Below are 72,089 nucleotides of genomic sequence, written 5' to 3' on the forward strand. Positions count from 1 at the left end.
TTTTTCTATTTAATTAAATAATCTTTAATTAATTAGAGACATTTTTTTTATTTAATTAAATAACTTCATTTAATTAATTAGGAATGGCTTCTCATTTAATTAAATAACTTTGTTTAATTAATTAGAGGTAAGTACTCCATTTAATTAAACTATTTCATTTAATTATTTCAAAATTCTTTTCAAAACTAGTCAACTCAAGTCAACCGTGGTTAAATCTGGTCAACTTTTGGTCAGACTTGATCTTTGCGTATGCGAATATGAGCAAATGTGAGTATGAATTCCAGCAAGAATTCGATGAAAATTCTCATTCAACCTTTCAAAATGAAGATATGAGGCTCTCTTAAATAGACTTTCTTGAAATTCATCAACGGTTGAGATCGATTTCAATAAACGGTCAGGATTAAAGGTGAGGTTCAGTCATAAAGGGAGATTTCCAGATTAAAGAGAGTTAACAGATTTAATTTGAGTAAAATAAGGAATTAACTGATTCAATTTGAGTACAAAAAGGAGTTAACAGATTTAACTCATTTTTGATCAATAGTGAATTAGAAATTTTCCTTTTTGAACTGAAGAGAGATTTTCTCGAGATTTAATTTAATAAAATGAGATATGCTCTCATAATTACTTTTTCTATTTAATTAAATAATCTTTAATTAATTAGAGACACTTTTTTTTTTTAATTAAATAACTTTATTTAATTAATTAGGAATGGCTTCTCATTTAATTAAATAACTTTGTTTAATTAATTAGAAGTAAGTACTCCATTTTATTTCATAATTTCGCTTAATTATTTCAAAAAAAATTTCGAAACTAGTTAACTCAAGTCAACTGTGGTTAAATCTGGTCAACTTTTGGTCAAACTTGATCTTTGCGTATGTGAATATGAGCAAATGTGAGTACGAATTTCAGCAACAATTTGATGTAAATTCTCATTGAACCTTTCAAAATGAAGAGATGAGGGTCTCCTAAACAGACTTTCCTAGAATTCATCAACAGTTGAGATCGATTTCAATCAACGGTCAAGATTAAAGGTGAAGTTTCGTCATAAAGAGAGATTTCATAATTAAAGGGAGTTAACAGATTTAATTTGAGTAAAATAAGTAGTTAACTGATTCAATTTGAGTACAAAAATGAGTTAACTGATTTAACTCATTTTTTATCAATAGTGAACTGGAAATTTCCCTTTTTGAACTGAAGACAAATTTTGTCGAGATATTTAATTAAATAATCTTTAATTAATTAGTGACAGTTTTCTTATTTAATTAAATAACTTTATTTAATTAATTAGGAATGGCTTCTCATTTAATTAAATAACTTTGTCGAATTAATTAGAAGTAAGTACTCCATTTAATTAAATAATTTTGTTTAATTATTTCAAAATTCTTTTCAAAACTAGTCAACTCAAGTCAACTGTTGTTAAATCTCGTCAACTTTTGGTCAAACTTGATCTTTGTGTATGTGAATATGAGCAAATGTGAGTATGAATTCCAACAACAATTCAATGCAAATTCTCATTCAACCTTTCAAAATGAAGAGATGAGGGTCTCTTAAATAGACTTTCTTGGAATTCACCAATGGTTGAGATCGATTTCAATCAACGGTCAGGATTAAAGGTGAAGGTCAATCATAAAGGGAGATTTCCAAATTAAAGAGTGTTAACAGATTTAATTTGAATAAAATAATGAGTTAACTAATTCAATTTGAGTAGAAAAAGGAGTTAACTCATTTAACTCATTTTTGATCAATAGTGAACTGGAAATTTCCCTTTCTGAACTGAAGAGAGATTTTGTTGAGATATTTAATTTAATAAAATGAGTTATGCTCTCATAATTACTTTTTCTATTTAATTAAATAATTTTGAATTAATTAGAGACACTTTTCTTATTTAATTAAATAACTACATTTAATTAATTAGGAATGGCTTTTCATTTAATTAAATAACTTTGTTTAATTAATTAGAAGTAAGCACTCCGTTTAATTAAATAATTTTGTTTAATTATTTCAAAATTATTTTTGAAACTAGTCAACTCAAGTCAACCGTGGTTAAATCTGGTCAACTTTTGGTCAAACTTGATCTTTGCGTATGTAAATATGAGCAAATATGAGTATGAATTCCAGCAACAATTCGATGCAAATTCTCATTCAACCTTTCAAAATGAAGAGATGAGAGTCTCTTAAATAGACTTTTCTGGAATTCATCAACGGTTGAGATCGATTTCAATCAACGGTCAGGATTAAAAGTGAAGTTCAGTCATAAAGGGAGATTTCCAAAATAAAGGGAGTTAACAGATCTAATTTGAGTAAAATAAGGAGTTAAATTATTCAATTTGAGTAGAAAAAAGGAGTCAACTTATTTAACTCATTTTTTATCAATAGTGAACTAGAAATTTCCCTTTTTGAACTGAAGAGAGATTTTGTCGAGATTTTTAATTTAATAAAATGAGATATGCTCTCATAATTACTTTTTCTATTTAATTAAATAATCTTTAATTATTTAGATACACTTTTCTTATTTAATTAAATAACTTCATTTAATTAATTAGGAATGGCTTTTCATTTAATTAAATAACTTTGATTAATTAATTAAAAGTATGTACTCCATTTAATTAATTAATTTCGTTTAATTATTTTAAAATTCTTTTCGAAACTACTCAACTCATGTCAACCGTGGTTAAATCTGGTCCACTTTTGGTCAAACTTGATCTTTGTGTATGTGAATATGAGCAAATGTGAGTACGAATTTCAACAACAATTTGATGCAAATTCTCATTCAACCTTTCAAAATGAAGAGATGAGGGTCTCTTAAATAGACTTTGCTAGAATTCATCAACGGTTGATATCGATTTCAATCAACGGTCAGGATTTAAGGTGAAGTTCAGTCATAAAGCGAGATTTCCAAATTAAAGGGAGTTAACAGATTTAATTTGAGTAAAATAAGGAGTTAACTGATTCAATTTGAGTAAAATAAGGAGTTAACTGATTCAATTTGATTATAAAAATGAGTTAACTGATTTAACTCATTTTTAATCAATAGTGAACTGGAGATTTCCCTTTTTGAACTAAAGAGAGATTTTGTCGAGATATTTAATTTACTAAAATCAGATATGCTCTCATAATTACTTTTTCTATTTAATTAAGTAATCTTTAATTAATTAGAGACACTTTTCTTATTTAATTAAATAACTTTATTTAATTAATTAGGAATGGCTTCTTATTTAATTAAATAACTTTTTTTAATTAATTAGAAGTAATTACTCCATTTAAGTAAATAATTTTGTTTAATTATTTTAAAATTCTTTTCGAAACTAGTCAACTCAAGTCAACGGTTGTTAAATCTGGTCAACTTTTGGTCAAACTTGATCTTTGCGTATGTGAATATGAGCAAATGTGAGTATGAATTCCAGCAACAATTCGATGCAAATTCTCATTAAACCTTTCAAAATGAAGAGATGAGGGTCTCTTAAATAGACTTTTTTTGAATTCATCAATGGTTGAGATCGATTTCAATCAACGGTCAAGATTAAAGGTGAAGTTCAGTCATAAAGGTAGATTTCCAAATTAAAGAGAGTTATCAGATTTAATTTGAGTAAAATAAGGAGTTTACTGATTCAATTTGAGTAGAAAAAGGAGTTAACTGATTTAACTCATTTTTGATCAATAGTGAACTGAAAATTTCCCTTTTTAAACTGAAGAGAGATTTTGTTGAGATATTTAATTTAATAAAATGAGATATGCTCTCATAATTACTTTTTCTATTTAATTAAATAATCTTTAATTAATTAGAGACACTTTTCTTATTTAATTAAATAACTGCATTTAATTAATTAGGAATGGCTTCTCATTTAATTAAATAACTTTGTTTAATTAATTGGAAGTAAGTACTCCATTTAATTAAATAATTTCGTTTAATTATTTCAAAATTCTTTTTGAAACTAGTTAACTCAACTCAAACGTGGTTAAATTCGGTCAACTTTTGGTCAAACTTTATCTTTGCATATGTGAATATGAGAAAATGTGAGTATGAATTCTAGCAATGTAGTGCCTGCCCCTAGTTCACATTTCTGTTATCATTGTCAAATTTCTTAGGCTGATTTTATGAATTGATTAGTTTTAGAGATACTGGATTTACAATATTATGATGTTATTTCATGTCTTGAATTACAAATATATCGATTATAATTGTTTAGTTGATTTCATTTCACATGACGTTAATGATGTTTTGATGATTCCTAGTTAGTAAATGTGGTTTCTTTCATAAAAATGTTAACATGATGTCTTTAATGATGATTATGTTGTATTGATAGAGATGCATTATTATATGTACAAATTTGATGTTAGACTTGTGATTTTTACAATACTTACCCCATACTTGCATGTGTATGGTGTGCGTGTTTATTTTATCTTTCTGTCTAAAATGTTTGATGTGGCTAAGAGAGGGAAATGTAGTCACCTGCTAGTTGGGATCTACACGATGAACCACTCCCCGCCATTGTCTATTTAGTTTAGATATATTATATACATGTACATGCTTGTCTTTTATGCAGGATGCAGGTACCGGGCATCGACTTCCCTGAATTGCCAGGATGAGCGTGCCCTATTACATATACTCAAATGGTGAGAATGGGAAGACAATGATCAGGTCCAATCCTAGCCATAGCCTAAAATACTTGTCCTGCAAGGAGGACTCGTAACAAACTGTCTACCTTTTTTTTTATACCCGTGAGTATTTTGTGCATATGTTGTTTTGTGAGTCTTTGATGAATTGTTTGTTAATTAAGTCTAATTAAAAGATTAAATTAATTATTTAATTTAATGAAAAATTATTATGATATTTTGAATATTTAATTATATTTAATTAATTGAGAAATTAATTAAATATAAAGAATTGAATTGAAGATAAAAGTTTTAAGAATAAATTTAGTACATGATAATATTTATTTAATTTAATAATAATATATTTAGAGTTCATTTTTAAATAAATGCTAAATATTATTGTTATTTAAGTTAATAAATATTTATCAAATTAAACGTTCAAAAATAAATTAAAAAGTGAAAAGATATTAATTTATGAAAAAGATCTAAGTTCGCATGAATGAGTTTAAAATATAGAAAATTAATTAAAAGATAAAAAAACATGTGAACTTGAATAAAGATATTTTAATAATGTGCACATGAGATTTAAAAAGTTATAAATTTATTAAAGTAAAGTAAAGTGGAAAGTTAAATAAAGTAATTTAATGATTCACTTAACGTGCATGAAAGGAATAATAAAAAAATATTTTAATTAAATAAGAAATTAATTGTGCACGAAAGAATTAAATAAATAAAATAATTGTAATTTAGAGTTGTGGAGACACAAACCCTAAAAGATAATTAGATTCTATATTAGGGGTTTTCGGGTCATTATTGCACACACAGGTTTATGGAGGGCAACTTGAAGGGTTTGGAAAGAAAAGAATTTTACGTGGCTTGAAAGATTTTGTTTGTGATAGGAATTTGTATCTAGTTGTCAGAGGTTAGCATCAGATCCAGGTAGGATCTTGTGGTTTAATTGTATAGTAGTTTTCACTTTTCAAACTTCTGTCTGCTCCGTGTCTTTTGCATGTGATGTTTTTTTTTTTGGTATACAAATATTTGTTCTTGATTAAGAAATATCTGTACATGGATTTAGATGGATACATAGCTGAGTTTACTTTAGAGGGTTGTATTCTAAAATGAATAAGATTTTATAAGAAATCAGATAAATACGAGAATCTATTGGATATTAAAATCAAGCTTGAGATTTAAAAGCTAAACATTGTCCATTTTCAATAGATTTTAAGAACAGAAAATTAATTTGAGAAAAAGTTCAATATAAAAAGATAATTTTGAATGGTTAAAATTAGTTTTCCTATTAGAATAATGATGTAAACGTTATAAAAAAATTAAAAAAAAAAAAAAAGTATTATTGTGAGATTGATTGAAACTAATATTATAAATTTTAATAAAATAAAAATTATAAATTTATAAAACAATTTTGAAATGTCTTATATAATAATTTTTAAACATATGTATTAATCATACTAAATTTTAAAAGTAATTAAATTTTTTTTTTAAAAAAAAAATATAATTATAATCAAATGGAAAGTGGGGACCACGACCTCCCCCACCCCCACAGCGTACGAGCCGTCGGCAGTCCTGCTGATGTAGGTACTGCATAGGCGAGCTGTCGCAGGCCCTGCGTCAGCAGGCCTACTACCGGCAGTAGCCTTTTATTAAGGCTTGCGATTATGCAAAAGCAAATCGCAGTAAATTAAATTGTTTTAATTTTTTTTTGTTAGTAATAAATTTTATTAAATATATATTATTAATTAAATTAAATCATTTTTGTTGTTAATTCTTATTAAGTTTGAATTAGATTAAATTTATATTATTGATTATTAATAATATATTAAAATTTTATTATGAAATTATATTTATAATTACATAAACTATTAATGAGTGAGATTTAGTAAATGATTATTAATTAGATTAATTAAATTTTTGATTTAATTAAGAATGATTAATACGAAGGTTATGTAATAGTGTGTAATTTTATTGAATGTGTAAATTTAATAAAATTGTAAACATTTTATTTAAGTTAGTAAAATGTCACTTTTATAACTTAAATAAATAATCGATTATCTTCAGATAATTCTTTTAGGAAAAATGACTTTTATTATGAAAGTAATTTTACATATTTAAGCCAGACAAATAAATGGGGGTAATTTTATAGAGTTGACTTGTGGAATAAACTGAGAATTCATTCATGTGAAACATACATTGAACACAAAACAGAAACTTTATTTTTGACCTTATTGTGTAATCTCAAATCAAACCCAAACTATGAACTGTACTGTTTGCTTGTACTATTTATGTTTCTGGATTTTGGAGTCGATTAGATGTTGACCAGTCTAGGATGTACACCAGAGGCTTCGTCGGATTTCTTTGATATCATTTATGTGGTTGGATGTCATGATGTGTTTTGTGATTCAAATTGAGATTATATTTATGAGGTTACTTTATGGAGCATTTATGTGTACTTGAATGGGAGAACCATCTTATTATCAAATTGCCTGTTAAGGAACCGAATTGATCTTTATGAGTGTTGTGGTATGGGACACAACTGTGAATTATGTGCTTAGGAGAGGTTGTCTAGGTACATGACTTGGGAGTGGCTTGCAATAGGGGCCCGGGACCCAAAGTGGTGAGTGCCAGGGTAACCTAATGCAAGTTATGTAATAAGTGATATTATAGTAATTAAAAATTTTGGGGGGAAAACACACTAAAAGGATAAGTTAGAGATTTTGATCTACCCATGCCTTGAGTACTTGTATAGACTAAGGATGGGAATGGGATGAGTGCCTCATCTTCTTGAGAAGGCTTTCTAGTTTCCACATGTGTGACATTGAGGGTCCGGAGTTCAGAGTAACTAGTCCAAGGTAACTCAACGCTTGAGGGTCCGGGGTCTATTAAGAGATCAGTCCAGGGTAACTCAAGCAGCCATGTGATGACACTCCCTAGTATGTAGCCTGAGTCTCCTCTGTAGATTTGTGTACCTCTAGTGGTGTACTTATTGTTGGTGGTGTATCTATTGTCGGATGTGTTTATTATGGTTATTTACTTTCATTGATCATGATTGGTGATTCATGGATGATGTACTTTTGACATGTGGCTTTTGACTTGAGGTGATTGTCTTTTTTTGACTTTATCTTGTGATCTTCGTATTTGGTTTATACTTGGTTTGTGTATGATGTTTGGTTATGTGATGTCGGTATTGGATGGAGTGTTCTTTCTTTGTGGATTATATTATCTTCTTGAGTAGCATGTGTTACCTTTGAGGTAGTTTTGGCTATTAGGGGTACCTTGCCTAGGAATGTTTTATGTTTGATAGCCGTATGTGGATCGTTCATTATCTTCCCTGCATGGTGGGAGTGGAAGCCTGACTAGGTAACCACATGGTTGGGAGGTAGTGCCTTCTTACCATTTGGGTTACCCTCACATTGCTAGCTGTTGGATGTTCATTGCAGAAGATGTACCTTTATCATTCATTTTTCATATCTCAGAGACTTCTTTTCAGATGATGTATATATGTTATCATGTATTCTGATGTATTGTATCTATTCTCACATACCCTGTGACATGTGTAGTGGATGTTATTTATTAGATGTACATTCATTGTATTAGTTATACTTATGCTTTACTTATGCAATTATGTATCTATTATTTCTTTATGATCTTGAGACATTGTACTTGGAACTTAAACTAATTAATTTAAAATTATTAAATGTGACTCAACATAAAGGAACCCTTGAGAAATTGAAACTATATCTGTAATTGATTATGTGTATTTGATGTGTATGTTCATGTTGCTTCCGCATTAATGTTATCTTGATGTTGTTTAAACTTTAAAAAAAAATAAAAATAGTTCAGTAAACATTGTAACATGTTAGCTTTACTTCTCTTGGCTTCCTGAGTGGGGCGTTACAAGCGACAATTCGATGCAAATTCTCATTCAACCTTTCAAAATGAAGAGATGAGTGTCTCTTAAATAGACTTTCTTGGAATTCATCAATGGTTGAGATCGATTTCAATCAACGGTCAGGATTAAAGGCGAAGTTCAATCATAAAGGGAGATTTCCAAATTAAAGGGAGTTAACAGATTTAATTTCAGTAAGATAAGGAGTTAACTGATTCAATGTGAGTAGAAAAAGGAGTTAACTGATTTAACTCATTTTTTATCAATAGTGAACTGAAATTTTTCCTTTTTGAATTGAAGAGAGATTTTGTTGAGATATGCTCTCATAATTACTTTTTCTATTTAATTAAATAATCTTTAATTAATTAGAGACACTTTTCTTATTTAATTAAATAACTTCATTTAATTAATTAGGAATGGCTTCTCATTTAATTAAATAACTTTGTTTAATTAATTAAAAGTAAGAAATCTATTTAATTAAATAATTTTATTTAATTATTTCAAAATTCTTTTCGAAACTAGTCAACTCAAGTCAACCGTGGTTAAATCTTGTCAACTTTTGGTCAAACTTGATATTTGCGTATGTGAATATTAGCAAATGTGAGTATGAATTCAAGCAACAATTTGATGCAAATTTTCATTCAACCTTTCAAAATGAAGAGATGAGGGTCTCTTAAATAGACTTTCTTGGAATTCATCAACGGTTGAGATCGATTTCAATCAACAGTCAGGATTAAAGGTGAAGTTCAGTCATAAAGGAAGATTTTCAAATTAAAGGGAGTTAACATATTTAATTTGAGTAAAATAAGGAGTTAGCTGATTCAATTTGAGTAGAAAAAGGAGTTCACTAATTTAACTCATTTTTTATCAATAATTCAAACTAAAATTTTCCCTTTTTGAACTAAAGAGAGATTTTGTTGAGATATTTAATTTAATAAAATGAGATATGCTCCCATAATTACTTTTTCTATTTAATTAAATAATCTTTAATTAATTAGAGACACTTTTCTTGTTTAATTAAATAACTTCATTTAATTAATTAGGAATGGCTTCTCATTTAATTAAATAAGTTTTTTTAATTAATTAGAAGTAAGTACTCAATTTAATTAAATTATTTCGTTTAATTATTTTAAAATTCTTTTCGAAACTAGTCAGCTCAAGTCAATCGTGGTTAAATCTGGTAAACTTTTGGTCAAACTTGATCTTTGCGTATGTGAATATGAGCAAATGTGAGTGTGAATTTCAGCAACAATTCGATGCATATTATCATTCAACCTTTCAAAATGAAGAGATGAGGGTCCCTTAAAAGGACTTTCCTGGAATTCATCAACGGTTGAGATCGATTTCAATCAACAATTAGAATTAAAGGTGGAGTTCAGTCATAAAGGAAGATTTAAAAATTAAAGGGAGTTAACAGATTTAATTTGAGTAAAATAAGGAGTTAACTGGTTCAATTTGAATAGAAAAAGAAGTCAACTGATTTAACTCATTTTTTATCAAAAGTGAACTAGAAATTTCCCTTTTTGAACTGAAAAGAGATTTTGTCGAGATATTTAATTTAATAAAATGAGATATGCTCTCATAATTACTTTTTCTATTTAATTAAATAATCTTTAATTAATTACAGACACTTTTCTTATTTAATTAAATAACTTTATTTAATTAATTAGGAATGGCTTCTCATTTAATTAAATAATTTTTTAAAATTAATTAGAAGTAAGTACTCCATTTAATTAAATAATTTCGTTTAATTATTTCAAATATTTTTTCGAAACTAGTCAGCTCAAGCCAACCGTGGTTAAATCTAGTCAACTTTTGGTCAAACTTGATCTTTGCGTATGTGAATATGACCAACTGTGAGTGTGAATTTCAGCAACAATTCGATGCATATTCTCATTCAACCTTTCAAAATGAAGAGATGAGGGTCCCTTAAATAGACTTTCTTGGAATTCATCAACGGTTGAGATCGATTTCAATCAACAATTAGAATTAAAGGTGAAGTTCGGTCATAAAGGAAGATTTAAAAATTAAAGGGAGTTAACATATTTAATTTGAGTAAAATAAGGAGTTAACTGGTTCAATTTGAATAGAAAAAGGAGTCGACTGATTTAACTCATTTTTGACCAATAGTGAACTGGAAATTTCCCTTTTTGAACTGAAGAGAGATTTTGTTGAGATATTTAATTTAATAAAATGAGATATGCTCTCATAATTACTTTTTCTGTTTAATTAAATAATCTTTAATTAATTAGAGACACTTTTCTTATTTAATTAAATAACTTCTTTTAATTAATTAGAAATGGCTTCTCATTTAATTAAATTACTTTGTTTAATTAATTAGAAGTAAGTACTCTGTATATTAAATAATTTCATTTAATTATTTCAATTTTTTTTCGAAACAGGTCAACTCAAGCCAATTGTGCTTAAATCTGGCCAACTTTTGGTCAAACTTGATCTTTGTGTATGTGAATATGAGAAAATGTGAGTATGAATTCCAGCAACAATTCGATGCAAATTCTCATTCAACCTTTCAAAATAAAGAGATGAGGGTCTCTTAAATAGACTTTCTTGGAATTCATCAACGGTTGAGAACAATTTCAATCAAGGGTTAGGAATAAAGGTGAAGTTCAGTCATAAAGGGAGATTTTCAAATTAAAGGGTGTTAATAGATTTAATTTGAGTAAAATAAGGAGTTAACTGATTCAATTTGAGTAGAAAAAGGAGTTAACTGATTCAACTCGTTTTTGATCAATAGTGAACTGAAAATTTCCCTTTTTGAACTGAACAGAGATTTTGTTGAGATATTTAATTTAATAAAATGAGATATGCTCTTATAATTACCTTTTCTATTTAATTAAATAATCTTTAATTAATTAGAGACACTTTTCTTATTTAATTAAATAACTTCATTTAATTAATTAGGAATGGCTTCTCATTTAATTAAATAACTTTTTTTAATTAAATAGAAGTACTCCAGTTAACTAAATAATTTCGTTTAATTATTTCAAAATTCTTTTTGAAACTAGTCAACTCAAGTCAACCGTGGTTAAATCTGGTCAACTTTTGGTCAAACTTGATCTTTGCGTATGTGAATATGAGCAAATGTGAGTATGAATTCCAGTAGCAATTCGATGCAAATTCTCATTCAACCTTTCAAAATGAAGAGATGAGGGTCTCTTAAATAGACTTTCCTGTAATTCATCAAAGGTTGTGATCGATTTCAATCAATAGTCAGGATTAAAGGTGAAGTTCAGTCATAAAGAAAGATTTCCAAATTAAAGGGAGTTAACAGATTTAATTTGAGTAATATAAGGAGTTAAGTAATTCAATTTGAGTAGAAAAAGAAGTTAACTGATTAAACTCATTTTTGATCAATAGTGAACTGGAAATTTCCTTTTTTGAACTTAAGAGAAATTTTTTTAAGATATTTAATTTAATAAAATGAGATATGCTCTCATAATTACTTTTTCTATTTAAATAAATAATCGTTAATTAATTAGACACACTTCGCTTATTTGATTAAATAACTTCATTTAATTAATTAGGAATAGCTTCTCATTTAATTAAATAACTTTGTTTAATTAATTAAAAGTAAGTACTCCATTTAATTAAATAATTTCATTTAATTATTTCAAATTTTTTTTTGAAACTAGTCAACTCAAGTCAACTGTGGTTAAATCTGGTCAACTTTTGCTCAAACTTGATCTTTGCGTATGTGAATATGAGCAAATGTGAGTATGAATTCCAGCAACAATTCGATGCAAATTCTCATTCAACCTTTCAAAATGAAGAGATGAGGGTCTCTTAAATAGACTTTTTTGAAATTCATCAACGGTTGAAATCGATTTCAATCAACGGTCAAGATTAAAGGTGAAGTTCAGTCATAAAGGGAGATTTTCAAATTAAACGGAGTTAACAGATTTCATTTGAGTAAAATAAGGAGTTAACTAATTCAATTTCAGTAGAAAAAGGAGTTAACTGATTTAACTCATTTTTTATCAATAATGAACTGGAAATTTTCCTTTTTGAACAGAAGAGCAATTTTGTTGAGATATTTAATTTAATAAAATGAGATATCCTCTCACAATTACTTTTTTTATTTAATTAAATAATTTTTAATTAATTAGAGACACATTTCTTATTTAATTAAATAACCTCATTTAATTAATTAGGAATGGCTTCTCATTTAATTAAAGAACTTTGTTTAATTAATTTGAAGTAGTACTCTATTTAATTAAATAATTTCGTTTAATTATTTCAAAATTCTTTTCAAAACTAGTCAACTCAAGTCAACTGTGGTTAAATCAGGTCATGTTTTGGTTGAACTTGTTCTTTGCGTATGTGAATATGAGCGAATGTGAGTATGAATTCGAAAAACAATTCGATACAAATTCTCATTCAACTTTTGAAAATGAAGAGATCAGGATCTCTTGAATAGACTTTCTTGGAATTCATCAATGGTTGAGATCGATTTCAATCAACGGTCAGGATTAAAGGTGAAGTTTTATCATAAAGTGAGATTTCCAAATTAAAGGGAGTTAACAGATTTAGTTTGAGTAAAATAAGGAGTTAACTGATTCAATTTGAGTAGAAAAAAGAGTTAACTGATTTAACTCATTCTTGATCAATAGTGAACTAGAAATTTCCCTTTTTGAACTGAAGAGAGATTTTGTTGAGATATTTAATTTAATAAAATGAGATATGCTCTCGTAATTACTTTTTCTATTTAATTAAATAATCTTTAATTAATTAGAAACACTTTCTTATTTAATTAAATAACTTCATTTAATTAATTAGGTATGGCTTTTCATTTAATTAAATTACTTTGTTTAAATAATTAGAAGTAAGTACTCCATTTAATTAAATAATTTCATTATATTATTTCAATTTTTTTTTGAAACTAGTCAACTCAAGTCAACCGTGGTTAAATCTAGTCAATTTTTGGTCAAACTTGATCTTTGCATATGTGAATATGAGCAAATGTGAGTATGAATTCTAACAGCAATTCAATGCAAATTCTAATTCAACCTTTCAAAATGAAGAGATGAGGGTCTCTTAAATAGACTTTCTTGGAATTCATCAAAGGTTGAGATCGATTTCAATCAACGGTTAGGATAAAAGGTGAAGTTCAGTCATAAAGAGAGATTTTCAAATTAAAGGGAGTTAACAGAATTAATTTAAGTAAAATAAGGAGTTAACTGATTCAATTTGAGTAGAAAAAAGAGTTAACTGATTTAACTCATTTTTTATCAATAGTGAACTGAAAATATTCCTTTTTGAACTGAAGAGAGATTTTGTTGAGATATTTAATTTAAGAAAATGAGATATGCTCTCATAATTACTTTTTTTGTTTAATTAAATAATCTTTAATTAAGTAGAGACAATTTTCTTATTTAATTAAATAACTTCTTTTAATTAATTAGGAATGGCTTCTCATTTAATTAAATATGTTTCTTTAATTAATTAGAAGTAAGTACTCCATTTATTAAATAATTTCGCTTAATTATTTCAAAATTCTATTCGTAACTAGTCAACTCAAGTCAATCGTGCTTAAATCTGGTCAACTTTTGGTCAAACTTAATCTTTGTGTATGTGAATATGAGCAAATGTGAGTATGAATTCTTCCAACAATTCGATGCAAATTCTCATTCATCCTTTCAAAATGAAGAGATGAGGCTCTCTTAAATAGACTTTCTTGGAATTCATCAATGGTTGAGATCGATTTCAATCCAGGTTTAGGATTAAAGGTGAAGTTCAGTCATAAAGGGAGATTTTCAAATTAAAGGGAGTTAACATATTTAGTTTGTGTAAAATAAGAAGTTAACTGATTCAATTTGGGTAGAAAAAGGAGTTAACTGGTTGAACTCATTTTTGACGAATAGTGAACTGAAAATTTTCCTTTTTGAGCTGAAGAGAGATTTTGTTGAGATATTTAATTTAATAAAATGAGATATGCTATCGTAATTACTTTTTTTATTTAATTAAATAATCTTTAATTAATTACAGACACTTTTCTTATTTAATTAAATAACTTCACTTAATTAATTAGGAATGGCTTATCATTTAATTAAATTACTTTGTTTAATTAATTAGAAGTAAGTACTCCATTTAATTAAATAATTTTATTATATTATTTCAAAAAAAAATGGAAGCTAGTCAACTCATGTCAACCGTGGTTAAATCTGGTCAACTTTTGGTCAAACTTGATCTTTGCGTATGTGAATATAAGCAAATGTGAGTATGAATTCCAGCAACAATTCGATGCAAATTCTCATTCAACCTTTCAAAGTGAAGAGATGAGGGTCTCTTAAATAGACTTTCTTGGAATTCATGAACGGTTGAGATCGATTTCAATCAACGGTCAGGATTAAAGGTGAAGTTCAGTCATAAAGAGAGATTTCCAAATTAAAGGGAGTTAACAGATTTAATTTGAGTAAAATAAAGAGTTAACTAAGTCAATTTGAGTAGAAAATGGAGTTAACTGATTTAAATCATTTTTTATCAATAGTGAACTAGAAACTTCCCTTTTTGAAGTTAAGAGAGATTTTTTTGAGATATTTAATTTAATAAAATGAGATATGCTCTCGTAATTACTTTTTCTGTTTAACTAAATAATCTTTAATTAATTAGAGACACTTCTTTTATTTAATTAAATAACTTCATTTAATTAATTAAGAATGGCTTCTCATTTAATTAAATAGCATTTTTAAATTAATTAGAAGTAAGTACTCCATTTAATTAAATAATTTCATTTATTTATTTCAAATAAAATTTCGAAACTAGTCAACTCAAGTCAACCGTGGTTAAATCTGGTCAAATTTTTTTCAAGCTTGATCTTTAGGTATGTGAATATGAGCAAATGTGAGTATGAATTCCAGCAAAAATTCGATGCAAATTCGCATTCAACATTTCAAAATCAAGAGATGAGGGTCTCTTCAATAGACTTTCCTAGTATTCATCAACGGTTGAGATCAATTTTAATCAACGGTCAGGATTAAAGGTGAAGTTCAGTCATAAAGGGAGATTTCCAAATTAAAGCGAGTTAACAGATTTAATTTAAGTAAAATGAGGAGTTAACTGATTATTTCCCTTTTTGAATTGAAGAGAGATTTTGTTGAGATATTTAATTTAATAAAATGAAATATGCTCTCATAATTACTTTTTCGATTTAATTAAATAATCTTTAATTAATTAGAAACACTTTTTTTATTTAATTAAATAACTTTATTTAATTAATTAAAAATGGCTTCCCATTTAATTAAATAAATTTGTTTAATTAATTAGAAGTAAGTACTCCATTTAATTAAATAATTTTGTTTAATTATTTCAAAAAAAAATTTAAAACTAGTCAACTCAAGTCAACCGTGGTTAAATCTGGTGAAATTTGTGTCAAACTTGATCTTTGCGTATGTGAATATGAGCAAATGTAAGTATGAATTCTAGCAACAATTCGACGCAAATTCTCATTCAACCTTTCAAAATCAAGAGATGAAGGTCTCTTAAATAGACTTTTCTGGAATTCATCAACGGTTGAGATCGATTTCAATCAACGGTCAGGATTAAAGGTGAAGTTTAGTCATAAATGGAGAATTCCAAATTAAAGGGATTTAACAGATTTAATTTGAGTAAAATAAATAGTTAACTTATTCAATTTGAGTAGAAAAAGGAGTTAACTCATTTTTTATCAATAGTGAACTGGAAATTTCTCTTTTTGAACTGAAGAGAGATTTTGTTGAGATATTTAATTTAATAAAATGAGATATGCTCTCATAATTACTTTTTCTATTTAATTAAATAATCTTTAATTAATTAGAGACACTTTTCTTATTTAATTAAATAACTTCATTTAATTAATTAGGAATGGCTTTTCATTTAATTAAATAACATTGTTTAATTAATTAGAAGTAAGTTCTCCATTTAATTAAATTATTTCGTTTAATTATTTTAAAATTCTTTTTGAAACTAGTCAACTCAAGTCAACCGTGGTTAAATCTGGTCAACTTTTGGTCAAACTTGATCTTTGCGTATGTGAATATGAGCAAATGTGAGTATGAATTCCAGCAACAATTCGATGCAAATTCTCATTCAACCTTTCAAAATGAAGAGATGAGGGTCTCTGAAATAGACTTTCTTGGAATTCATCGACGGTTGAAATCGTTTTCAATCAACAGTCAAGATTAAAGGTGAAGTTCAATCATAAAGGGAGATTTCAAAATTAAAAGGAGTTAACAAATTTAATTTGAGAAAAATAAGAAGTTAAATGATTCAATTTGAGTAGAAAAAGGAGTTAACTCATTTAACTCGTTTTTTATCAATAGTGAATTGGAAATTTCCCTTTTTGAACTGAAGAGAGATTTTGTTGAGATATTTAATTTAATAAAATGAGATATGCTCTCGTAATTAATTTTTCTATTTAATTAAATAATCTTTAATTAATTAGAAACTTTTCTTATTTAATTAGATAACTTGATTTAATCAATTAGGAATGGCTTCTCATTTAATTAAATAACTTTGTTTAATTAATTAGAAGTAAGAACTTCATTTAATTAAATAATTTCATTTAATTATTTCAAAATTCTTTTCGAAACTAGTCAACTCAAGTCAACCGTGGTTAAATATGGTCAACTTTTGGTCAAAGTTGGTCTTTGCGTATGTGAATATGGCAAATGTGAGTATCAATTCCAGCAACAATTCGATGCAAATTCTCATTCAACCTTTCAAAATGAAGAGATGAGGGTCTCTTAAATAGACTTCCTTGGAATTCATCAACGATTGAGATCAATTTTAATCAATGGTCAGGATTAAAATTTAAGTTCAGTCATAAAGGGAGATTTCCAAATTAAAGGGAGTTAACATATTTAATTTGAGTAAAATAAATAGTTAACTGATTCAATTTGAGTAAAAAAAGGAGTTAACTGATTTAACTCATTTTTTATCAATAGTAAACTGGAAATTTTTCTTTTTGAACTAAAGAGATATTTTGTTGAGATATTTAATTTAATAAAATGAGATATGATCTAATAATTACTTTTTCTATTTAATTAAATAATCTTTAATTAATTAGACACACTTTTCTTATTTAATTAAATGACCTCATTTAATTAATTAGGAATGGTTTCTCATTTAATTAAATAACTTTGTTTAATTAATTAGAAGTAAGTACTCTATTTAATTAAATAATTTTATTTAATTATTTCAAAATTCTATTCGACACTAGTCAACTATAGTCGACCGTGGTTAAATCTGGTCAACTTTTGGTCAAACTTGATCTTTGCGTATGTGAATATGAGCAAATGCGAGTATGAATTCCAGCAACAATTCGATGCAAATTCTCATTCAACCTTTCAAAATGAAGAGATGAGGGTCTCTTAAATAGACTTTCCTGGAATTCATCAATGGTTGAGATCAATTTCAATCAACGGTCAGGATTAAAGGTGAAGTTCATTCATCAAGGGAGATTTCCAAATTAAAGCGAGTTATCAGATTTAATTTGAGTAAAATAAGGAGTTAACTGATTCAATTTGAGTAGAAAAAGGAGTTAATTGATTTAACTCATTTTTGATGAATAGTGAACTGAAAATTTCCCTTTTTGAACTAAAGAGAGATATTGTTGAGATATTTAATTTAATAAAATGAGATATGCTCTCATAATTACTTTTTCTATTTAATTAAATAATCTTTAATTAATTAGAAACACTTTTCTTATTTAATTAAATAACTTCATTTAATTAATTAGGAATGGCTTCTCATTTAATTAAAAAACTTTGTTTAATTAATTAGAAGTAAGTACTCCATTTAATTAAATAATTTCGTTTAATTATTTCAAAACAAAATTTTGAAACTAGTCAACTTAGGTCAACCGTGGTTAAATCTGGTAAAATTTTGGTCAAACTTGATATTTGCGTATGTGAATATGAGCAAATGTGAGTATGAATTCCAGCAACAATTCGATGCAAATTCTCATTCAACCTTTCGAAATGAAGAGATGAGGGTCTCTTAAATAGACTTTTTTCGAATTCATCAATGGTTGAGATTGATTTTAATCAACGATCAGGATTAAAGGTGAAGTTCAGTCATATAGAGAGATTTCCAAATTAAAGGGAGTTAATAGATTTAATTTGAGTAAAATAAGGAGTTAATTGATTCAATTTGAGTAGAAAAAGGAGTTAACTGATTTAACTCATTTTTTATCAATAATGAACTAGAAATTTCCCTTTTTTAATTGAAGAGAGATTTTTTTGAGATATTTAATTCAATAAAATGAGATATGCTCTCAAAATTACTTTTTCTATTTAATTAAATAATCTTTAATTAATTAGAGACACTTTTCTTATTTAATTAAATAACTTCATTTAATTAATTAGGAATGGCTTCTCATTTAATTAAATAACTTTGTTTAATTAATTAGAAGTAAATATTCCATTTAATTAAACAATTTCATTTAATTATTTCAAAATTCTTTTCGAAACTAGTCAACTAAAGTCAACCATGGTTAAATCTGGTCAACTTTTGGTCAAACTTGATCTTTGCGTATGTGAATATGAGCAAATGTGAGTATGAATTTCAGCAACAATTCGATGCAAATTCTCATTCAACCTTTCAAAATGAAGAGATGAGGGTCTCTTAAATAGACTTGACTGAAATTCATCAACAGTTGAGATCAATTTCAATCAACGGTCAGGATTAAAGATGAAGTTCAGTCATAAAAGGAGATTTCCAAATTAAAGGGAGTTAACATATTTAATTTGAGTAAAATAAGGAGTTAACTGATTCAATTTGAGTAGAAAAGGGAGTTAACTGATTTAACTCATTTTTGATCAATAGTGAACTGTATATTTCCCTTTTAAAACTGAAGAGAGATTTTTTTGAGATATTTAATTTAATAAAATGAAATATACTCTCGTAATTACTTTTTCTATTTAAGTAAATAATCTTTAATTAATTAGAGACACTTTTCTTATTTAATAAAATAACTTCATTTAATTAATTAGGAATGTCTTCTCATTTAATTAAATAATTTCGTTTAATTATTTCAAAATTCTTTTCGAAACTAATCAACTCAAGTAAACCGTGGTTAAATCTGGTCAAGTTTTGATCAAACTTGATCTTTGCGTATGTGAATATGAGCAAATGTGAGTATGAATTCCAACAACAATTCGATGCAAATTCTCATTCAACCTTTCAAAATGAAGAGATGAGGGTCTCTTAAATAGACTTTCTTGAAATTCATAACAGTTGAGATCGATTTCAATCAACGGTCAGAATTAAAACTGAAGTTCAGTCATAAAGGGAGATTTTCAAATTAAAGGGAGTTAACAGATTTAATTTGATTAAAATAAAGAGTTAACTGATTCAATTTGAGTAGAAAAAGGAGTTAACTGATTTAACTCATTTTTGTTCAATAGTGAACTAGAAATTTCCATTTTTGAACTGAAGAGAGATTTTGTTGAGATATTTAATTTAATAAAATGAGATATCCTCTCCTAATTACTTTTTCTATTTAATTAAATAATCTTTAATTAATTAGAGACACTTTTCTTATTTAATTAAATAACTTCATTTAATTAATTAGAAATGGCTTCTCATTTAATTAAATAACTTTTTTTAATTAATTAGAAGTAAGTACTCCATTTAATTAAATAAGTTCATTTAATTATTTCAAAACTCTTTTCGAAACTAGTCAACTCAAGTCAGTCGTGGTTAAATTTGGTCAACTTTTGGTCAAACTTGATCTTTGCGTATGTGAATATGAGCAAATGTGAGTATGAATTTAAGCAACAATTCGACGCAAATTCTCATTCAACCTTTCAAAATTAAGAGATGAGGGTCTGTTAAATAGACTTTCTTGGAACTCATCAACGGTTGAGATCGATTTCAATCAATGGTCAGGATTAAAGGTGAAGTTCAATCAAAAAGGAAGATTTTCAAATTAAAGGGAGTTAACAGATTTAATTTTAGTAAAATAAGGAGTTAATTGATTCAATTTGAGTAGAAAAGGGAGTTAACTGTTTTAACTCATTTTTGATCAATAGTGAACTGGAAATTTCCCTTTTTGAACTGAAGAGAGATTTTGTTGAGATATTTAATTTAATAAAATGAGATATGCTCTAGTAATTACTTGTTCTGTTTAATTAAATAATCTTTAATTAATTAGAAACACTTTTCTTATTTAATTAAATAACTTCATTTAATTAATTAGGAATGGCTTCTCATTTAATTAAATAACTTTGCTTAATTAATTAGAAGTAAGTACTCCATTTAATTAAATAATTTTGTTTAATTATTTCAAAATTCTTTTCAAAACTAGTCAACTCAAGTCAACCGTGGTTAAATCTGGTCAACTTTTGGTCAAACTTGATCTTTACGTATGTGAATATGAGCAAATGTGAGTATGAATTCTAGCAACAATTCGATGCAAATTCTCATTCAACCTTTCAAAATTAAGAGATGAGGGTCTCTTAAACAGACTTTCGTAGAATTCATCAACGGTTGAGATCGATTTTGATCAACGGTCAGGATTAAAAGTGAAGTTCAATATTAAAGGGAGATTTCCAAATTAAAGGGAGTTAACAGATTTAATTTGAGTAAAATAAGGGGTTAGCTGATTCAATTTGAGTAGAAAAAGGAGTTAACTGATTTAACTCATTTTTGATCAATAGTGAACCGGAAATTTCCCATTTTGAGCTGAAGAGAGATTTTGTTGAGATATTTAATTTAATAAAATGAGATATGCTCTCATAATTACTTTTTCTATTTAATTAAATAATCTTTAATTAATTAGAGACACTTTTCTTATTTAATTAAATAACTTCATTTAATTAATTAGGAATGGCTTCTCATTTAATTAAATAAATTTGTTTAATTAATTAAAAGTAAGTACTTCACTTTGTAGAACTAGAATCTTAGTATGCAAGGAACATTAACATTAAAAAAAACATTCACAAACCAAAACTAAGTTCACATATATGCTTAGACAAAGGAAACAAACAAGAGATGCAAACCTCCATGCTTTCTTGATTTTGTAGATGTATCCTTTGATATGGATGTATGCTCAATTGCTTGCCCAATTGCTTCAATGGTGGAGATGGGTAATGAAAAATTGGTAGCCTTGTGAGCTCTCAATTTGGCATTATAAGGTTAAGATTGATGACTTTGGTTCTCAAAATAGCATGATAAATTTAGCTCAAAGATTGTTGATGAAATGGCTTGGGATGGGATTCAATTTATAGGCCAAGGGGTAGAGGGATGGCGGGCTTAGATGCAAGGATGGGGAGATGGTTAAGGAGGGCTAAGAATGCACTCAAAGGGGAGCACATGGATTGTGCTTGTTTAGCACCAATGGGAAGGTGACACTTGTCACAAGGAGGATGAGTGTGATAGGGTAGGGTAAAAGGTTGGTTAAAGGCATGATGAGTGGGGTTGAGTATGTAAGAGAGATGTAAGAGGAATGAGTGTGGAAGAGGGAAGAGTGTGGAAGATGGATGTAAGAGTCATGAGTGGGCTCGTAAGAGTTTTTTATAGTTTGTAAGAGCACTCATGACTTTGTGGTTGGGATTTTTGAGGGGAGACTTTGATTTGGTTTAGGAAAGTATTAAACTTGTTTAGGGAATGTGACAACATTAGGGGGTGGATTAGGCTTGGGTTTAGGATTAGATTAAGGATGTTAGAGATGTGCAAGTGGATGGCATTAATGAGGGTGGGTGAGTTAGTGGCTAAGCTTGGTTAGTATGGGTGGATGGGGTGGATTAGGCTAAGTGGAGGATTAGGGATAAGTTAGGGGTTTTTAGATTTGAGAATTTTATTTATCAAATAGATTTATTTAATAAATGGAGATTTTTGGAATTAGATAGAAGAATAGGATTTAATTGATAAATAATAGGATATTTGATTTTTCAATTAAGACTATAGATGATTAATTAAATTAATCAGCTAGGGGATAGCAAAGGATTAATTAAATAGGAATTTAATTAATGATGCCTTTAGAGATGGCTAAATTAGATTACCAAAGTGGTGTAATCAAATTTAGGAGTCTACATTTTGCCCCTCTTTGACATAGTGTTGAGACAACACTATTTCAAAGAAGTTTGAATGAAGACGACATGAGGAAGATGTTTTAGCAACAAGGTTGCCCCAGTCTCAGATAAGAAGAGGAGAGACTAGACTTAGATGATGCCCCCTCAAGAAGGCGGCGTGGGGAGAAATGAGGCTCGACAAATTCTTGAAAAGCACAAGAAATTGAGATGAGCTGAGACATAGGTTGGCAAAGAGAAGGGGTTGAATTAGCTCAAACTCTCACTATGGGAGAATGATAAAGGGAAATCAGGGGCACAAAAGTAAAGCAAGCTTAAGACTTTCCAAGATTGGGGGGGGGATGGAGGAGTGAAGCGCTATAAAAGGAATCCATGGTAGGGAGATGGATGATGGAATGATAAAGCTGATGCAACAAGATTTCAAAGAGTCAGATTGGCGGAAGATGGATTTTTGGAGATCCCTAGGACTAGGATTGTGGATCTCGAAAGATGAGGCTTGGTGGATTGATTTGATTGGTGGATCCCTAAGACTAGGATTGTGGATCCCTAAAGCTAAGTGTGAGGAGTGATCTAAAGAGATACTAATGCATACACTGGGATAGGTGCTGGATATGGATGGGGGATGAAGGGAATCCATTGAAGCTTTTTGAGCAGGGGGATACTTCAAGGAGAAGTACCACCATGTAGTTGAGCACTAGATTTGCTATAGGACTGTTGGTTAATTTCCAAGGTTACCAAGAACATCAAGGCCTTTTCACCAACTATCCAGAGGAATGAAAAATTGACTCGAAACAAACACGCAAGGATTGCCCCAGTATCACACATGAATCCCAGAGGAAGCAGCATGGAAATGACACTAGGTAACCCACAAGCAGAAAAAGAAAACAAGAAAAAGACCCGATTAAGACCTTACGCTCTGATTGCCCCATTCACAGCATACCATGATATGCAAGATCATGGCAACCTTGAGGAGGGAACAAGGAGATTTCTTGGAAAAGATATTTCAAGACCCAAAAGGGAAGATCCCAAATCAAAAGAAAGTGAAAATCCAAAAGAGAACTGTTTGCCAATGAGATGGGTAGGATGAGGTACTAATGGACCAAGATCAGACATGAGGAAATCTATATCCTGCAAGGACCTATCAGAGAGTACCTAGGCTAGTGGATTTGGATGAGTGATGCATCTGGCAAGCTGAACTAAGAAGGATAACACCTTGGTGATAGGAAATCTAGCTAAAAGATGCATTGGAATAGCTAACCAAGGTGTGCAATGTGTGCAAGATGTTGATCAAGGATGAATTGACACAAAAGCTGGATAGATACAATGGTACTAAACTAAAGAGAATGTACAAGCTAACGGACCAAGATATGTTACAAATGTACAAATTTGTTCATGTTTGGGTTTTGTGAGATGGAAATGTTTGTGAAGGGTGGGATGTCTATAATAGTTGATAGGTGGATAGTTAGATGGTTTGTGAAAAGCTTAAGTGAAAATGGGGTTCTTTGTGTGCATGTGATGGGATACAATCTAGGATACAAGATTATTTACAAGCTAGAATATGGTACAAGCTTTGGACAAGATTTCGATATACAAGGTATGGTACAAGATTTACAAGGTATAATACAAGCTTTGGTACAAGATTTTACAAGCTGAGGTATAGGATTTACAAGCTAAGGTACAAGATTTACATGTTGTACAAGAGGTATTTACAAGCTCCATTAGATTTTGAATATTTGGTTGGAACACCAGGGGAACAAGCAGGTGTGTTATGGGACGGTGAATGGATGGATGAGGGATAGGATAGTGATAGATAATGGATTAGTCTTAGTACACAAGGTGCCCGAATTACCAGGTTTTCACCAAAGTACCTATCTAAGGTGCTTGAATTGCCAAGTTTTCACCATTGGACGCTTATTTCTCTTTACTATTTTTTTTGTATTTTTTAAAAGCTAGGTATACCAAAGATCATCAAGCATAGAACTTCTTGAGATGAATGATGTTAGTAGGATCATTCAAGAGTTCTCCTTCTGGTGTAGATAACTAATAGGATCCAGAGCCAAAGGATGTAGTGACAACATAAGGACCAAGCTAGGTAGGTTCAAACTTGCCTTTCTTTTCTCGATCTGCTTGGACTTTCATATTTTCTTTGAGGACCATGTCACCTGGCTGAAAGTGTCATGGGAGCACATTCTTCTTGAAATTCCTTTTGAGATGAGTTTGGTAGACTGTGAGATGGTCATAGGCTTGTTGTTTCTTCTCATCTAAGAGATCTAACTAGGTGAGCCGAGTTACTCTATATTCTTCATCTGATATTTGCCCTCGCAAAGATATGCGTAGTGAGGGAAGTTCAACTTCTATAGGTAATACCACTTTGGCACCATAGACTAGGGAGTATGGAGTTGTGCCTGTGGATGTATAGAAGGAAGTTAAATAGGCCCATAGGGCTGGATTTATTTGTAGGTGTCAATCACGGTCGGAATCATTGACAACTTTCTTTAGGATTTTGAGGAGGGTTTTGTTAGTTGCCTCTGCCTGGCCGTTACCTTGTGGGAAATATGGGCTAGAAAAGCGGTGATGGATGTAGAGAGAAGTGCATAATTCTTCCATGTTGAGATTTTCAAAATTACCTTTGTGGTCAGTGAAGATGGTGGATGGGATGCCGAAGTGGCAAACAATGTGGTATAAGATGAACTTGGAGACCTGAACTCCTGTAGTTGAGACTAGGGGGACTACTTCCACCCATTTAGTGAAATAGTCTGTAGCTATTATTATCCATTTATGTCCATCAGATGAGAGAGGTGTGATAGTTCCAACTAGATCAAGGCCCCAACAAGCAAAAGGCCAAGGTGGTGCAATAGGCTGTAGATCTTTTGTTGGAGCGTGCACAAGATTTGTGTGCTGCTGACATGGGAGACACTTTCAGACAAAGTCACAGGAGTCTTCTTCAATGGTAGGCCAATAGTAACCTGCTCTAAGGATTTGTCGTGCTAGGACAATACCACTCGTGTGGGCACCGCAAAGTCTGGAGTGTACTTCTTTTAACGCCATCGCGACCTCATTTTTATCTAAACATCAAGAGAGAGTATCATGATAACCCCGACGATATAGGGTATTGGCTATGATAACACAGCGGGATGATTTTTGGATAAGGTTTTGGCATTGGGTGCGTGTGAGGTGAGGGGATATGATACCATCTTGTAAGTAAGTGTGAATTTCATGGTACTAAGGGGATTGGGGATCAACCAAGATACAAACACGGTTTGAATCCTCATTCGCATAAGCGGGTGTGAGGAGTTTCTTGACTAAAAACTCATACTGCGTAGCTTCTTGGGAAATTTCCAAGAGCGAGCTGATAGTGGCCATGGCATCTGCTGCCTTCTTCTGCATTCATGGCACTTGTGTAAACTGAAGCTTTGTAAAATGCTAAGTTAGCTGATCAACTAGCTCTTTTTAGGGTAATAGCTTTTCTTCTTTGGTTTGATATTCATTTAGGACTTGCTTGATGATGAGCTGAGAATCGCCAAAGATTTGTAACTCAGTGATATTCCATTCTACAACTATCTTTAATCCTGCTACAAGAGCTTCATATTCTGCTATATTGTTGGTGCTAGGGAATTATAGCTTGAAGGCTTTTGGAATGTAATCTCCTTGAGGTGTAACTAATAATATTCTTGCCCTTGATCCATGAGATGTGTATGATCCATCAAAATAAAGCTTCCATGGGGGCTATTCTTCAATTAGGCAGATATGCTCATTTGGGAATTTTGTGAGCAAAGGATATGCATCTACTAGAGGTGCATCAGCTAGGTGATCTGTTATAGCTTGCCCTTTGATTGCCTTTCTATCCACATACTGGATGTCAAACTCACTTAGTAGCATAACCCACTTTGCTAGCCGACCTGTGAGTGTTGTTCTAGAGAGCATATACTTGAGAGGATCAATCTTGGAGACTAGTTGGATGGTATGACTTAGCATGTAGTGGTGAAGCTTTTGAGTTGAGAAAACAACTGCCAAACAAGCTTTTTCCATAGGAGTATAATTGAGTTCATAACCAACTAGGGTTCTACTAATATAGTAGATGGCTCTTTCTCTGCTATAATCATCATGTTGTGCTAGAAGTGCCCCTAGAGCAGTAGGTGTTGCTGATATGTACAAGATCAAGGGATGACCAGGAACTAGTGGGACCAAGATAGGGGGATTGGCTAGATACTGCTTGAGCTGATCAAAGCTGCACTGACATAAAGGATCCCACTTGAAGTTCTCATCTTTCTTTAGTAAATGTGAAAATGGTGTACACTTATCTGCAAGCTGGGAGATGAAGCACCAGACGGATTGAAGCTTTCCCTGAAGAGAGCGAAGCTATCGCAGTGTCTAGGGAGGAGGCATGTCTAAGATAGCCTTGACCTTTTTGGGGTCGATCTCTATACCTCGTTTAGAAACTATGAAGCCCAGAAGCTTGCCAGATGTGACCCCAAAGACACACTTCTTGGGATTTAGCATGAGATGATATTGGGCTAACCTATCAAAGACTTTCTCTAGGTCAGCGAGATGATCCATGAAGGTGTGAGATTTGACTAGGATATCATCCACATAATCCTTCAAAATGCTATGGATAAGATCATGGAAAATGGCTGTCATAGCTCTTTGATAGTTTGCCCCAGCATTCTTTAGGCCAAAAGGCATCATGGTGTAGCAAAAGGTTCCCTAAGGGGTAGTGAATGTTGTCTTATGTTGATCCTCTTCTGCAATCTTGATCTGATTATACCCAAAAAATCCATCCATAAGGGACAGAATTTCATGTCCAGCTGTAAGATCTACAATCATATCTATGTTGGGTAAGGGAAAATCATCTTTTGGGAAAGCTTTGTTTAGATCTCTAAAAACAATGCAGATTCTAATGTCACCGGAAGGCTTAGTGACAGGGACCATGTTGGAGATCCACTCTAAGTAGTCGATAGGTCGGATAACCTTAGTAGCTAACATTCTTTCTAATTCAGCTTTGACCAGTAATGCCACCTTGGGGTGCATTTTTCTAAGCTTTTGTTTGACAGGCTTGATCTTTGGATCAACTACAAGATGATGAATTACAAGCTTTGGATCAAGTCCTGGCATGTCCTGATATGACCATGCAAATCGATCAATGTTCTCTCGTAAGACCTCAAAGAGGAGATTAGGTTGGTCTTGTGATAGGGATGCAGTAATGTGAACAAGTCTCGGGATCTCTGAAGAACTGATGTTGACTTCTCTAGTATCCTCTATTAAAATAGATGACACCTCTAGCCGATTATCTTGAGGAGGCAATACTAAATCCTCATGTTCTGCTTGTGGCTCTGGATTTTCTTGCTTAGGGGTTCTCTTCGCTGCATTAGCTAGTCCTGGATTCACCTTAGTTCCAATTTTGGGTGTATTGAAATTAGGTTGGGGATTTTCTCCAAAATACCCCTTGGGATCTAGCTTATAGATATAGGTAGAATCTAGCTTTGTCTGCTTGTGAGGTGTTTTAGCTCCCATGAATCTTACAAGCACTTCCTCTGATGCGAACTCATCAATGTGTATGATGCTTGGTTGGTCCCAATCTATGAGTTGTGGATGAGTGAGTGGTAGGTCAATGAGATGGATGGATAGTTCTTGGAGAACAGAGTCTCCTAGGGAGATTTGGTCTGGGATATCGTCGTAGGCTTTCTTTTCAACTTCCTCAAGAATATCTTCAATTTCGACAAGGTCACGGTGGATGTTCGAAAAAGCGTGACCGTTCTTGTTGGTTCCCCCAGTTGTGGGTATGCCAAAGCCAAGACCTAACTTCGTTTCCCACTTATGTGCTTCGATGGGACATTGCATGCCCCTTTCTTCTAGTCCTAGTCCACCACCTTGATAGTTCCATTTTTTAGTGATGAGCTTATGTTCTTGGGGATACCTCTGGCTGAAGTGCTCAAGGCGTGCTTGATTTCTTGGAGGTGCATCCTTATGTAACCAATTGTTGATATCTGGAGTGAGCTCCTTATGAAGAGGGGTTTTTGAGGATACAAAGGGTGTTGGGCCAAACTGTTTGTATCGAGGAGGTGGAATCTCCTTAGCTTTGTGATATGTTGGCCGTCCATGGGTATGTGGATCAAGTGGGATTGCTCCGATAGCAAATGCATCTCATAGACTATATTCTCCACAGCCTTTGTTGTTGATCTCAAAATGAAGAGATGAGGGTCTCTTAAATAGACTTTACTGGAATTCATCAATGGTTGAGATCAATTTCAATCAGCGGTTAGGATTAAAGGTGAAGTTCAATCATAAAGGGAGTTTTCCAAATTAAAGGGAGTTAACATATTTAATTTGAGTAAAATAAGGAGTTAACTGATTCAATTTGAGTAGAAAAGGGAGTTAACTGATTTAACTCATTTTTTATCAATAGTGAACTGGAAATTTCTCTTTTTGAACTAAAGAGAGATTTTATTGAGATATTTAATTTAATAAAATGAGATATGCTCTCATAATTACTTTTTCTATTTAATTAAGTAATCTTTAATTAATTAGAGGAATTTTTCTTATTTAATTAATTGACTTCATTTAATTAATTAGGAATGGCTTCTCATTTAATTAAATAACTTTGTTTAATTAATTAGAAGTAAGTACTCCATTTAATTAAATAATTTCAAAATTCCTTTCAAAACTAGTCAACTCAAGTCAACCGTGGTTAAATCTGATCAACTTTTGGTCAAACTTGATCTTTGCGTATGTGAATATGAGCAAATGTGAGTATGAATTCCATCAACAATTCAATGCAAATTCTCATTCAACCTATCAAAATGAAGAGATGACGGGCTCTTAAATAGACTTTCTTGGAATTCATCAATGGTTGAGATCGATTTCATTCATCAGTCAGGATTAAAGGTGAAGTTCAGTCATAAAGAGAGATTTTCAAATTAAAGGGAGTTAAGAGATTTAATTTGAGTAAAATAAGGAGTTAACTGATTCAATTTGAGTTGGAAAAAGAATTAACTCATTTAACTCATTTTTCATCAATAGTGAATTGGAAATTTCCTTTTTCGAACTGAAGAGAGATTTTATTGAGATATTTAATTTAATAAAATGAGATATGCTCTCATAATTGCTTTTTCTATTTAATTAAATAATCTGTAATTAATTAGACACTTTTCTTATCTAATTAAATAACTTCATTTAATTAATTAGGAATGGCTTCTCATTTAATTAAATAACTTTGTTTAATTAATTAGAAGTAAGTACTCCATTTAATTAAATAATTTCGTTTAATTATTTCAAAATTCTTTTCGAAATTAGTTAACTCAAGTCAACTGTGGTTAAATCTGGTCAACTTTTGGTCAAACTTGATCTTTGCATATGTGAATATGAGTAAATGTGAGTATGAATTTCAGCAAAAATTTGATGCAAATTTTCATTCAACCTTTCAAAATGAAGAGATGAGGGTCTCTTAAATAGACTTTACTGGAATTCACCAATGGTTGAGATCGATTTCAATCAGTGGTTAGGATTAAAGGTGAAGTTCAGTCATAAACGGAGTTTTCCAAATTAAAGGGAGTTAACAGATTTAATTTGAGTAAAATAAGGAGTTAACTGATTCAATTTGAGTAGAAAAAGGAGTTAACTGATTTAACTCATTTTTTATCAATAGTGAACTGGAAATTTCCATTTTTGAACTAAAGACAAATTTTGTTGAGATATTTAATTTAATAAAATGAGATATGCTCTCATAATTACTTTTTCTATTTAATTACGTAATCTTTAATTAATTAGACAAATTTTTCTTATTTAATTAATTGACTTTATTTAATTAATTAGGAATGGCTTTTCATTTAATTAAATAACTTTGTTTAATTAATTAGAAGTAAGTACTCCATTTACTTAAATAATTTCGTTTAATTATTTCAAAATTCTTTTTGAAACTAGTCAACTCAAGTCAATCGTGGTTAAATCTGATCAACTTTTGGTCAAACTTGATCTTTGCGTATGTGAGTATGAGCAAATGTGAGTATGAATTCCATCAACAATTCAATGCAAATTCTCATTCAACCTATCAAAATGAAGAGATGAGGGTCTCTTAAATAGACTTTCCTGAAATTCATCAATGGTTGAGATCGATTTCATTCATCAGTCAGGATTAAAGGTGAAGTTCAATCATAAAGGGAGATTTCCAAATTAAAGGGAGTTAACAGATTTAATTTGAGTAAAATAAGGAGTTAACTGATTCAATTTGAGTAGGAAAAAGAGTTAACTCATTTAACTCATTTTTCATCAATAGTGAACTGGAAATTTCCCTCTTCGAACTGAAGAGAGATTTTGTTGAGATATTTAATTTAACAAAATGAGATATGCTCTCATAATTACTTTTTCTATTTAATTAAGTAATCTTTAATTAATTAGAGACTTTTCTTATTTAATTGAATAACTTCATTTAATTAATTAGGAATGGCTTCTCATTTAGTTAAATAACTTTGTTTAATTAATTAGAAGTAAGTACTCCATTTAATTAAATAATTTCGGTTAATTATTTCAAAATAAATTTCGAAACTATTCAACTCAAGTCAACCCTGGTTAAATCTGGTCAACTTTTCGTCAAACTTGATCTTTGCGTATGAGAATATGAGAAAATGTGAGTATGAATTCCAGCAACAATTTGATGCAAATTCTCATTCAACCTTTCAAAATGAAGAGATGAGGGTCACTTAAATAGACTTTCCTGGAATTCATCAATGGTTGAGATCGATTTCAATCAACGGTCAGGATTAAAGGTGAAGTTCAGTCATAAAGAGAGATTTACAAATTAAAGGAAGTTAACAGATTTAATTTGAGTAAAATAAGGAGTTAACTAATTCAATTTGAGTAGAAAAAGGAGTTAACTGATTTAACTCATTTTTTATTAATAATGAACTGAAAATTTCCTTTTTTGAACTGAAGAGAGATTTTGTTGAGATATTTAAATTAATAAAATGAGATATGCTCTCATATTTACTTTTTCTATTTAATTAAGTAATCTTTAATTAATTAGAGACACATTTCTTATTTAATTAAATAACTTCATTTAATTAATTAGGAATGGCTTCTCATTTAATTAAATAACTTTGTTTAATTAATTAGAAGTAAGTATTCCATTTAATTAAATTATTTCATTAAATTATTTCAAATTTTTTTCAAAACTAATCAACTCAAGTCAATCGTGGTTAAATCTAGTCAACTTTTGGTCAAACTTGATCTTTGCGTATGTGAATATGAGAAAATGTGAGTATGAATTCCAGCAACAATTCGATGCAAATTCTCATTCAACTTTGGAAAATAAAGAGTTGAGGGTCTCTTAAATAGACTTTACTAGAATTCATCAATGGTTGAGATCGATTTCAATCAGTGGTCAAGATTAAAGGTGAAGTTCAGTCATAAAGAGAGATTTCCAAATTAAAGTGAGTTAACAGATTTAATTTGAGTAAAATAAGGAGTTAAATGATTCAATTTGAATAGAAAAAGGAGTTAACTGATTTAACTCATTTTTTATCAATAGTGAACTGGAAATTTCCCTTTTTGAACTGAAGAGAGATTTTGTTGAGATATTTAATTTAATAAAATGAGATATGCTCTCATAATTACTTTTTCTATTTAATTAAATAATTTTTAATTAATTAAAGACACTTTTCTTATTTAATTAAATAACTTTATTTAATTAATTAGGAATGGCTTCTCATTTAATTAAATAACATATTTTAATTAATTAGAAGTAACTACTTCATTTAATTAAATAATTTCTTTTAATTATTTCAAAATTCTTTTCGAAACTAACTTTTGGTCAAACTTGATCTTTGCGTATGTGAATATGAGCAAATGTGAGTATGAATTCCAGCAACAATTCGACGAAAATTCTCTTTCAACCTTTCAAAATTAAGAGATGAGGGTCTCTTAAATAGACTTTTCTGAAATTCATCAATGGTTGAGATTGATTTCAATCAACGGTCAGGATTAAAGGTGAAGTTCAGTCATAAAAGGAGATTTCAAAATTAAATAGAGTTAACATATTTAATTTGAGTAAAATAAGGAGTTAACTGATTCAATTTGAGTAGAAAAAAGAGTTAACTGATTTAACTCATTTTTTATCAATAGTGAACTGAAAATTTCCCTTTTTGAATTGAAGATAGATTTTGTTGAGATATTTAATTTAATAAAATTAGAAATGCTCTCATAATTACTTTTTCTATTTAATTAAGTAATCATTAATTAATTAGAGACCCTTTTCTTATTTAATTAAATAACTTTATTTAATGAATTAGGAATGGCTTCTCATTTAATTAAATAACTTTGTTTGATTAATTAGAAATAAGTACTCCATTTAATTAAATAATTTCTTTTAATTATTTTAAATTTTTTTTCGAAAGTAGTCAATTCAAGTTAACCGTGGTTAAATCAGGTCAACTTTTGGTCAAACTTGATCTTTGCGTATGTGAATATGAGCAAATGTGAGTATGAATTCTAGCAACAGTTCGATGCAAATTCTCATTCAACCTATCAAAATGAAGAGATGAGGGTCTCTTAAATAGACTTTCTTGGAATTCATCAACGGTTGAGATCGATTTCAATCAGCGGTCAGTATTAAAGGTGAAGTTCAGTCATAAAGGGAGATTTTCAAATTAAAGGGAGTTAACATATTTAACTTGAGTAAAATAAAGAGTTAATTGATGCAATTTGAGTAGAAAAAGGAGTTAACTGATTTAACTCATTTTTTATCAACATTGAAATACAAATTTCCCTTTTTGAACTGAAGAGAGATTTTGTTGAGATATTTATTTTAATAAAATGAGATATGCTCTAATAATTACTTTTTCTATTTAATTAAATAATCTTTAGTTAATTAGAGACACTTTTTTTATTTAATTAAATAACTTCATTTAATTAATATGGAATGGCTTCTCATTTAATTAAATAACTTTGTTTAATTAATTAGAAGTAAGTACTCCATTTAATTAAATAATTTTGTTTAATTATTTCAAAACTCTTTTAGAAACTAGTCAACTCAAGTCAACTGTGATTAAATCTGGTCAACTTTTTGTCAAACTTAATATTTGCGTATGTGAATATGAGCAAATGTGAGTATGAATTCTAGCAACAATTCGATGAAAATTCTCATTCAACCTTTCAAAATGAACAGATGAGGCTATTTTAAATAGCTTTTCCTAGAATTCATCAATGGTTGAGATCAATTTCAATCAATGGATAGGATTAAAGGTGAAGTTCAGTCATAAAAGGAGATTTCCAAATTGAAGGGAGTTAACAGATTTAATTTGAGTAATATAAGGAGTTAACTGATTCAATTTTAGTAGAAAAAGGAGTTAATTGATTTAACTCATTTTTTATTAATACTGAACTGAAAATTTTTTTTTTTGACTGAAGAGCGATTTTGTTGAGATATTTAATTTAATAAAATGAGATATGCTCTCATAATTACTTTTTCTATTTAATTAAATAATCTTTAATTAATTAGAGACACTTTTTTTATTTAATTAAATAAATTCATTTAATTAATTAAAAATGGCTTCTCATTTAATTAAATAACTTTATTTAATTAATTAGATGTAAGTACTCCATTTAATTAAATAATTTTGTTTAATTATTTCAAAAGAAATTTTGAAACTAGTTAACTCAAGTCAACTGTGGTTAAATATGGTCAACTTTTGGTCAAACTTAATCTTTGCGTATGTGAATATGAGCAAATGTGGGTATGAATTCCATCAACAATTCGATGAAAATTCTCATTCAACATTTCAAAATGAAGAGATGAGGGTCTCTTAAATAGACTTTTCTGGAATTCATCAACGGTTGAGATCGATTTCAATCAACGGTCAGGATTAAAGGTGCAGTTCAGTCATAAAGGGAGATTTTCAAATTAAAGGGAGTTAACAGATTTAATTTGAGTAAAATAAGGAGTTAACTGATTCAATTTGAGTAGAAAAAAAGAGTTAACTGATTTAACTCATTTTTTATCAATAGTGAACTGAAAATTTCTCTTTTTGAAATGAAGAGAGATTTTGTTGAGATATTTAATTTAATAAAATGAGATATGCTCTCATAATTACTTTTTCTATTTAATTAAGCAATCTTTAATTAATTAGAGACACTTTTTTTATTTAATTAAATAACTTCATTTAATTAATTAGGAATGGCTTGTCATTTAATTAAATAACTTCTTTTATTTAATTAAGTAATCTTTAATTAATTATAGACACTTTTTTAATTTAATTAAATAACTTCATTTAATTAATTAGGAATGGCTTCTCATTTAATTAAATAATTTTGTTTAATTAATTAGAAGTAAGTACTCCATTTAATTATTTCAAAAAAAATTTCGAAACTAGTCAACTCAAGCCAACCGTGCTTAAATCTGATCAACTTTTGGTCAAACTTGATCTTTGCGTATGTGAATATGAGCACATGTGAGTATGAATTTCAGCAACAATTCGATGCAAACTCTCATTCAACCTTTCAAAATTAAGAGATGAGGGTCTCTTAAATAGGCTTTACTGGAATTCATCAACGGTTGAGATTACTTTCAATCAACGATAAGGATTAAAGGTAAAGTTCAGTCATAAAGGGAGATTTGCAAATTAAAGAGAGTTAATAGATTTAATTTGAATAAAATAAGGAGTTAACTGATTCAATAGGAATAGAAAAAAGAGTTAACTCATTTAAATAATTTTTGATCAATAGTGAATTAAAAAATTTTCTTTTTGAACTGAAGAGAGATTTTGTTGAGATATTTAATTTAATAAAATGAGATATGCTCTCATAATTACTTTTTCTATTTAATCAAATAATTTTTAATTAATTAGAGACACTTTTCTTATTTAATTAAATAACTTCATTTAATTAATTAGGAATGGCTTCTCATTTAATTAAATAACTTTGATTAATTAATTAGAAGTAAGTACTCCATTTAATTACATAATTTCCTTTAATTATTTCAAAATTCCTTTCGAAACTAGTCAGCTCAAGTCAACCATGGTAAAATTTGGTCAACTTTTCATCAAACTAGATCTTTGTGTATGTGAATATGAGCAAATGTGAGTATGAATTCCAGCAACAATTCGATGCAAATTATCATTCAACCTTTCAAAATGAAGAGATGAGGGTCTCTTAAATAGACTTTTTTGAAATTCATCAACGGTTGAGATCGATTTCAATCAACGGTCAGTATTAAAGGTGAAGTTCAGTCATAAAGGGAGATTTCCAAATTAAAGAGAGTTAACAGATTTTATTTGAGTAAAATAAGGAGTTAACAGATTCAATTTCAGTAGAAAAATGAGTTAACTAATTTAACTCATTTTTGATCAATTGTGTACCAAAAATTTCCCTTTTTGAACTCTAGAGAGATTTTGTTGAGATATTTAATTTAATAAAATGAGATGTAAGTACTCCATTTAATTAGAAGTAAGTACTCCATTTAATTACATAATTTCCTTTAATTATTTCAAAATTCTTTTCGAAACTATTCAACTCAAGTCAACCGTGGTTAAATCTGGTCAACTTTTTGTCAAACTTGATCTTTGCGTATGTGAATATGAGCAAATGTGAGTATGAATATTAGCAAAAATTCGATGCAAATTCTCATTCAACCTTTCAAAATGAAGAGATGAGGGTCTCTTAAATAAAATTTTCTAGAATTCATCAACGGCTGAGATCGATTTCAATCAACGATCAGGATTGAAGATGAAGTTTAGTCATAAAGGGAGATTTTCAAATTAAAGGGAGTTAACAAATTTAACTTGAGTAAAATAAGGAGTTAACTGATTCAATTTGAGTAGAAAAAGGAGTAAGCTGATTCAATTTGAGTAGAAAAAAGAGTTAGCTAATTTAACTCATTTTTGATCAATAGTGAACTGGAAATTTCTCTTTTTGAAATGAAGAGAGATTTTGTTGACATATTTAATTTAATAAAATGAGACATGCTCTCATAATTACTTTTCCTATTTAATTAAGTAATCTTCAATTAATTAGAGACACTTTTCTTATTTAATTAAATAACTTCATTTAATTAATTAGGAATGGATTTTCATTTAATTAAATAACTTTGTTTAATTAATTAGAAGTAAGTACTCCATTTAATTAAATAATTTTGTTTAATTATTTCAAAATTCTTTTCGAAACAAGTCAACTCAAGTCAACCGTGGTTAAATCTGGTCAACTTTTGGTCAAACTTGATCTTTGCATATATGAATATGAGCAAATTTGAGTATGAATTCCAGCAACAGTTCGATGCAAATTCTGATTCAACCTTTCAAAATGAAGAGATGAGTGTCTCTTAAATAGACTTTCCTGAAATTCATCAATGGTTGAGATCGATTTCAATCAGCGGTCAGGATTAAAGGTGAAGTTCTGTTATAAAGGGAGATTTTCAAATTAAAGGGAGTTAACAAATTTAACTTGAGTAAAATAAGGAGTTAACTGGTTCAATTTGAGTAGAAAAAGGAGTTAACTGATTTAACTCATTTTTCATCAACAGTGGACTGGAAATTTCCCTTTTTGAACTGAAGAGAGATTTTGTTGAGATATTTAATTTAATAAAATGATATATGCTCTCATAATTATTTTTTCTATTTAATTAAATAATCTTTAATTAATTAGAGACACTTTTCTTATTTAATTAAATAACTTCATTTAATTAAGTAGGAATGGCTTCTCATTTAATTAAATAACTTTGTTTAATTAATTAGAAGTAAGTACTCCATTTAACTAAATAATTTCATTTAATAATTTCAATTTTTTTTTCAAAACTAGTCAACTCAAGTCAACTGTGGTTAAATCTGGTCAATGTTTGGTCAAAGTTGATCTTTGCGTATGTGAATATGAGCAAATGTGAGTATGAATTTCAACAACAATTCGATGTAAATTTTCATTCAACCTTTCAAAATGAAGAGATGAGGGTCTTTTAAATAGACTTTCCTATAATTCATCAACAGTTGAGATTGATTTCAATCAACGATCAAGATTAAATGTGAAGTTCAGTCATAAAGGGAGATTTCCAAATTAAAGGGAGTTGAAAATTTAATTTGAGTAAAATAAAGAGTTAACTGATTCAATTTGAGTAGAAAAAGGAGTCAACTGATTTAACTCATTTTTAATCAATAGTGAACTGAAAATTTCCCTTTTTGAACTGAAGAGAGATTTTGTTGAAATATTCAATTTAATAAAATGAGATATGCTCTCATAATTACTTTTTCTATTTAATTATATAATCTTTAATTAATTACAAGATCTTTTCTTATTTAATTAAATAACTTCATTGAATTAATTAGGAATGGCTTCTCATTTAATTAAATAACTTTGTTTAATTAATTAAAAGTAAGTACTCCATTTAATTAAATAATTTTGTTTAATTATTTCAAAATTCTTTTCAAAACTAGTCAACTAAAGTTAATCATGGTTAAATCTAGTCAACTTTTGGTCAAACTTGATCTTTGCGTATGTGAGTATGAACAAATGTGAGTATGAATTCTATCAACAATTCGATGCAAATTCTCATTCAACCATTCAAAATGAATTGATGAGGGTCTCTTAAATAGAGTTTCTTGGAATTCATCAATGGCTGAGATCGATTTAAATCAATGGCCAGGATAAAAGGTGAAGTTCAGTCATAAAGGGAGATTTCCAAATTAAAGGAAGTTAACAGATTTAATTTGAGTAAAATAAGGAGTTAACTGATTCAATTTGAGTAGAAAAAGGAGTCAACTGATTTAACTCATTTTTGATCAGTAGTGAACTGGAAATTTCCCTTTTTGAACTGAAGAGAGATTTTGTTGAGATATTTAATTTAATAAAATGATATATGCTCTCATAATTACTTTTTCTATTTAATTAAATAATCTTTACTTAATTAGAGACAATTTTCTTATTTAATTAAATAACTTCATTTAATTAATTAGGAATGGCTTCTCATTTAATTAAATAACTTTGTTTAATTAATTAGAAGTAAGTACTCTATTTAATTAAATAATTTCATTTAATTATTTCAAAATTCTTTTTGAAACTAGGCAACTCAAGTCAACCGTGGTTAAATCTGGTCAACTTTTGGTCAAACTTCATCTTTGCGTATGTGAATATGAGCAAATGTGAGTATGAATTTTAGCAACAATTCGATGCAAATTCTCATTCAACCTTTCAAAATGAAGAGATGAGGGTCTCTTAAATAGACTTTTCTAGAATTCATCAATGGTTGAGATCGATTTCAATCAACGGTCAGGATTAAATGTGAAGTTCAGTCATAAAGGGAGATTTCCAAATTAAAGGGAGTTAACAGATTTAATTTGAGTAAAATAAGGAGTTAATTGATTCAATTTGAGTAGAAAAAGGAGTCAACTGATTTAACTCATTTTTGATCAATACTGAACTAAAAATTTCTCTTTTTGAACTGAAGATAGATTTTGTTGAGATATTTAATTTAATAAAATGAGATATGCTCTCATAATTACCTTTTCTATTTAATTAAATAATCTTTAATTAATTAGAGACACTTTTCTTATTTAATTAAATAACTTCATTTAATTAACTAGGAATGGCTTCTCATTTAATTAAATAATTTTGTTTAATTAGTTAGATGTAAGTACTCCATTTAATTAATTAATTTCATTTAATTATTTCAAAATTCTTTTCGAAACTAGTCAACTCAAGTCAACCGTGGTTAAATCTGGTCAACTTTTGGTCAAACTTGATTTTTGCGTATGTGAATATGAGCAAATGTGAGTATGAATTCCAGCAACAATTCAATGCAAATTCTCATTCAACCTTTCAAAATGAAGAGATGAGGGTCTCTTAAATAGACCTTCCTAGAATTCATCAATAGTTGAGATCGATTTCAATCAACGGTCAGGATTAAAGGTGAATTTCAGTCATAAAGGGAGATTTCCAAATTAAAGGGATTTAACATATTTAATTTGACTAAAATAAGGAGTAAACTGATTCAATTTGAGTAGAAAAATGAGTTAACTCATTTAACTCATTTTTTATCAATAGTGAACTGGAAATTTCCCTTTTTGAACTGAAGAGAGATTTTGTTGAGATATTTAATTTAATAAAATGAGATATGCTCTCATAATTACTTTTTATATTTAATTAAATAATCTTTAATTAATTAGAGACACTTTTCTTATTGAATTAAATAACTTCATTTAATTAATTAAGAATGGCTTCTCATTCAATTAATTAACTTTGTTTACTTAATTAGAAGTAAGTACTCTATTTAATTAAATAATTTTATTTAATTATTTGAAAATTGTTTTCAAAACTAGTCAACCGTGGTTAAATTTAGTCAACTTTTGGTCAAACTTGATATTTGAGTATGTGAATATGAGTAAATGTGAATATGAATTCTAGCAACAATTCTATGTAAATTCTCATTCAATCTTTCAAAATGAAGAGATGACGGTCTCTTAAATAGAATTTTTTGGAATTCATCAACGGTTGAGATTGATTTCAATCAACGGTCAGGATTAAAGGTGAAATTCAGTCATAAAGGGAGATTTCCAAATTAAAGGGAGTTAATAGATTTAATTTAAGTAAAATAAGGAGTTAACTGATTCAATTTGAGTAGAAAAAAGAGTCAACTGATTTAACTCTTTTTGTTCAATAGTGAACTAGAAATTTCCCTTTTTGAACTTAAGAGAGATTTTGTTGAAATATTCAATTTAATAAAATGAGATATGCTCTGATAATTACTTTCTCTATTTAATTTTCAGTTTACTATTGATCAAAAATTAGTTAAATCAATTAACTCCTTTTTCTACTCAAATTGAATCAGTTAACTCCTTATTTTACTCAAATTAAATCTGTTAACTCCCTTTAATTTGAAAATCTTCCTTTATGACTGAACTTCACCTTTAATCCTAACCGTTGATTGAAATCGATCTCAACCGTTGATGAATATCAGGAAAGTCTATTTAAATGACCCTCATCTCTTCATTTTGAAAGGTTGAATGAGAATTTGCATCGAATTGTTGCTGGAATTCATACTCACATTTGCTCATATCCACATACGCAAAGATTAAGTTTGACCAAAAGTTAACCAGATTTAACCATGGTTGACTTGAGTTGACTAGTTTGGATTTTTTTTTTTGAAATAATTAAATGAAATTATTTTATTAAATGGAGTACTTACTTCTAATTAATTAAACAAAGTTATTTAATTAAATGAGAAGCCATTCCTAATTAATTAAATGAAGTTATTTAATTAAATAAGAAAAATATCTCTAATTAATTAAAGAATATTTAATTAAATAGAAAAAGTAATTATGAGAGCATATCTCATTTTATTAAATTAAATGTCTCAACAAAATCTCTCTTCAGTTCAAAAAGGGAAATTTCCAGTTCACTATTGATAAAAAATGAGTTAAATCAGTTAACTTATTTTTCTACTCAAATTGAATCAGTTAACTCCTTATTTTACTCAAATTAAATCTGTTAACTCTCTTTAATTTGGAAATCTCCCTTTATGATCGAACTTCACCTTAATTTAGAAATCTCCCTTAATGACCGAACTTCACCTTTAATCCTGACCGTTGTTTGAAATCGATCTGAACCGTTGATGAATTTCAGAAAAGTTTATTTTAAGAGACCCTCATCTCTTCATTTTGAAAGGTTGAATGAGAATTTGCATCGAATTTTTGCTAGAATTCATACTCACATTTGCTTATATTCACATACACAAAGATCAAGTTTGACCAAAAGTTGACGAGATTTAACGACGATTGACTAGTTTCAAAAAGAATTTTGAAATAATTAAACGAAATTATTTAATTAAATGGAGTACTTATTTCTAATTAATTAAACAGAGTTATTTAATTAAATGAGAAGCCATTCCTAATTAATTAAATGAAGTTATTTAATTAAATAAGAAAATTGTCTCTAATTAATTAAAAATTATTTAATTAAATAGAAAAAGTAATTATGAGAGCATATCTCATTTTATTAAATTAAATATCTGAACAAAATCTCTCTTCAGTTCAAAAAGGGAATTTTTCAGTTCACTATTACATAACATAAATATCAGATTACTTTCTTTAAGATCCCTTAACGTTGAATTACATACTTGAATCCATCTAGTACAACATCCACATGAAATAATAATGATAAGTCCAATGATTACACATTACATTTCAAATGCTCATTCATCCACTGTACACGTCACAGGGTATGACAAGCTCAAGGAATATACATACATAGAATAAGGTACATCATCCTATTCTAATGCATGATACATCAAAGTAGAGATATTCACATGATACAACATCATAGAGAACATATAAATCCATCATAAAGATCAAACATAGTAAACTAAGTGCATGGTTGAGTTCTAATTAGTGTCATCGCATTTATCACGTACAAGTTATCCTGGCAGTTAGCTAAACTCCACGGGTCCATACTGATCTCATGCGGCCACTAGTATCCTCTCATACTGACAAGCACTCAAGGCATGGGCGAGAACAAAACACTTATCTTTTTAGGTTCATTCAGTTAGTATTAGGTGTGAATGTTATCACTTATTAATCCAACTTACAATGAGCTACTCTGGCAGCCTCTTAGAGCCCTGGCCCCCATTGCAAGCCACTTTCCATCACTACATGCAAATATCCTACCCTAATGCTCATGGACCCATAAATATCAAAATTTCAAAAGATAATTCATAAAATCATCAAATATGCACAAAAGCATCAAATCTCCATGAGCAAACATCCATAGAAAATCATGACCACAACAGCTCTCTATTGGCAACTGAAGTATCACTAATAATCAAAAGTATCCAATGGTTCTCAATAACCAAAATATATCTCAATCATATTGATCGAAGACTCCAAAAATGGTTGAGTCAAACATGTCACAACATGACATCATCAAGAATAAATCCACATTTTGGTCCCATCATGGCAACTAGAAAATAACCAAGGATAATTGATCGATGACCAAAAATAATGGTTAAGTCAACTGTCTCATAAATTAAAAAACTCAACTATAACAATCAGTATTCACATCTAATACATAGAGCATTCCATCACATAACCATAGTTGAGTTTATAAAGATCGAGATTAAAACATCATCATGACATCACAATCACATAACACCCAAGCCTCTGGTAGACGTCCTATACTAGTCAACACTAGTCAACCCAAAACCCAAAACAATAGCATAAAGAATACACAATATAAACACATGTTTTGGTTTTGCTAAGTTTTCAATTTTGAATTCAAATGCAAAAGTCTCAGTTTACGTTTCTCAAACTATATCAAGTGGAGAAATTTCACATTTTACCTAACCCATGTATTTGTTTGATAGATAAAAAGTTTCTCCATTAGACTCAATTTTCTAATTGATCTAATAATATTTTATTTATATAAACTCTGTTTGAAGATAGACATTTCCTATGAAAAAAATATCGATTATTTATTCTAATAATTAATCTTAATTAAAACTAAGTTTAATTAAATTAATTTTTAATATCTCTTCATAATTGACAAGCTTAATAGCAATATTTTAAATCATTAAAAAGAGTGACCCATTAATTGAGAACTTTATAATTAATTATATATACATATATACTTATATACATACATATATATCTTACATAAATATATATATTTAATAGCATTTAATAATTAATAACATTTCAGCATTTAAAATAAAATCGAAACTCAAATCGCATATGAAATAACGTTGCGGATTAAACCTTATATAATCTGAAACCCACATATGACTCAACGCAATTTAAAATCGTGCGGCTATTTAAAGTATCGCACTGTAGGTACATTGTGGATCACAGGTACACTACAGTCGCAGGTACCCTGCGATCTTGCAGGCCTGCGGTAGGTGGGGTATATGATACCCGCCCAACATTTACATATATATATTTTTAAAAACGTTTTCAATGTAACATTTTTTTATAATGATTTTCCGAAACGAGATTGAAATTGCAAATGTGTTTTAATGAGTATTACTGCGATAACTCGCTCGGCTTTTCAATTAATTTATATATATATATATGTGTGTGTGTGTGTGTGTGTGTGTGTGTGTGTGTGTGTGTATACAAATATACGCAGCATTTTATACAGTATAAATTTATATACGAAAATACAGATCTGAACTATATATATATTTTTTCATAAAGAATATATATATATATATATATATAAGTTTCCTACAATTATTTACTCTCTAAATTTTCTCTATAATTTTTTTTTCAATGAATTTGGCTACAATTCAACCCCAGCCCCATATTTTTTCAGATCTATGCATATAATATTCTCAAATAAATTAACTACCCATAGAGAATGCATACAATAACAATAGAAAATTCCTCAGAAGACATATGGAAGACACGAAGAAGACAGGGAAATGAAAGATGCGGAAATAGCATAGATAAAATCACAAGAATCTACCCAGATTCTGATGCTAAATCGCTCTTCCTCAGAAAACCCGCAGAGCAAGCTCCCTTCTTTAGAACTCTCGAATCCTCAAATGCTCCAATTGCACTCCAAACACTATCTCTAAGCTTCTAGAAATGTCTGAATATAAAGAGCTCTCAGGAAACCTCTAGAATGCTTCTAGAAACAGCTGGAAGGTGTCACCAACTAAGCATAGGTCTTTTCCAACCTTCAAGATGAGCCATAGGGTTATAGACACCATGTGCTTAATTAATGCACTAACCCCCATGTTGTTGACACATGAGAAATAGAAAAGTGTGTTAATTCCCATGCAAGCTTATAACTCCAATTTAATTTTAAAATAATTTCTATTTAAATTTAATAACTTTCATTTTAATTTTTATAACTTTTATTATTATTATTTTATTTATTACTTTATAATTATTTTATAATTATTATTAATTTTAATTTACTAATTTTCTTTTATTTAATTCTTTTTCCTCAATTAATTCTCATTTAATTAATTATAATCAAAATATCAAAGATCATGATATTTAATTTTCTCAAATAATTAATTTATTAATTGAATCTATTTATTAAGACTTAATTAATAGAAAATTCACCATAGACCTCCAAGATAAAATATGAAAACTCATCATAGAAAAAATCATACAAAATCAATCTAAAGGGTTAAAAATAAAAAAATATGTCATCCAACACATTCGGTGGGTATTCAACTCTGATACTTCTCCTAACTTACTAGGACAAATGGTTTTAGGGTTTGGGATTTGGACTTGAGAATTTATCTCCCTTCTCTTATCATTGAGAGAGTATAATAGGGTAAGCTCATCTTGACAATTCAGAGAAGTTGATACCCGGTACTTGCAACCTGCAAAAAAACTATGCATGTACATACAATATATAATGCTAAGCTCAATAGACAATGGCAAGAAGTGGTGCATCGTGTAGATTCAAACTAAGAAAGTGACTACGACTCCCTTTCTTAACCACATCAGAAACACCATACAATAAGAAAACACGCACACCATACACATGCAAGTATGGGGTAAGTATCCATAATAGAACACATGAGATAATAAACCATCTAACTAATCATCATTAATAACTGAAAACAATATAATGATCATCATACATACATGAAATGTAAAGACTAAATGATCTCATCATATATCAACTGAATCCATATCATAATATCTGATAGTGTCAAAATAACAAGACTAAATAATCAACATAAAACTAGTCCATCAAAGTCTGATAATAATAGCAACAATAAGTCTAGAAAAGATGTGAACCAGGGTAGACACTACAAAAAATGAGTTAAATCAGTTAACTCCTTTTTCTACTCAAATTGAATCAATTAACCCCTTATTTTACTCAAATTAAATCTGGTAAATCTCTTTAATTTGGAAATCTTCCTTTATGACTGAACTTCACCTTTAATCCTAACCATTGATTGAAATCGATCTCAACCGTTGATGAATTTCAGGAAAGTCTATTTAAGAGACCCTCGTCTCTTCATTTTGAAAGGTTGAATGAGAATTTGCATCGAATTGTTGCTGGAATTCATACTCACATTTGCTCATATTCACATACGCAAAGATCAAGTTTGACCAAAAGTTGACCAAATTTAACCATGGTTGACTTGAGTTGACTAATTTGGAAAACAAATTTGAAATAATTAAACAAAATTATTTAATTAAATGGAGTAATTACTTCTAATTAATTAAATAAAGTTATTTAATTAAATAAGAAAAGTGTCTCTAATTAATTAAAGATTATTTAACTAAATAGAAAAATTAATTATGAGAGCATATCTCATTTTATTAAATTAAATATCTCAACAAAATCTCTCTTCAGTTCAAAAAGAAAAATTTTCAGTTCACTATTGATAAAAATGAGCTAAATTAGTTAACTCCTTTTTCTACTCAAACAGAATCAGTTAACTCCTTATTTTACTCAAACTAAATCTGTTAACTCCCTTCAATTTGGAAATCTCCCTTTATGACTAAACTTCACCTTTAATCCTGACCGTTGATTGAAATCGATCTCAACCGTTGATGAATTCCACAAAAGTCTATTTAAGAAACCCTCATCTCTTCATTTTGAAAGGTTGAATGAGAATTTGCATCGAATTGTTGCTAAAATTCATACTCACATTTGCTCATATTCACATACGCAAAGATCAATGTTGACCAAAACTTGATCAGATTTAACCACGGTTGACTTGAGTTGAGTAGTTTAGAATTTTTTTTTGAAATAATTAAACAAAATTGTTTAATTAAATAAGAAAAGTGTCTCTAATTAATTAAAGATTACTTAATTAAATAGAAAAAGTAATTTTGAGAACATATCTCATTTTATTAAATTAAATATTATTACAAAATCTCTCTTTAGTTCAAAAAAAGAAATTTCTAGTTCACTATTGATAAAAAATGAGTTACATTATCTAACTCCTTTTTCTACTCAAATTGAATCATTTAACTCCTTATTTTACTCAAATTAAATCTCTTAACTCCCTTTAATTTGGAAATTTCCCTTTATGACTGAACTTCACCTTTAATCCTGACCGTTGATTGAAATCGATCTTAATCGTTGATGAATTTCAGGAAAGTCTATTTAAGAGAACCTCATCTCTTCATTTTGAAAGGTTGAATGAGAATTTGCATTGAATTGTTGCTGGAATTCATACTCACATTTGCTCATATTCACATACGCAAAGATCAAGTTTGACCAAAAGTTGACCAAATTTGACCACGGTTGACTTGAGTTGACTAGTTATTTAATTAAATGAGAAGCCATTCCTAATTAATTAAATCACATTATTTAATTCATTTTTTGTAGTGTCTACCCTCGTTCACATCTTTTCTAGACTTATTGTTGCTATTATTATCAGACTTTGATGGACTAGTTTTATGTTGCTATTATTATCAGACTTTGATGGACTAGTTTTATGTTGATTATTTAATTAAATGAAGTTATTTAATTCAATAAGAAAAGTGTCTCTAATTAATTAAAGATTATTTAATTAAATAGAAAAAGTAATTATGAGAGCATATCTCATTTTATTAAATTAAATATCTCAACAAAATCTCTCTTCAGTTCAAAAAGGGAAATTTCCAGTTCACTATTGATAAAAAATGAGTTAAATGAGTTAACTCATTTTTCTACTCAAATTGAATCAGTTTACTCCTTATTTTAGTCAAATTAAATATGTTGAATCCCTTTAATTTGGAAATCTCCCTTTATGACTGAACTTCACCTTTAATCCTGACCGTTGATTGAAATCGATCTCAACTATTGATGAATTCTAGGAAGGTCTATTTAAGAGACCCTCATCTCTTCATTTTGAAAGGTTGAATGAGAATTTGCATGGAATTGTTGCTGGAATTCATACTCACATTTGCTCATATTCACATACGCAAAAATCAAGTTTGACCAAAAGTTGACTAGATTTAACCAGGTTGACTTGAGTTGACTAGTTTCGAAAAGAATTTTGAAATAATTAAATAAAATTAATTAATTAAATGGAGTACTTACTTCTAATTAATTAAACAAAGTTATTTAATCTAATGAGAATCCATTCCTAATTAATTAAATGAAGTTATTTAATTAAATAAGAAAAGTGTCTCTAATTAATTAAAGATTACTTAATTAAATAGAAAAAGTAATTATGAGAGCATATCTCATTTTATTAAATTAAATATCTCAACAAAATCTCTCTTCAGTTCAAAAAGGGAAATTTTCAGTTCACTATTGATAAGAAATGAGTTAAATGAGTTAACTCTTTTTTCTACTCAAATTGAATCAGTTAACTCCTTATTTTACTCAAATTAAATATGTTAACTCCCTTTAATTTGGAAATCTCTCTTTATGACTGAACTTCACTTTTAATTCTGACGGCTGATTGAAATCGATCTCAACCGTTGATGAATTCTCAGAAAGTCTATTTAAGAGACCCTCATCTCTTCATTTTGAAAGGTTAAATGAGAATTTGCATCGAATTGTTGCTGGAATTCATACTCACATTTTCTCATATTCACATATTGAAAGATCAAGTTTGACCTAAGGTTGACCAGATTTAACCACGGTTGCCTTGAGATGACTAGTTTCGAAAAAAATTAAAATAATTAAATGAAATTATTTAATTAAGTGGAGTACTTATTTCTAATTAATTAAAAAAATTATTTAAATAAATGAGAAGCCATTCCTAATTAATTAAATGAAGTTATTTAATTAAATAAGAAAAGTGTCTCTAATTAATTAAAGATTATTTAATTAAATAGAAAAAGTAATTATGAGAGCATATCTCTTTTTATTAAATTAAATATCTCAACAAAATCTGTCTTCAGTTCAAAAAGAAAAATTTCCTGTTCACTATTGATAAAAAATGAGTTAAATCAGTTAACTCCTTTTTCTACTCAAATTGAATTAATTAACTCCTTATTTTACTAAAATTAAATCTGTTAACTCCCTTTAATTTGGAAATCTCCCTTTATGACTGAACTTCACCTTTAATGCTGACCGCTGATTGAAATCGATCTCAACCATTGATGAATTCCAAGAAAGTCTATTTAAGAGACCCTCATCCCTTCATTTTAAAAGGTTGAATGGGAATTTGCATCGAATTGTTGTTGGAATTCATACTCACATTTGCTCATATTCACATACGCAAAGATCAAGTTTGACCAAAAGTTGACCAGATTTAACCACGATCGACTTGAGTTGGCTAGTTTCGAAAAGAATTTTAAAATAATTAAATGAAATTATTTAATTAAATGGAGTACTTACGTCTAATTAATTAAACAAAGTTATTTAATTAAATGAGAAGCCATTTCTAATTAATTAAATGAAGTTATTTAATTAAATAAGAAAAGTGTCTCTAATTATTTAAAGATTATTTAATTAAATAGAAAATGTAATTATGAGAGCATATCTCATTTTATTAAATTAAATATCTCAACAAAATCTCTCTTCAGTTGAAAAAAGGAAATTTTCCAGTTCACTATTGATAAAAAAAGAGTTAAATCAGTGAACTCCTTTGATACTCAAATTAAATTAGATAACTCTTTATTTTATTCAAATTAAATCTGTTAACTCCCTTTAATTTTGAAATCTCCCTTTATGACTGAACTTCACCTTTTATCCTAATCGCTGATTGAAATCGATATCAACCGTTGATGAATTTCAAGAAAGTCTATTTAAGAGACCCTCATCTCTTCATTTTGAAAGGTTGAATGAGAATTTGCATTGAATTTTTTCTGGAATTCATACTCACATTTTCTCATATTAACATACGCAAAGATCAAGTTTGACCAAAAGTTGACCAGATTTAACCACGGTTGACTTGAGTTGACTAGTTTCAAAAAAAAATTTAAAATAATTAAATAAAATTAATTAATTAAATGGAGTACTTACTTCTAATTAATTAAACAAAGTTATTTAATCTAATGAGAAGCCATTCCTAATTAATTAAATGAAGTTATTTAATTAAATAAGAAAAGTGTCTCTAATTAATTAAAGATTACTTAATTAAATAAAAAAAGTAATTATGAGAGCATATCTCATTTTATTAAATTAAAATATCTCAACAAAATCTCTCTTCAGTTCAAAAAGGGAAATTTCCAATTCACTATTGATAAAAAATGAGTTAAATGAGTTAACTCTTTTTTCTACTCAAATTGAATAAGTTAACTCCTTATTTTACTCAAATTAAATCTGTTAACTCCCTTTAATTTGGAAATCTCTCTTGATGACTGAACTTCACCTTTAATTCTGACGGCTGATTGAAATTGATCTCAACTGTTGATGAATTCTCAGAAAGTCTATTTAAGAGACCCTCATCTCTTCATTTTGAAAGGTTAAATGAGAATTTGCATCAAATTGTTGCTGGAATTCATACTCACATTTGCTCATATTCACATATGCAAAGATCAAGTTTGACCTAAGGTTGACCAGATTTAACCACAGTTGCCTTGACTTGACTAGTTTCGAAAAAAATTAAAATAATTAAATGTAATTATTTAATTAAGTGGAGTACTTACTTCTAATTAATTAAAAAAAATATTTAATTAAATGAGAAGCCATTCCTAATTAATTAAATGAAGTTATTTAATTAACTAAGAAAATTGTCTCTAATTAATTAAAGATTACTTAATTAAATTGGAAAAGTAATTATGAGAGCATATCTCATTTTATTAAATTAAATATCTCAACAAAATCTCTCTTCAGTTCAAAAAGGAAAATTTTTAGCTCAGTATTGATAAAATATGAGTTAAATCAGTTAACTCCTTTTTCTACTCAAATTGAATCAGTTAACTCCTTCTTTACTAAAATTAAATTTGTTAACTCCCTTTAATTTGGAAATCTACATTTATGACTGAACTTCACCTTTAATCCTCACCGCTGATTGAAATCGATCTCAATCGTTGATGAATTTTAGGAAAGTCTATTTAAGAGACCCTTATCTCTTCATTTTGAAAGGTTGAATGAGAATTTGCATCAAATTGTTGCTGGAATTCATACTCACATTTTCTCATATTCACATACGCAAAGATCAAGTTTGACCAAAATTTGACAAGATTTAACCATGGTTGACTTGAGTTGACTTGTTTCGAAAAGAATTTTGAAATAATTAAATGAAATTATGTAAATAAATGGAGTACTTACTTTTAATTAATTAAACAAAGTTATTTAATTAAATGACAAGCCATTCCTAATTAATTAAATGAGGTTATTTAATTAAATAAGAAAAGTGTCTCTAATTAATTAAAGATTATTTAATTAAATAGAAAAAGTAATTATGAGAGCATATCTCATTTTATTAAAATAAGTATCTCAACAAAATCTCTTTTCAGTTCAAAAAGGGAAATTTTCAATTCACTATTGATCAAAAATGAGTTAAATCAGTTAACTCCTTTTTCTACTCAAATTGAATCAGTTAACTCCTTATTTTACTCAAATTAAATCTGTTAACTCCCTTTAATTTGGAAATCTCCCTTTTTGACTGAACTTCACCTTTTATCCTGACCGCTGATTGAAATCGATATCAACCGTTGATGAATTTCAAGAAAGTCTATTTAAGAGACCCTCATCTCTTCATTTTGAAAGGTTGAATGAGAATTTGCATTGAATTTTTTCTAGAATTCATACTCACATTTTCTCATATTAACATATGCAAAGATCAAGTTTGACCAAAAGTTGACCAAATTTAACCAAGGTTGACTTGAGTTGACTAATTTCAAAAAAAAATTTAAAATAATTAAATAAAATTAATTAATTAAATAGAGTACTTACTTCTAATTAATTAAACAAAGTTATTTAATCTAATGAGAAGCCATTCCTAATTAATTAAATGAGGTTATTTAATTAAATAAGAAAAGTGTCTCTAATTAATTAAAGATTAATTAATTAAATAGAAAAAGTAATTATGAAAGCATATCTCATTTTATTAAATTAAATATCTCAACAAAATCTCTCTTCAGTTCAAAAAGAGAAATTTTCAGTTCACTATTGATAAGAAATGAGTTAAATGAGTTAACTCTTTTTTCTACTCAAATTGTATCATTTAACTCCTTATTTTACTCAAATTGAATCTGTTAACTCCCTTTAATTTAGAAATCTCTCTTTATGACTGAACTTCACCTTTAATTCTGACGGCTGATTGAAATCGATCTCAACGGTTGATGAATTCTCAGAAAGTCTATTTAAGAGACCCTCATCTCTTCATTTTGAAAGGTTAAATGAGAATTTGCATCGAATTGTTGCTAGAATTCATACTCACATTTGCTCATATTCACATACGCAAAGATCAAGTTTGACCTAAAGTTGACCATATTTAACCACGGTTGCCTTGAGTTGACTAGTTTCAAAAAAAATTAAAATAATTAAATGAAATTATTTAATTAAGTGGAGTACTTACTTCTAATTAATTAAAAAAAATTATTTAATTAAATGAGAAGCCATTCCTAATTAATTAAATGAAGTTATTTAATTAAATAACAAAATTGTCTCTAATTAATTAAAGATTACTTAATTAAATAGAAAAAGTAATCATGAGAGCATATCTCATTTTATTAAATTAAATATCTCAACAAAATCTCTCTTCAGTTCAAAAAGGAATATTTTCAGTTCAGTTTTGATAAAAAATGAGTTAAATGAGTTAACTCTTTTTTCTACTCAAATTCAATCAGTTAACTCCTTATTTACTAAAATTAAATTTGTTAACTCCCTTTAATTTGGAAATCTACATTTATGACTGAACTTCAACTTTAATCCTCACCGCTGATTGAAATCGATCTCAACCGTTGATGAATTTTAGGAAAGTCTATTTAAGAGACCCTCATCTCTTCATTTTGAAAGGTTGAATGAGAATTTGCATCAAATTGTTGCTGGAATTCATACTCACATTTGCTCATATTCACATACGCAAAGATTAAATTTGACCAAAAGTTGATCATATTTAACCACGTTTGACTTGAGTTGACTAGTTTTGAATTTTTTTTTGAAATAATTAAACGAAATTATTTAATTAAATGGAGAACTTACTTCTAATTAATTAAACAAAGTTATTTAATTAAATGAGAAGCCATTCCTAATTAATTAAATGAAATTATTTAATTAAATAAGAAAAGTATCTCTAATTAATTTAAGATTACTTAATTAAATAGAAAAAGTAATTATGAGAGCATATCTCATTTTATAAAATTAAATACCTCAACAAAATTACTCTTCAGTTCAAAAATGGAAATTTTCAGTTCACTATTGATCAAAAATGAGTTAAATCAGTTAACTCCTTTTTCTACTCAAATTGAATCAGTTAACTCCATATTTTACTCAAATTAAATCTGTTAACTCCCTTTAATTTGGTAATCTCCCTTTATGACTGAACTTCACCTTTAATCCTGACCACTAATTGAAATCGATCTCAACCGTTGATGAATTCCAGGAAAGTCTATTTAAGAGACCCTCATCTCTTCATTTTGAAAGGTTGAATGAGAGTTTGCATTGAATTGTTGCTGGAATTCATACTCACATTTGCTCATATTCACATATGCAAAGATCAAGTTTGACCAAAAGTTGACCAGATTTAACCACGGTTCACTTTAGTTGACTAGTTTTAAAAAGAATTTTGAAATAATTAAAAAAAATTATTTAATTAAATAGAGTACTTACTTCTAATTAATTAAACAAAGTTATTTAATTAAATGAGAAGCCATTCCTAATTAATTAAATGAAGTTATTTAATTAAATAAGAAAAGCGTCTCTAATTAATTAAAAATTACTTAATTAAATAGAAAAAGTAATTATGAGAGCATATCTCATTTTATTAAATTAAATATCTCAACAAAATCTCTCTTCAGTTCAAAAAGGAAAATTTCTAGTTCACTATTGATCAAAAATGAGTTAAATCAGTTAACTCTTTTTTCTACTCAAATTGAATCAGTTAACTCCTTATTTTACTCAGATTAAATCTATTAACTCCCTTTAATTTGGAAATGATGGGGACACAACCCAAGAACAGAATGGACGCAACAGAAAAGGAGAAATTATATTAACTAAGAAAATAAGCTAGTACAAACAGTATAGAGAAAATAAACTTTAGAACATGCCCTAAGGACTTACAATAGCATAAATCTGGACATAAGTTCTCCTTTCAATACCTCCTCTCGAACTCCACCTCGAACTGCCTTTTACAATGCCAAAAATCTCCTTAAATAGACCCCGGAGGGTTAAGTACTAGGAGTACATTCTAGAAAGTGCTAGTAGGCATCCACCGACTAAATAGAAGGTTCCAGAAGCTGCGTTAGAAGTCAGTGCAAATCTAGAAGAATCCAGAAACGGTAACCAAACTTTCAGGAGGCATAACTTTTGAATCGTAGCTCTGATTGACGAACCGTTTACATTTTTGGAAAGCTCTCAAAGCGCTCTATAGCCTTGTGGACGAGCTTCGCTCATCCCCCATTTTTCAACCCTTTTTGTGGTCATTTAATGCCCCTAACCTAACTTTGAATCATTCTTAGGAGGTCTCCAAAACCTGAAAAACTGCAATAACTTTCAAACCGTGGGGCCTTTTGACCTGATTCTTTTTCTAGAATGCACTAAATTACAATTACATTCATCTAGCCAATTCACACCTTCTAGGTCACCAAAATGATGGCCAAATTGCATGATCCTATTTTTTCAAGATTTTGTGGCAAGCTGATAGTTGAACTGTGAGAGTTGGAACCTTTATTTGACCCAAATGGGTGTCCAAAAATGAAAAGACATGAAATAGAAACTAAGTCTAAGTTCATTTTTTGGGTGACACAGGATTGCCCTTATACCTCTGGATGCTCCTGCATTAGACACCCAGGGTAGATTGAAAAGTGACCCTGTCACTTTATGAATGGTAGAGGAAATCCCAAATGGGAAACCTCGCTTGCTTAAATCCAAGTTGAGTCCTCGATCGGTCATCATTTCCATTTGACCAAATACTCTTCATACTGCCTGTTTCTGGTACTCCTACCCACACGATGATCTAGAATGTCTTCTATCTCCTCCTTCTTAGAAGCAGGAATTGGACATGGCTCTAACACCAGCTCTTCATCTGCACCATCATCATGATACTCTATTAAATCTGCAATGTTGAAAATGGGAGAAATGTGAATACCATCTGGCAGCTCCACCTCATATGCATTTCCTGAGTCATGTTTCTTCAAAATTTTGCAAGGGCCAAATTTTTTCATTTTTAGCTTGTTGTAAGTACCGGCTGGAAATCTTTCTTTTTGTAAGTGCACCATGACTAGATCCCCTACTTGAAATTCTTTATGTCTTCTCCTTTGATCAGCCCTAGCTTTATACTCTTGATTCATCTTGGTAATGTGTGCTTGAACCTCCTCATGTAGACGCTTGACATGTTCAGCAAATTCCTCAGCTTCAGCACTTGTCCTCTCCCCTTGTTCTATCTTCCTCAATTCTGGTGCAGTCCTTGGGCTATTCCCATATACAATTTGGAATGGTGATTTTTCAGTACTCCTATTTATAGAGTTATTTTAAGAAAACTATGCTTGTGGTAGAATCAAATCCCATCCCTTGGGCTTATCCCCAACTAAACATCTTAGCAAATTGCCCAGACTTCTGTTTACCACTTCTGTTTGGCCGTCAGTCTGCAGGTGATGCGTGGAACTGAATTTTAGGTCTGTTCTCAACTTTTTCCACAATGTCCTCCAAAAATATCCCACAAATTTAGTGTCTCTATCAGAAACTATGCTCCTTGGAAGACCATGTAGTCTTACCACCTCTATGAAAAATAAGTCTGCAATATGGACAACATCATAAGTTTTGTGGCATGGAATGAAATGTGCCATTTTTGGAGAACCTATCAACCACCACGAATATTGAGTCATTACCCCTTTGTGTCCTTGGCAATCCAAGAACAAAATCTATACTTATGTCCTCCCATGGCCTTGATGGAACAGGCAATGGCTGATATAGGCAAGTATTGTGACTAAACCCCTTGGCAACTCTATACAAACTTCTTCACATCTTGTGAAATTTGAAGCCAAAAATAATGTTCTCTAAGAATGGCAATGGTCTTATCTCGACCAAAATGTCCTACCATCCCTCCACTGTGTTTCTCCTTAATCAAATTTTTCCTCATGGAACTTCTTGGAATGCACAATTGACTACCCTTGAACAACATGTCATCTTGAATCAGATAATCTAACCACTTGGTTCTATCTATAGCAACAGGTTCTTTACAAGCTTTCCATGCTTCAGCAAAATCAGGATCCTCGGGGTACAAATTCTTGAGTTCATCAAACTCAACTACTTCAACTTGCATTACTGTAAGCAACAACTATCTCCTACTTAGTGCATCTGCAACCCTGTTAGATTTTCCACTTCTATGCTTCAACACAAATGTATAACTCTGCAAGAACTCTACCCACTTCATATGCCTCTGGTTCAATTTACCTTGGCTATTTAGGTACTATAATGCCTGATGATCAGTATACAAAAAAAATTCCTTTGGCAATAAATAATGCCTCCATTTCTTTAAGGCCTGAACTATTGCATAGAACTCTTGATCATAAACAGAATACTTCTTCTTTGCATCATTCAATTTTTCACTAAAATATGCAATAGGCTTACCTTCTTGGCTTAATACAGCCCCAATAGCGCTGCCACTGGCATCACAATCTACCTAGAAAACCTTTTTAAAATTTGGAAGTGCCAACACAAGCTATTCTGTTACCTTCTTCTTCAGCAATTCAAAACTTCTCGCAGCTGCTACAATCCATTTGAACTCTTTTCTATCCCCTCTTATTGTATCAGTTAGGGGTGCACACATGCCACTGAAATTCTTAATAAACTTCCTATAAAAACTAACCAGACCATGAAATGATCTTACCTCAGTAGCAAACCTCGGAGTAGGCTATTCCAAGATGGCTTTTACCTTCTCTGGATCCATTTTGAGACCTTCAGGTGATATAACAAACCCCAAATAGACTAACTCCCTTTTTGCAAAGATACACTTCTTTAGATTAATTAACAGTTTCTCTTCCCTTAGCCTTTCAAGGATACTATGAATATGCAGTAAATGTTCTTCCAAAATCTTGCTAAAAATTAAAATATCATCCAAATAGACAATAACAAATTTTCCCAAGAACTTCTTAAGTACCTCATTCATGAGCCGCATGATGGTGCTTGGGCGTTCGTCAATCCAAAGGGCATGACTAACCACTCATAAAGACTCTCCTTGGTCTTGAAGGTTGTTTTCCACTCATCTCTTTCTTGAATCCGTATCTGGTGATAACCACTCTTCAGATCTATCTTTGTGAAGTACTGAGCTCCACTCAAGCAGTCCATAAGATCATCCATCCTTGGCAAAGGAAACCGGTACTTGATGGTTATCCTATTTATAGCTCGAGAATCTGTACACATCCTCCACTCTTCATCCTTCTTTGGTGTGAGTACTTTAGGTACTGCACATGGACTCAGGCTCTCTTGAATCAATCCCTTCCTCAATAGCTCCTGAACCTATCTATTTAACTCCTCTTTTTTAGTAGGAGTCATCCTGTGAGCAGCCTTGTTTGGCAAACTAGCTCCTGGAATCAGATCTATCTGATGACTGATTTGCCTTATTGGTGGCAATCCATCTGGAACATTATCAGAAATAATATCTCCAAACTCCCCTAGTAAATCTAAAACTTCAAGCGGTATTTCACTACTACCTTCTTTATCTTTCCTAGGAATCAAAGCATAGCACATATGCTGATGTTTCATACCATCTAAAAACTTCCTTCCATCAACAAGATAAATCCTAGCACTGCTACATACCTTTTCACCTTCTTTTTTCATGGGCTTCAATTTGTGGCGAACTCCATCCTTTGTCAGAGAGTATGTGTTTGCATGTCCATTATGCACTACATGTCTATCAAGCTGCCATGGTCTACCCAACAATAGATGGCAAACATCCATCGAAATAACATCACAGAGAACTTCATCATGGTAACTCCTAATTTTGAATTTTACTAAACATTGTTCACTTACCAGGACCTTATGATCATCTTTTACCCAAGCAATCCGATAGGGCAGGGGATGTTTCTCCCTCTTGAGCTTCAGCTTAGAGACCATCTCTTCTGATACCAAGTTATTAGTGCTACCACCATCAATGATCACGTCACAACATTTATCCTCACATTTGCATCTGGTATGGAATAAACTCCTCCGTTGTCATGGTTCAATCTCACCACTTAGTAGGACTCTTTCATTTACCAAGGTCTCTCCTCTTTCTGCATCCTCTGAATGTGATGATTGTGCATCCTCATCCACGTGGGCAACCCTAGCTTGGCCCTCAGCTCTCCTATCTGTCCTTCCTTGTCGTTGAGGGCATTCAAAGGCACGATGACCTTCTTCATTGCAATGGAAATAGGTACCACGAAAGCCTCCTCTTCCTTGTCCACATCCTCTACCTCTTCCTCTTTGATTTCCAAAGTCTTGATCATGGGAGCGGTTGAAACCATCATTCCTCTGGTTCCTGCTAGTACCCACATCTTCATTTTTCTTTTGGATTTCATTGCAGCCTCTAGATGATCTACCGCTTCCCCTTCCTCCTTGACCGCACCCTCTTTGTCTTCTTCCAAACTTTTTATTTAGGTTCTCTTCAACTCGTAGGGCAAACTGGTATGCCTCTTCAATACTGGTCATTCTTACTAGACTTAATTCCTCTTGGATGCTAGGTCGCAACCCACTGATATAATGAGCAACCTTCTCCTTATTTGCTTCTACATGCCCTACTGTAATCAAGAGTCGATAAAATTCCTCTATATATTCTTGGGCTGATCTTCCTGCTTGCTTTAACCCATGCATCTTCTTAAACAAATCAAGCTCGTAGTCCACAGGAATGAACTGCTTCTTCAATTTGTTCACCATGCGATCCCATCTTGTGATCTTCTCGTTTCCTCTTCTGTTTCTTTCCAATTGAACCTCTTGCCACCAGGTTTTGGCATGGCCTTTTAGTTTGGCCTTTGCAAACTTAACCCTATCTGGGTCCCTTATATCCTCATACTCAAAGTATTCTTCCAGTTCATTGATCCAATCGATCAACTCATCTGGTTTCAGATTTCCTGAAAATACACCCACTTCAATTGTAGGTCTTTTCTCAAACTTAGTAATGGCCCTAAAAAGCCTTTCCTCTGCATGATTCAAAACTTCTCCGTCAAATTCCCCTTCTGGTCCCATTACTTCTTCTTCATTGTCATCCTCACTGTCGTCACCTACGGCAACATTTGTTCCTCTACGGAGTTCCTCTTGCAATGCCTGCACCCACCTTTGGAGGGCTCTAACCTCCTTAGGATTAATAGCTTTGGCCCTTCTGCCACACTCTCTTCATGGAGGCATCTTCTAACTCAAACCCACAACCACACAGTCCTAGTGCAAATTGCCTCACAGTCGGTGCTCTGTCTACACACTCAGGAAAACCAGCTCTGATACCACTTGATGGGGACACAACTCAAGAATAGAATGGATGCAACAAAAAAGGGGAAATTATATTAACTGAGAAAATAAGATAGTACAAATAGTACAAAGAAAATAAACTTCAGAACATGCCCTAAGGGCTTACAATAGCATAAATCTGAAGATAAATTCTTCTTTCAATACCTCCTCTCGAACTCCACCCCCAACTACCTTTTACAATGCTAGAAATCTCCTTAAATAGACCCCGGAGGGTTAAGGACTAGGAGTAATTTCTAGAAAGTGCTAGTAGGCATCCACCAACCAAATAGAAGGTTCCAGAAGCTGCGTTAGAAGTCGGTGCAAATCTAGAAGAATCCAGAAACGGTAATCGAACTTTCGAGAGGCATAACTTTTGAACCGTAGCTCCGATTGACAAACTATTTACATTTTCAGAAAGCTCTCGAAGTGCTCTATAGCCTTGTGGATAGCTTCGCTCATCCCCCATTTTTTGGCCCTTTTCAAGGTCATTTAATGCCCCTAATCTAACTTTGAAGCATTCTTAAGAGGTCTTCCAAACTCAAAAAACTGTAATAACTTTCAAACCGTGGGGCCTTTTGACCTGATTCTTTTTTTGAAATGCTCTAAATCATAATTACATTCATCTGGCCAATTCACACCTTCTAAGTCACCAAAATGATGGCCAAATTGCATGCTCTTATTTTTTCAAAATTTTCTAACATGCTGATAGTTGAACTATGAGAGTTGGAACCTTTATTTGACTCAAATGGGTGTCCAAAAATGAAAAGACATGAAATAGAAACTAAGTCTAAGTACATTTTGTGGGTGACACAGGATTGCCCTTATACCTCTAGATGCTCCTGCATTAGGAAATCTCTCTTTATGACTGAACCTCACCTTTAATCCTAACCGCTGATTGAAATTGATCTCAACCATTGATGAATTCTGTAGTGTCTGCCCCTAGTTCGCATTTTTGTTATCATTGTTGAACTCTTTTAGAACTAGTTTTATGTTGTTGGTTAGCAACATTCTTTTGAGATTATCAGATATTGTGCTATGAATTTAGTTTATTATGTGATGAGATTACTTAGACTCTACATTTTATGTATGCATGATGATTATTTTCAGTATTTGTAGTTATTAATGATGATTAGTAAGATGATTTATTATCATATGTGTTTTCTTATGGATACTTACCTCATACTTGCATGTGTATGGTGTGTGTGTTTGCTTTGCGTGGTTGCTTTTGTATGGCATGTCTGATGTGGTTAAGGAAGGGAGTCATAGTCACCTGCTAGTCGGGATCTACGCGATGCACCACTTCTTGCCATTGCCTATTTAGTTTAGTATATATTGTGCTTGTACATGCATAGTTTTTATGCAGGTTGTAGATACCGGGTATTGACTTCTCTGAATTGCCAGGATGAGTATACCCTATCACATTATCTCAATGATAAGAGAGGGGAGATAAATTCTCAAGTCCAAATCCCAACCCTTTAAGCCATTTGTTCTAATTGGAAAATTAGGACAAGTATCTGAGTTGAGTACCCTTCGAATGTGTTGGATAAAGTAATTCGCAATTTAAACCTTTGGTTTGACTTTGTATGTATTTTGGCTATGATGGGTTTTCATATTTTTTACCTTGTGAGTCTTTGATGTATTTTCTATTAATTAAGCCTAATTAAAAGATTTAATTAATGGTTTAATTAAATGAAAAATTAATATGATATTTTAATATTTATTTTATTTAATTAATTGAAAAATTAATTAAATAAAATAATTAAATGTGAAGATAAAAGTTAAAAGTTTAAATTTGGAATTTGACAACATTATTTTAATAATAATATATTTGGAGCTCATTTTTAAATAAATGACTAAATAATATTATTATTAAAGCTAACAAATATTTTAGCAATTAAGTTTTGGAAAACAAAATTTAAAAGTGGACAATATATTAAAATTATTAAAAGATTCTAGATTTCATGTGCTTCAAATATAAATATATTAAGATTAAAAAGTGGAATTATAAAAGTTAGTGCATGAGATTTAATAAATAAATAAATTAAATTGGAAAAAGTAAAAGTAAATATTAAATTAATTAATGTGCATTATTTTAATATTTTCTCACATAGGAGTTGGCAAATTCTCGAAAGTTATCATGTAGACAACACAGGAGTTTGCACTCTAAAAATGCACAAGTTGTTTACACTTAGAATTTAGCATTTTATTTAAGCACATGGTGTCTACAACTTTAAGACTCATCTAGAAGGTTGGAGAAGACTCATGCTTGGTTGTCATGCTTATCTTCTAGTTGTTTCTAGAGACGGTCTAGATGCATCTTAGAGGCTTTTAAATAGAAGCTCTCCTAGTGTGTTTGAACAAGCTTAATGGAAGCTACAAGTGGAATGGAAGCTACAAGCTACAAGCTTCAAGCTAAAATGGAAGCTTCAAGCTTACATGCATTGGAGAAGCTCATATGCTCATATGTTTTTACATGTTTCTATGCTTCTTCTAGAACTTCTAGTCACTTGGAAGTTTTGGTTGGCTTGGATCTTGGAGGAATTGCAAATGATGGAGAAGGAATGGATTTTCTATGGACTTCTGAGGCATGACAAAATTAGTATCAGTGTCCAAGTGCACTCGTAATATTCACATACTCTCTTTGCACTATTTCTCTTCCTGTCTTCATCATGTTTGTTATATTTGTCTGAATACTCTCTGTGATTGAATTTACAGTTGAAATTAGAATCTAGATATGTATTTATTTGGTTGCAAAAGAAAATAATAGAAAACCCTAGTTCCAAATGAGAAAGAATTAGATCTATCGGGTTTGGGTTCGAATCAGAATCAAATTGATAAATAGATTTGAAGAGGGTTTTTAAATCTATAGTCAAATTTATTTAAAAATTAATGTTTAAATTTAGAGAACAATTATTGTAAGAGAAAATTCTTAATTCATCACAAACTGCCCTGTCGCTGCCCCTTGGATAGACCCAAACTCAATCATTCATAACTTTTTATTGTGATTGAATTTAGTCGATCGCTCCAATCAGAAGTGGCACAACTTGGCCCTCTCCAACATATTTCAATTTCAGCCCAATTCAATGGTTCATTAGGGAGATATGACCATCGTACTGGGACTATTTTATTCAAGGACAAATATTTCTCCATTTTCCATAACCAAGAGTTCTTTATGCTTAAACTTCACAAAAATAATATACCAAAGCATGGAATGAATTAAGATATTATTGCAATCTTCCCTTAGTAGAATCTTATTAATATGCATTAATTTTATATGATTTATTATCTAATCTAATTAAATCAAATTTAATTAAAATTAGTTAATAGTAGAAGAAGTGTAATTAATTATTAGTCAATCTAAGTAAATAGATTTTTAAATGAGAGAAAATTAAAAATTAAAAGATTTTAATATAGTTTATATAGTGAACTTTTTTATAATGTATATTAAATACTATTTAATATATAGAGTTGTTTAATGAAGATGATAATGTTAAGAATTTGGAGATTATTCATGTTAAAATCTACAATGAGTCTTATTGGTTTGTGATAGGGATCTTTTCAAACAACGTTTATATAGACAAAATATTATTAGAACAATTAGAAAATGGAGTCTAATAGTTGATTTTAATATTAATTAAATAATTGTAAGATGATAATTTATATTATGTTGATTTAAATATAAAAACTTTGAATGATATTGGATTAAGACTGAATTATTATGTTATTGGTTAATATGTTTGAATATCTTAATGAAGTTAAGAGTTAGCCAAATATTAACTAATGAGTTTATAGAAGGATTTTATAGATTGAGTATTTATAGTTTGAGGAGTTTATTATTTATTAATGTTTGTAAGGACTAGCAAACTATTAATAAATAATAATTTAAATAGATATCAACAAATTTGACTAGAGTTAATCTAGTGGAGATTATTTATTGATTGAAGTTTTGTAAAAGATAATAATTTTTGGAGTTGAATTATAATTGATTTAAATCAATTAATATTTAATGAGTTGTCAATATAATTATATTATGCGATAGAGTTTTAACTTGAAATGATTATCATTAATACGAAATCGTTAAGAAAGATGGATGTAGTCATTATGGATAAGATTTCCAAAATAACTTGTTAATATTTTTATTATTAAAATATTAATATTTGTGTATTAGATTGAAGTTGACTTTGACGTACAAACTATTGTTAGTCAACTAATATTCATTGAGTTGATGGTTTGGTTGTGAAATTATTAATTAAATCAATTAACTAGAGCTAATTGGATTTAATTAATAATTAAGTTATGTAATAGAGATTTAATTAATATAATTCTTTTAATGAGATTGTAGAAATATTGATATCAAGCTGATAAGTCTTATTCTAATGACTTGAATAATGACTTAGATATTTTAACGGTTATTAGTGACGATTTAATTAATGATTAAGAGGCTTAAGTGTTAGAGATACTTAATTAGGTTTTAACCATTTAAATGTTAATGGATCATGGATTGTGTTTCTATGTTAATTGGTCACTTTAATAAAGTTATATTCTTCTTATTCGAAGATTGATAATTGGTTCTTTTATAATTTAACAAATAATGATCCTTGATTTATGTTGGAAGTTGAAGTAACATTAAAGAAGAGTTGATTAGAATATGGATCTTGGTCAAATAAAGTGAACAATTTAATTAAAAGTCAATGATGATCAGTTTAGTGAATATATATCTTTGAGTTATTCTTAGAATGTAATTCTTAATAATGGAAGGATAATGCTATCGGAAAAAAATTGGGATGACTTGTAGGTCAAATGATGAAACTTAAGACACTTGAAGTATATTTGCAAAAAAAGAACTAGAAACCCCTACACATTATTCAATTATGTGAATTTAGTAAACCAAAACATGTGTTTGCATCGTGTTTTCTATATGCTTCTTGTTTTGGGTTTTGGGTTGATTAGTGTTGACCAGTCTTAGGTTGTTACCAGAGGCTCGGGGGTTATGAGATGTGATGGCATGTTGATTTTATTTGGTCTCGATCTTTATAAGGCTAACCATGGTAATGTGATCATATGCTCTATGAAATGTTTGTATTTGTTCATCAGTCTTCATGTGTGAAGCTAAGATGTATGAGACACCTGAGCTAATCATTTTTGAGTCATCGATCAGTTATCCTTGGTTTACTTTCTAGTCACCATGATGGGACTAAAATGTGAATTTATTTCTTGATGATGTCATGTTGTGACATGTTTGACTCAACCATTTTGGAGTCTTCGGTCAGTATGATTTTGAGAACCATTTATCTTGAGATATATTTTGGTTATTGAGAACCGATGGATATTTTTGATTATCAGTGACGCCTTCAGTTGCCAATAGAGAACTGTTGTGGTCATGATTTTCTATGGATGCTTTTTCAGATGCTCATGGAGATTTGATGATTCTTATCTTGGTGATTTGATGATTCTTATTCTGGATATTTGATGCTTTTATCATGGATATTTGATGATTCTTTTTATGGATTATCTTTTGGTATTTTTATAGTCGCTTGTACAGGACTGTGGTGATTTTATGATTCCATGAGCTTAGGGTAGGTAATCTACTTGTAGTGTCAAGAAGTGGCTTGCAATGGGGGCTGGGGCCCTAAGTGGCTGCCAGGGTAACTCATTGTAAGTTTTGTTAATAAGTGATAACATTTACACACTAAATGGAAATTAAATGAACCTAAAAAGATAATTGTTTTGATGTTCTTGCCCATGCCTTGAGCGCTTGTACAGGCTAGGATGGGAGTAGTGAGAACACATGGTTGTGACCGTGCATTTTGTAGTATGCCTCGTCAGTATGAGAGGATACTAGTGGCCGCATGAGATCAATATGGACCCGTAGAGTTTAGCTAACTGCCAGGGTAACTTGTAAATGATAAATATGATAACACTTTTCCACTTGCAGAGTAGGTTTCCTACATGTCATTATTGTGCCTCTAGGAATTAGATGTCAATTTTGTGTGTTGGAACTTTTGAATTACTATACTTTTATGATTCCTAGACTTAGAGAGTAATTATGCTTTGTGTTTTTGATAGCTTATTTGAGACTTGAGATTATCTCCTCAGCATAGTGGGAGTGGACCACTTAGGTACCACGCGGTCGGGTGGTAGTGTTTTTCCACTCTTATCATTTGAGATCCATTGAGACACTGTGGCTGAGCATTCTTGTTTGGTATTTATCTTCATTCTGTTCTTGGATCATTATTATAGATGATATACCTTAAGATGGATGTATTTACTGGTATGTTTCCTATATTGGTGATTTTCATATGTTAGATGTTGTTATCTGATGCTTATATTTGCATGTCAGATTACTTTCTGCATATTTTGTAGTATGTTAGGAGTGACATTTCTACTATGTTTATATTGATGATATCTTTGATGCTTTGGAATGTTACGCACGGAGGGATGGCTAGGATTCACGATGGTCTAATGATGCTATTAACGGTTGGGAGGAACCGTGCACTTAGTTATTTATGTTTGTGATATATGGTTATCTTTTATGATAAATGTTTATATCTTTTATGATGTTGTATCATGTATGACATGTGATTTCATTTACTTTAATTGCATCATGGATTAATATTGGATGTTGATGTACTTTATTTACATGGATGATTATTGTTTTAAGCTTTTCATACCTTGTAACATGTACAATGGATGATTGAGATATTTAAAATGTAATTACAAAAGGACACTTGTATATTGTTTAAGAATGTTGGATGTATCATTGTTATTTTATAAGGATGTGATGTTAGATGAATAGATAGTTTAGATGTGATTCAACGTTAAAGGATCCATGAAGAATGTAATCTGTTATGTTATGTTATGTTTACTGTCATTTGATTTGTTTCTATTGCTTCCACAAGTGTTGTGAATGGTTTATATTTCATATTTTTAAAAAAAAATTATTTGGTAAATTTAGTAAAATTCTTTGGACCCCTTGGCGGGGCATTACAAATTCTCGAAAAGTCTATTTAAGAGACCCTCATCTCTTCATTTTGAAAGGTTGAATTAGAATTTGCATCGAATTGTTGCTGGAATTCATACTCACACTTGCTCATATTCACATACACAAAAATCAAGTTTGACCAAAAGTTGACTAGATTTAACCACGGTTGCCTTGAGTTGACTAGTTTTGAAAAGAATTTTCAAATAATTAAAGAAAATTATTTAATTAAATGGAATACTTACTTCTCATTAATTAAAAAAAGTTATTTAATTAAATGAGAAGCCATTCCTAATTAATTAAATGAAGTTATTTAATTAAATAAGAAAAGTGTCTCTAATTAAATAAATATTACTTAATTAAATAGAAAAAGTAATTATGAGAGCATATCTCATTTTATTAAATTAAATATCTCAACAAAATCTCTCTTCAGTTCAAAAAGTGAAATTTCCAGTTCACTATTGATAAAAAATGAGTTAAATCAATTAACTCATTTTTCTACTCAAATTGAATTAGTTAAACCTTTATTTTACTAAAATTAAATCTGTTAACTCTCTTTAATTTAGAAATCTCCCTTTATGACTGAACTTCACCTTTAATCTTGAACGCGTATTGAAATCGATCTCAACCGTTGATGAATTCTAGGAAAGTCTATTTAAAAGACCCACATCTCTTCATTTTGAAAGGTTCAATAAGAATTTGCATCAAATTGTTGCTGGAATTCATACTCACATTTGCTCATATTCACATACGCAAAGATCAAGTTTAACCAAAAGTTGACCAGATTTAACCACGATTGACTTGAGTTGACTAGTTTCAAAAAAAAATTGAAATAATTAAACAAAATTATTTAATTAAATGGAGTACTTACTTCTAATTAATTAAACAAAGTTATTTAATTAAATAAGAAGCCATTCCTAATTAATTAAATAAAGTTATTTAATTAAATAAGAAAAGTGTCTCTAATTAATTAAAGATTACTTAATTAAATAGAAAAAGTAATTATGAGAGTATATTTCATTTTATTAAATTAAATATCACAACAAAATCGTGTTTTAGTTCAACAAGGGAAATTTCTAGTTCACTATTGATCAAAAATGAGTTAAATTAGTTAACTCTTTTTTCTACTCGAATTGAATTAGTTAACTCCTTATTTTGCTCAAATTAAATCTGTTAACTCCCTTTAATTTGAAAATCTTCCTTTATGACTGAACTTCACTTTTAATCCTGACCGCTGCTTGAAATTGATCTCAACCGTTTATGAATTCCAAAAAATTCTATTTAAGAGACCCTCATCTCTTCATTTTGAAAGGTTGAATGAGAATTTGCATCGAATTGTTGTTAGAATTCATACTCACATTTGCTCATATTCACATATGCAAAGATCAAGTTTGACCAAAAGTTGACCAGATTTAACCACGGTTGACATGAATGGAGTAGTTTAAATTTTTTTTTTGAAATAATTAAACGAAATTATTTAATTAAATGGAGTACTTAATTCTAATTAATTAAACAAAGTTATTTAATTAAATGAGAATCCATTCCTAATTCATTAAATGAAGTTATTTAATTAAATACGAAAAGTGTCTCTAATTAATTAAAGATTACTTAATTAAATAAAAAAAGTAATTATGAGAGCATATCTCATTTTATTAAATTAAATATATCAACAAAATCACTCTTCAGTTCAAAAAGAGAAATTTCTATTTCACTATTGATAAAAAATGATTTAAATTAGTTAACTCCTTTTTTTACTCAAATTGAATCAGTTAACTCCTTATTTTACTCAAATTAAATTTGTTAACTCCCTTTAATTTGGAAATCACCTTTTATGATTGAACTTCACCTTTAATCCTGACCGCTGATTGAAATCGATCTCAACCGTTGATGAATTTCAGGAAAGTCTATTTTAGAGACCCTCATCTCCCCATTTTGAAAAGTTGAGTGAGAATTTCCATTAAATTGTTGCTGGAATTCATACTCACATTTTCTCATATTCACATACGCAAAGGTCAAGTTTGACCAAAAGTTGACCAGATTTAACCACAGTTGACTTGAGTTGACTAATTTCAAAAAGAATTTTGAAATAATTAAACGAAATTATTTAATTAAATGGAATACTTACTTCTAATTAATTAAACAAAGTTATATAATTAAATGAGAAGCCATTTCTAATTAATTAAATCAAGTTATTTAATTAAATTTGAAAAATGTCTCTAATTAATTAAAGATTAATTAATTAAATAGAAAAAGTAATTATGAGAGCATATCTCATTTTATTAAATTAAATATCTCAACAAAATCTCTTTTGAATTCAAAAAGAGAAATTTTCAGTTCACTATTGATCAAAAATGAGTTAAATGAGTTAACTCTTTTTTCTACTCGAATTGAATCAGTTAACTCCTTATTTTACTCAAATTAAATCTATTAACTCCCTTTAATTTGGAAATCTCTATTTATGACTGAACTTCACCTTTAATTCTGACCGCTGATTGAAATCGATCTCAACTGTTGATGAATTCTCAAAAAGTCTATTTAAGAAACCCTCATCTCTTCATTTTGAAAGGTTGAATGAGAATTTGCATCAAATTATTGCTGGAATTCATACTCACATTTGCTCATATTCACATACGCAAAGATCAAGTTTGACTAAAAGTTGACCATATTTAACAATGGTTGCCTTGAGTTGACTAGTTTCGAAAAGAATTTTGAAATAATTAAACGAAATTATATAATTAAATGGAATACTGACTTCTAATTAATTAAACAAAGTTATTTAATTAAATGAGAAGCCATTCCTAATTAATTGAATGAAGTTATTTAATTAAATAAGAAAAGTGTCTCTAATTAAATAAAGATTACTTAATTAATTAAAAAAAGTAATTATGAGAGCATATCTCATTTTATTTAATTAAATATCTCAACAAAATCTCTCTTCAGTTCAAAAAGCGAAATTTCTAGTTCACTATTGATAAAAAATGAGTTAAATCAGTTACCTCCTTTTTCTATTAAAATTGAATCAGTTAACTCCTTATTTTACTAAAATTAAATCTGTTAACTCCCTTTAGTTTGGAAATCTCCCTTTATGACTGAACTTCACCTTTAATCCTGACCGCGTATTGAAATCGATCTCAACCGTTGATGAATTTAAGGAAAGTCTATTTAAGAGACCCTCATCTCTTCATTTTGAAAGGTTGAATGAGAATTTGCATCGAATTGTTGCTGGAATTCATACTCACATTTGCTCATATTCACATATGCAAAGATCAAGTTTGACCAAAATTTGACCAGATTTAACCACGGTTGACTTGAGTTGACTAGTTTTGAAAAGAATTTTGAAATAATTAAACAAAATTATTTAATTAAATGGAGTACTTACTTCTAATTAATTAAATAAAGTTATTTAATTAAATGAGATGCCATTCCTAATTAATTAAATAAAGTTATTTAATTAAATAAAAAAAGTGTCTCTAAGTAATTATGAGAGCATATCTCATTTTATTAAATTAAATATCTCAAAAAAATCTCTTTTCAGTTCAACAAGGGAAATTTCATATTCACTATTGATCAAAAATGAGTTAAATGAGTAAACTCCTTTTTCTACTCAAATTGAATCAGTTAACTCCTTATTTTACTAAAATTAAATCTGTTAACTCCCTTTAATTTGTAAATCTCTGTTTATGACTAAACTTCACCTTTAATCCTGACCGCTGATTGAAATCGATCTCAACCATTGATAAATTTTAGAAAAGTCTATTGAAGAGACCCTTATCTCTTCATTTTGAAAGGTTGAATGAGAATTTGCATCGAATTGTTGTTGGAATTCATACTCACATTTGCTCATATTCACATACGCACATATCAAGTTTGACCAAACGTTGACCAGATTTAACCACAGTTGACTTGAGTTGATTAGTTTCGGAAAAAAAATTTGAAATAAGTAAATAAAATTATTTAATTAAATGGAGTACTTACTTCTAATTAATTAAACAAAGTTATTTAATTAAATGAGAAGCCATTTCTAATTAATTAAATGAAGTTATTTAATTAAATAAGAAAAGTGTCTCTAATTAATTAAAAATTACTTAATTAAATAGAAAAAGTAATTATGAGAGCATATCTCATTTAATTAAATTAAATATCTCAACAAAATCTCTCTTCAGTTCAAAAAGGAAAATTTCCAATTCACTATTGATAAAAAATGAGTTAAATAAGTTAACTCCTTTTTCTACTCAAATTGAATCAGTCAACTCTTTATTTACTAAAAATAAATCTGTTAACTCCCTTTAATTTGGAAATCTCTATTTATGACTGAACTTCAAATTTAATTCTGACTGCTGATTGAAATCGATCTCAATCATTGATGAATTTCAAGAAAGTCTATTTAAGAGACCCTCATCTCTTCATTTTGAAAGGTTGAATGAGAATTTGCATCGAATTGTTGTTGGAATTCATACTCACATTTGCTCATATTTACATACGCAAAGATCAAGTTTGACCAAAAGTTGATCAGATTTAACCATGGTTGACTTCTAATTAATTAAACAAAGTTATTTAATTAAATGAGAAGCCATTCCTAATTAATTAAATGAAGTTATTTAATTAAATAAGAAAATTGTCTCCAATTAAATAAAGATTATTTAATTAAATAGAAAAAGTAATTATGAGAGCATATCTCATTTTATTAAATTAAATATCTCAGAAAAATCTCTCTTCAGTTGCAAAAGGAAAATATCCAGTTCACTATTGACCACAAATGACTTAAATCAGTTAACTCCTTTTTCTACTCAAATTTAATCAGTTAACTCCTTATTTTACTCAAATTAAATCTGTTAACTCCCTTTAATGTGAAAATCTCCCTTTATGACTGAACTTCACCCTTATACCTAACTGCTGATTGAAATCAATCTCAACCATTAATGAATTTCAGGAAAGTCTATTTAAGAGACCCTCATCTCTTCATTTTGAAATGTTGAATGAGAATTTGTATCAAATTGTTACTGGAATTCGTACTCACATTTGCTCATATTCACATACGCAAAGATCAAGTTTGACCAAAAGTTGACCAGATTTAAGCACGATTGACTTGAGTACTTACTTCTAATTAATTAAAAAAATTATTTAATTAAATGAGAAGCCATTCCTAATTAATTAAATGAAGTTATTTAATTAAATAAGAAAATTGTCTCTAATTAATTAAAGATTACTTAATTAAATTGAAAAAGTAATTATGAGAGCATATTTCATTTTATTAAATTAAATATCTTAACAAAATCTCTCTTCAGTTCAAAAAGAAAAAATTTCAGTTCGCTATTGATAAAAAATGAGTTAAATCAGTTAACTCCTTTTTCTACTCAAATTGAATCAGTTAACTCCTTATTTTACTCAAATTAAATTTGTTAACTCCCTTTAATTTGGAAATCTCCCTTTATGACTGAACTTCACCTTTAATCCTTACCGTTAATTGAAATCTATCTCAACTGTTGATGAATTACAGGAAACTCTATTTAAGAGACCCTGATCTCTTCATTTTGAAAGGTTAAATGAAAATTTGTATCGAATTGTTGTTCGAATTCATACTTGCATTTGCTCATATTCACATATGCAAAGATCAAGTTTGACGAAAAGTTGACCATATTTAACCACGGTTGACTTGATTTGACTAATTTCGAAAAGAATTTTGAAATAATTAAATAAAATTATTTAATTAAATGGAGTACTTACTTCTAATTAATTAAACAAAGTTATTTAATTAAATGAGAAGTCATTCCTAAATAATTAATTGAAGTTATTTAATTAAATAAGAAAAGTGTCTCTAATTAATTAAAGATTACTTAATTAAATAGAAAAAGTAATTATAAAAGCATATCTCATTTTATTAAATTAAATATCTCAACGAAATCTCTCTTAAGTTGAAAAAGGGAAATTTCCAGTTCACTATTCATCAAAAATGAGTTAAATCAGTTAATTCCTTTTTCTACTCAAACTGAATCAGTTAACTCCTTATTTTAGTCAAATTAAATCTATTAACTCCCTTTAATTTGAAAATCTCCATTTATGACTGAACTTCACCTTTAATCATGACCGCTGATTGAAATCGATCTCAACCGTTGATGAATTTCAAAAAAGTTTATTTAAGAGACCTTCATCTCTTCATTTTGAAAGGTTGAATGAGAAT

Source organism: Cupressus sempervirens, chromosome 9, assembly GCF_028749045.1.
Source record: "Cupressus sempervirens isolate cs-2001-9-10 chromosome 9, ASM2874904v1, whole genome shotgun sequence".
NCBI lineage: Eukaryota > Viridiplantae > Streptophyta > Pinopsida > Cupressales > Cupressaceae > Cupressus > Cupressus sempervirens.